Raw genomic sequence first — 72,089 nt, forward strand, 5'->3', positions numbered from 1 at the left:
TCTGAAGATAGATGGCTTGGTGGACATAAAGAAAGGGTCACTGAAACTCAGTAGAAGGGGTTATATTGAAGATGCTGACTTCAGATAATTTATAAGCTACAATATAATATGAAATTTTGGGTTTTCTCACCAATAACTTAAGTTTCTACAGTAAGTAAAGACATAGGATTACATTTGTGAATATCAAATAATTTTGACTGTAGATAAAATAATAGTACAAAAAAGACACAAAGTGACATCACAAAGTCTAACTGTACAAAATTACTTAAGGTTTTGCCTAAAGTAGCTATATTTGACTTTGATAATACTGGTAAAGATATAAAAAAACACAGATAACATTGCTCAGACACAGGTAAAATCTAAAATCAATTGGGTAAGCAATAAGTGACATAAAGATGACTGAATAAAATATGGAATTTCACAGTAAGATTGGAAATTCAGTTCACTAGGGAGAAAGACATCACACTATATACATTTTCACTAGAAATCCAAGTAGTGAAAAAGCAGATCTTTGTTTAATGACAAATTAGTGAAGAGTTGATAATTCCTGTATAACATAAAACTCAAACGTATAAAATTTTTCATTAAATTATAAAATAACCCTGGGAAAAGAAAGGAAAAAACACCACTAAATTACAAACAGCCAAGATAGATGAAGCACAGCAAATATTTCACATCTCCCAGGACTTTAAGAAGCATTTGATGCTCCTGTAAGCTTTGAAATCTTTCACTTTTCAGGTAAAAAACACTCAGTAATGTAACCCTTTTAATGAATTGCATTATACTGCACATTAGAAATAGTGATAACACTATGGGTCTTTGTACAGTAGGTTTTTTTGGTTAGAGGATGGGTTCGGCGTATTGGGGCTTGAATTCACGGTTTTTGCACTTGCTAGGCAGGTCACTTGAGCTATACCTCCAGCACTTTACTCTCTGGTTATTCTTGAAATATGATCTTGCGTGTTTTGCCCAGTCAGGCTTGGACACATCTTCCTATTTTTATGCTTCTCATTGTCACTGGGAAAGGCAGGCACACACTGCCATGCCAAGTTTAACTTTTTTCTTTTTGAATAAAAAGTTAAATTTCTGAGGAAGTAACTTTTTGGAATTAATTTCAACAAAATTGTTAATAATACCTTTCCCCACAAAGACACATGGCAAAGTTAACTGAATAACCGGGATTGTATAATGTGAACTATTAATAAAAGTAAACCAGCATTCAGAGAATTTACATGTGTTATTTTAAATAAACACCTTGAAAAAAGATTAAAACTATTATCTTTTGTAAACTTATATCTGTCAGGAGCTTGGTTAATGTATTCTGGACAAAGGCATAAGAAGTGCCTGAAATCCTGAAAAGTGCTAGCTCCTGCAGCACAGGGATAATGGTTCATCTGGGTCCATTTCTCTTCACAGAATTTGACAGTGGCTCCAAGGTGCTTATAAAATGCACATTGCTAGATGGGAAGAAAAGAGAAAAGTCTCTTCATGAAACCTTGAAAAGGAACATTCAAATGTAGTTTGGAAGGGTGAGACATGTATCTTAGCAGTAAAACAATTTGAACCTACAAATAAAGAAACAGGTAAAACTACTGAAAAACCTATGGGACTAATGTCAGTGCTTTGTCTATCACTAAATCAAACTGGCAAGTTAGCATTTCATTTTCTTTTACTTACCTTGTCAAAAACGTAAAATAGAGGTTTATTTAAAAATATTTAGTAATATGCCTATTTTTTTAAGTTGAACATTTAAAAATACTTGGTAATGTAGTTATTACTTAAGTTGAACATTATTTTAAAAGCTTTGAAATATTCTCAAAAATGATAATAGGAATATATTATTAAGACCTATAAATAAGTTAACAACAGAAATACACAAACATGCTAACAAGCACACTCATACACACACACTCAAGGCACTCACACACATATTCACTAACACATTCACACACACTCTCACACATATATACACACATTCACACACACTGACACACAGGGTTTTATTGTGTGTCAATTAAACCAAGTGTATTATGCCACCCAGAGCATGATCAACTCTGAAGAGTGTCATCTTAGTTGGTCCACTTATGGAAACATTTCACTACATGCATAATACCCATTAGAGTGTGCTGATTTAAATCTGTGTAATTCAAAATAACTTTAAAACTTCAAATCACTTATTTATTCTCCTAAATACAATATGAAATGTCGGTTTGTCTTACGTGTAACTAAAGTTTATATAATGAGTAAATACATATGATTACATTTTTAAACATAAAATAATTTTGACTGTAGTTGAAATAATAGTACAAAAAAAGGTAAAAACTAAGATAATGTAGTCTCACTGTATGAAATTACTTAAGGTTTTGCCTAAAGTAGCTATATTGGCTTTTCGTAGCCAGGAAAGTTAGAAAAATCCCTTATAACATTGCTAAGACACAGGTAAAAGCTAAAAAGCAATTAGGTGAGCAAGAAGTGACATAAAGATGATTGAATAAAACATAGAAATTTCACAGTAAGATTGGAAATTCGATTTCATGCTATTCCATGGGTTCTTGTGTTCCTGAAACCTGCCATTCTCCCGAGAGGTGGTAACAATTTCACTTTCTAGAGAATCCTGAGCAGTCCTCGGCTGTAGCATGTATGTGCCCGTGTATTCCTCAGATGAAAGTGAAGGAATTTGTGTGTCGAGAGGAAGTGAATTTATGTGGTCACGTTGAGGCTCCTGGCAGTCAGTGTGTGCGTTTGCGTGTTTTGTTGAAGTTGGGAACACAGAAGCCTGGAAAAGAACCCCTGGTTCTCACTATGTGACATTTGACATCTTCTGCCATCTGATGGGAGATGTAGTTCTGAGAAGGAAGTTGTCCCATCCAAGGTGTAGGGAGCTTACCTGGCTGATTTAACTGTAAAAGGCTTGAGGTGTTTTTGTACTCACCACGTGAAAGCCTTCCAATCCTCCAAACTGTGGGTTCCAGATTGGAAGACTTTGGAACATGAGAGAAATGTCATGCCACTTCAAGCTTGAATGAGCTGAGGAGGGAACATGGAGCAGAAAAGGAATCCCCAATTCAGAAGCTCTTGCCAGGAAACTGCCAAAAAGTGACTGGAGGGGGAGGGGCCGTAGAGGCAGTGCTTAAGTGGTCTGACCAATCATGAAAGACTTGGCTGTGAGGTCAGAGTGGGATCCTAGCCCCTGGAACATGGAGAGTGGTGAGACAGCTCCTGCCTGGCCTGTTGTTGTAGCAACCCAGCCAGCCAAGCAGGAAGAAACTGGAGGTAGGTGGCCCTGTCTTGGGTGGAAGACTTCTGTTTTAATTGGGCCCTGGGGATCCTGGGCACGGATGGCAGGGTCACACGGGTGACCTGGGCACATCAGGGTTGGGTGGTTCTGTTCTTCACAGCTAGCCTAAGCGCCTATGCCACAGAGCTTTTAGTGTCCAGAGGCCTCTGTGTCATTTGGGCATGGAACTCGCCATGCAGAACAGGCTGCCTGGACCTCGTTGTGGTGCACAGGCAGCCTTGGTTTCTGCTTCTAATCCTGACCACATGATGTCAGGGTGTGGTTCCAGTGGACTGGCTAGGGAGGAAAAGGTTACACGGAGGCACGGCACAGGCACCTGTTGATCTGACATAATTTCTTCTCCTGTCTGCAGGGCCCACTAAACCACGGGCAGTGAAGGTTTGAAGAAATTAACTTCATTCACCAGTGTTTCCGGGGATTCCTATGTACGGGTTCTGCTGAAAGGTACTTTCCACAGATGAATGCCCAGAAATTCACTTACCCCAAAATAGTTAATATTCATTTATCACAGCCATTCTGTGGGTGTGTTTGTGTGTGGGAGCTCATGTGTGGTTTTATATATTTCCTGGATCAGTGTCCAATAGTTACTCTGTTCCAAATAATGCCAGTCAGGCATTCTTCATGGAAGTCAGTAATTTTGGATTCTCCACACTGCTATTCCGTAGATCAACTGTAATCAATCGGCTGAGAAGGAAATAGTCAGCATTCATTGAATATGGCCCGTGTATATTAGGCTATTGTGATGCATGTATGTCCATGCATCATCGGCCCGCCAAAACTGATTTCAATTCAAGTGATGGATTCAGGCCTTGACTCTAGATTAGGCTTTAGTTGTTCATTGACATGCAAGTGGGAGTATGTCTTCCTTCCAAGTACTTTGGTGGAACTGGTGTTGCTTTGCATGTTTTTCTAAGTTTGATCCTTTCTTAAGAGCCAAAAGTGTCCCGTCATTAGCTTAATGCTGGGATTTCTGGTATTGCAGGTAAGATTCGACATGCCTTGATACAGGCAGTGTTCCTGGATGTGTGTGTGAGTGTGTGTGCATGTGTGCCTGTCTGTCTTTTTGTTTATGTGTCTGTTTTTCTGTCTGTGTTTAATATTTGTAGTATCTTCATGTATTAATTTCTTGGCTTTTTCTCATACCTTCTCATACTCCCACCTGTTTCACACTCATTGAGTATATCTGCTGCATAGGCCAGCAGAAGTCTCCTTGAATCAAAATCTATCATTAATATGGTGGCAGTAGATGGAATGAAAAAAGCTGTGTGATGTTAAATGACTTCCTGTCTTGCTACCATTGTAATTAGCTCCATAGAATGGAAGAAATTCACATACAAGATAACAATTAGTATATCACTAATTTCAGTGTATGTGAATGTTTTTTGGATATTTGAAGGCCAAATCCGGTTGGGTTGTACCTTTTGCCTGTGAGCCTGGGCTTCAGCAGCCTTGGCAGGTTCTCCCACCTTGGTGGCTTTCCTGGCTTTCTCAGGGGTGCAGGGGTACCCTAGGCGTCCTTCACAGCTCTCAGTGTGCTTTGCTCTTCTTTGGCCTTCTCTTTTATCGTCTGTCCTCATTTACAAAGGGTCCGAAGAAGAAATGAAGAAAATGAGGGGCCTTTAGTTCTTGGGAACATCTCGTGTACAGATGAGCGATACATGTGTACACGTGTCTTTTTGCTTTGGGCATTTGGTGGGAGGGCGGAGGTAGGCAAGAAATGGGGGTTGAGATCCAGGCCTGGCGTGTTCCCGCTAAGCGCCCCGTGAGTTGAGCTGCGCCCCTAGCCCTCTCTGGTTTTGGTTATTGGTGCCTCTAGAGCTTCATTTCTTTCCTTACCTATTGGTTGATTTCCTTCTCTGTTGACGTTTTCCTTTTTCCCTAACTTGGGGATAGGTTCTCCCCATTTGGGCCTGGGCAGGCAGGGACAGGGATCTTCCTTCTGTCACCTTGGTGCATCCTGCTTCACTGTGGTGGTAACAGGTGTCTGATGCCCAGTGCCACTTGTGTGGGTTGAGATGAAGGGAGGCCAGAGTTTGCCCTGGCTGTCCTTGAACTCTGAAGCTCCCTCTCCCTGAGGGATGTGATGTCTGTTTTCACAGGGTCATCGAGCTTGCCAGCGGCCTTGAGCCCCTGGACAGGACTTGTCTGGTTGGTTGGTCATTGGCTGGTTGCTTTGGTTGGTTGTTTGGAGGTAGAGTTTTGCCCTGTAGCTCAGGTTGCCCTGGTACTTGGGATACCCCTACCCCAGTCTCCAAGGGCAGGCATTTCAAGTGTGCCTGGACCCTGCCCTGAGGGTTCCTTTGTGGTTTTTTTGCACTTCTTATGTTCCTTGGGGGGTAGTTTGTGAAGTTGTGTGTATCAGGATAGATGCTTTGTACAGGGCGGGTTCCTTGGGACAACTTCAATGAGCCTTGTGTGGCACACCGGTCATTTCGCCTCCTTCCTGGCTGGCCCCACATCCTCTGACTCCCTTTCCTGGGTCCCATTCCCGGCCAGACACGACCCGAAGCAAGTGCAAGAGGCTTCTCTTTTCTGTCTCTTGGAAACCTAGAGTCCCCCTCCTCCATATACCCAACCCAACCCTCACCTCCTGCATTCACCCTCCCCGCTCCCACGGGTATCCCACCACACATACACTGTACTGATTGCATGGTATCCTCTCTTGCCTCTTTCAGCTTTGTAGGGGAGGCTCCCAAGGGCTTTCTCAGTGTGTGCCCCTGCGAGTTCACCTCACCTTGGTCTGTTCACCTCCTTCCCTTGCTCTCCCTTACCCTTTGTCCTCCCACCCCCCCCCGTTTTGCAGCAGCTTTCCATACCTACCCTAGGCTCCACTACCCGCACTAGGTGTTTAAATTCTGCCAAGTCCTTGATGCTCTCTCCTTCTTTTTTCCTCTGCCTCCCTCCCAGACTTCCATACAGGGTCCATGGGTGTTCTTTTTCCTTATGTGGCTTCACTCCCTTAAGTGTAGTGTATTGTGTTCAGAGGCCTCTGGCTCTTCATGGAAGATTTGGTTAGGTAGTGCAGGTGCAGAAGCCAAGGATGCAGTGAAGATCCTCCCCCACCCCCACACAGAGAGAGAGAGAGAGTGGCAGGCACCCTTTCAGGCTTCCCTTCACTCAACCAGGGGTCGTGGGGGCCCAGGAGAGCTGTAGAGTAGGAACCCCTCGGTGTAGGAGGCTGCAAGCAAATCTGGTGAACTATTAGGTTTTCCTGACTCTGCCCTGCAAGGAAGGATGACTTTGGGATGTTTGAGAGCCCAGGGAAGAAGGAGGACAGGACACACTGGGTGATTTTGCTTTGAGTGCATTTTATTGGGAAACATCCTGGTGATGTGCTTTGTCCAGGAGGGATCTGGTTTCCTTCCAGGATAGCAGGGCACTGGGGTAGCTCAGGGAGGGCTGGAGTGCAGTGCGGAGTAGTACCCTGGTAGGGAGAGGCTTTTGAAGTTTCCAGGGGTGCGTGCTCAGAACTGTGGAGGATGATGGGAGGCCTAATTATGGGGGGTTGAGGGCTCAGCTGGAGCAGGCATGGCTGCAGGGGTAGGGGTGGGGTGCGCCATTGTTGGCCCTGGCGCCCAGAGAAGCTCTGTGCAGTGCTGTCACTGTGCTCTGAGGAGCCAGAGCCTGGGAGCAGGACTTGCCCTCTCCTGGGCTTGCTTCCCTGAGGTGGGCCAGCCTGACCTGGGCTGGGCTGGGCTGTCAGGTGCCCTGCTGGGAGCTGCAGGAGGGGCTGCCAGAGGAGGGAGTGGGTGGAGGTGTTGGGATTGTGTGCCTGCCTTTCGGGGAGGGGTGGGGGAGATGCCCAGTGGGAGGTGGGGGGAGGGCCTTGGGCTGTCCCTGTGGCAGCCTCCCAGGACTGGTGGTCTCAGGTGTTGATTTTCCCACTTTGGAGAGAGGAAAAAAATAGAAAGGAAACCATTTCCCATTGACACAGGAACACAGCTGCGCTCCTGTGTCTGGGACTCTTTTTGCTTTAAAAAGCTTACTTAAAGGTTGGTTGTTGTGGATTTGGTTTGCCTATACATTGGCAACCTCTTACTTGTTGGATGAGCAAGATCTCCTACCACTGCTACAATGAACCTAAGATTTTCTTTCAGGTTTATGAGACCTCAGTGTTTTAGAATCTTTCATCAGTATGCCATCTTGGCTCCTCCTCTTAGCATTTCACAACTTCTTGAATGTGCAGGGCACTTGTTTGTAATAAGCTATTAAAAACATTCATTAATAAGAAGAGAAAAATATTAACATGTACAAGAAAGCATTCGCTTAATAAGATATATTGTCCTACTAGCAAGACATAGGATGTTTTTGGTGTCTTTTCTATATGAAAAACTATGTATTATTCAACACCTACACAAGACATCCTTGAACCTTTGTTCCATATCCTAAGAAAGTTTTAAGCTTCTCCAAGATTTTCTGTGTTTTAACGACTTAATTTATTAAAACACTCACATTTCTCCCAAATTAACTGGAATGCAAAATTCATATTCTCCTATTTCTGGCGGATAGCCACTCCATATGTGTATGATTTCTAGAGAGAGAGCATAGATGGTAATAAGGAAGTCACACCACTGCTTCCATGGCTGATACCACGTGGCTACTGTTCCTCCCTCTCTTTCATTCTGTCTCCAGAGATAAAAATGTGTCCCCTTTTCTCCCTGTAGGTCTTAATTTCTATCTCAACTGTTTGTCAAGACACTAAAGAAGTATGAACTTTCTCAAGTTCACTAGTGAATTTTGATGAATAAAAATTTGCAAATATTTTTTAAAAAAAGAACAGTAGCAACTGTTTTAATTTAAATAAATCTACTAATCTTTCATGTTGTAATTGTGCCCTAGGAAGCACAGTTTATGAACTGCTATATCTCTGCTTATTCAGCATTCTCATTACTTTGGGGCATTATCTTTTTCTGAGGAGGGGCCAGAACTTGTATTTGAACTCATGGCTTTCTGCTTGCTTGGCAGGTGCTGTATCACTTGAGCCACACCCCAGATCCTTTTTCAGGCCTTATCTTAAAAATGTCATTCTAAAGTAGAAAATGAGCTTGGCAAGGTCTCTGTTGTTTCCTTTTCTGTTTTTTTACCATTTTTATTTTGATATAATTTCAAATTCACAGAAAACTTACAAGATTAGTACAAGAAGCTTCTATATACACTTTCCCATGTTCTTGACATGATTTTCTTTTGTCCCATTTGTTTTATTATTTCCTCCCTGTCTGTCCTCTTGCTCTCTCTGCTACCCCTCCCCATTTCGCTCATTTTATCTTGTAGAATGTTCTTCATGAATTGATTCAAGCCAGACCCTTTTGACAAGAGCACCACAGATGTTCATGTTGAGACCTTATTTGGTTTTCCAAACAACAGCCAGTTCTCAATTTTTAATTCTCCAATACTACCTTGGGCAGAGAGTTGGTTCTGACACTTAACTACCTAGAGTCACAGCAAAATCTCGATGTTAAGGGCTCAGTTCCACAAAACTGCTGTATATTCACACACCAGCCCCACTTTGGATCCCCAGGTGACCTGCATTTCTTCCATACCAACTACAGCTTAAAGGTTCCCATGACCCTCGCAGTTTCAGTAATTTGGTATTCTGACTCACTATTCAGGAAACAACTATACTTGCAGTTACCCCTGAGAGACAAACAAATGGAAGAGAGCACAAGACAAAAAGCTTTCTAATCCTGTTCAACACACTACCATTCTAACACACCCATATATCACCAATGCAGAAGTTCCACTCACCTTATTTTCTGAGTTTTTATTGTGCTTTCATTATGTGTGATTGATTAAGTCATTGGCCATTGGTGACTGAATTCAGTTTTCAACTCCTCTTCCTCCCCAGAAGTGGGAGGTGGATTTGAAAGTTCTAAATCTATAATTACATGGTTGATTTTTCTATTGCCAACCCCCATCTTGAAGCATTGTAAGTTTCTCCACCTGCCCTGCACACCAATAAATCCTTTCATCAGCATGAAATCAGCTATGCTTGGAAATATCAAAATGTACTATTGATGCCTAGGAAATACTATCAGTTTTAAGAGGTTTGTGGGAGGAAGTGGGACAAAGACCAAATGCATTTTTAAGTATCCATAGACCTTAGTGTATCTTACCAGGAGGCACATGGTATAGTTTCTCTTAGTATTGATGATGTGAAATTTGGTAGGTTGATTTCAGTGGTGTTAGTTTTAGCATGTATTGCTACTCTGCCATATCCTGGGCATTTTTAAGCTGGCATCCCAGTGTATGGAAGAGCTTTGATTTATTGATTAATTGATTTTTTAATTTAATCTATTGCTATCTTTATTTTTTCTAATGCTCAAATCACATCAAATTTGCTGATTCCTATGTCATTTTGATATGAATTTGTCACCTTTTGTGTGTTTGTCACTTTTTGACTTAACACAGTATTTATGAGGCTTGTCTTGTACTTTTCCTGCCTTGACCGTAGGATCATTCTTATTTCCAAGGAGCCCTGGTTATTTCAGTGAAGGCAATGGGAGTTAGAAACTGTGATGGCAGCACTAGATGTGCTTGTGGCTTCTGATTTGTGCTGATTGCTGTTGGTATATCAGTAGACTGAATGAGGAAATAATGAATAAATACACATTCACACCTATATTTTATTTAATTCTGTGTCTATTTACTGATACCTCTAATTTGATTCCAACACCTCAAGATGCACTATTTTTGTACTTCTTTTCTATATTTTATATTTCATTATCCAAAAGCAAAAATTAAACTTCCTTATGTGATAGATGTTTAATACTCCTGTTCTCCAAACAACTGCCTAGCTCTTTTACTTGGTATCATTCCCTACATTCTGTAAAACTTCCCTTAGTACTTCTACATCATGTAGAAGTGTTTTGTTCACCTGAAAATGCCTTTATTTTGCCACTATGTTGAGTGGTATTTTTATGGCATAGGCAATTCTCAGAGACACAGGAACACAAGCACACACACACATACGTGCGCATGCACACACATGCAAACAAAAACCCAGGAACCCTGCCTGTATTCAAGGCATGATGAATCAAACCTGCCATAGCTGAAATCCTGGCTTTAAGCTAATGAGGGGACACTTTCAGCTCTCAAGAAAGGAACAAGCTTAGAAAAACATGCGAAGTGACACCAAAGTTCGTGCAAAAAAGACATACTACCACCTTCAGGCCAATGAACAACTAAAGCCTAACTAGAGTCAAGGCCTCAATCCATCACTTGAATTCCAATCAATTTTGGAGGGCCGAAGATGCACGGAAACACATACATCACGATAGCCTGATATACATGGGCCATATTCAATGAACGCTGACTATTTCCTCCTCAGACAATTGATTACACTTGATCTAGGAATAGCATTGTGGAGAACAACCCCAAGTTACTGACTTTCATGAAGCATGCCTGACTGGCATTATTTGGAGCAGAGTATCTAAAGGACACTGATCCAGGAAATATGTTAGAACACATGCAGCCCCACTCATAAACACACCCACAGGGTGGCTGTGATAAATGAATATTAACTATTTTCAGCTAAGTGAATTTCTGGGCTTTCATTTGTGAGAAGTACCTTTCAGCAGAACCTGTACTTAGGAATCCCCGGAAATACTAGTGAATGAAGTTAATTTCTTCAAACCTTCACAGCCGGTGGTTTAGAGGGCCCTGCAGACAAGAAAAGAAATTACATCAGATCAACAGGTACCTGTGCCGTGCCTCCAGGAAACATTTTCTTCTCTAGCCAGGCCACTGGACCCATACCCTGGCATCACGTGGTCAGGATTAGAGGCAGAAGCCAAGGCTGCCTACGCACCACAGTGAGGTCCAGGCAGCCTGTTCTGCTTGGTGAGTTCCATGGACAAATGACACAGAGGCCTGTGGACACTAAAAGCTCTGTGCCATGGGAGCTTAGGCTAGCTGTGAAGGACGGATCCACCCAACCCTGATGTGCCCAGGTCACCCGTGGGCCCCTGCCATACATGCCCCGTGTCCCTAGGACAGAATTAAAAGACACATCTTCCAAGCAAGACAGGGCCACCTCCCTCCAGTTTCTTCCTGCTTGGCTGGCCGGGCTGCCATAGCAACAGGCCAGGCAGGAGCTGCCTCAGCACTCTCCATGTTCCAGGGGCTAGGATCCCACTGTGACCTCACAGCCAAGTCTTTCATGATTGGTCAGACCACTTAAGCACTGCCTCTACGGTCCCTCTCCCTCCAGTCTCCAGTCACTTGTGGGGCAGGCTCCTGACAAGAGCTTCTGAATTGGGGATTGCTTTTCTGCTCCATGTTCCCTCCTCAGCTCATTCAAGCTTGAAGTAGCATGACATTCCTCTCATGTTCCAAAGGACTCCCAACCTGGAACCCACAATTTGGAGGAGAGGAAGGCTATCAAGTGGTGAGTTCAAAAAAAACCTCAAGCTGTTTGCACTTAAATCAGCCAGGAACACTCGCTACACCTTGGATCGTACAACTTCCTTCTCCAAATTACATCTCCCATCACGTGGGAGAGGACCCCAAATGTCACACTGTGAGAACCAGGGGCTGTTTTCTCGCCTTCTGTGTTCCTAACCTCAACAAAACACGCAAACACACACACTGACTGCCAGGAGCCTCAAGGGGACCACACGAACTCACTTCCTCAAGACACAGAATTTCCTTCACTTTCATCTGAGGAACACACACGCACACACACTCTACAGCCTAGGACTGCTTAGGATTCTCTAGACAGTGAAATTGATACCACCTCTCGGGAGAACAGCAGGTTTCGGGAATACAAGAAACCATGGAATAGCATGAAACTCTGAGGAAGGTCATTCAATTCTGAAAGGGTTCTCTGAGGGACATCACAGTACACATTTCATTCGTGGATCTGAAGACATAAAGTCAACGCCACACAAGGCTGCTCCTCAAGAGACTTCGGGAATAAGCCCAATTTCTAAAAACTAGTGAAAGCAAATGGAAGAACAGATATCCCACACAAACTCACAAAACACTGAAATTAGGGATGCACTAATTGTTATCTTGGGTGTGAATTGCTTTCATTCTATCCAGTTAGTTACAACGGTGAGCAAGAAAAGAAGTCATTGAACATCACATAGCATTTTTCATTGCATCTATTGCCACTGTATTAATGATAGATTTTTATTTGAGGAGACTTCTACTGGCTTACACAGCAGATATCCTCAATGAGTGTGAGAAATTTGGGAGTATGAGAAGGCATGAGAAAACCAAGGAATTCATACATGAAGATACAACAAATATTAAAAGCAAAGACAAATGCAGAAACACTCACACAAAGACAGACAGGAACACAAGCACACACATGAACACACGCGAAGACACACACACAAACACACACACACACACACACACGGGCATGCACACGCATGCACACAAAAACCCAGGAACCCCGCCTTTATTCAAGGCATGATGAATCTAACCTGCCATAGCTGAAATCCCGGCCTTAAGCTAATGAGGGGACACTTTCAGCTCTCAAGAAAGGAACAAGCTTAGAAAAACATGCGAAGTGACACCAAAGTTTGTGGACAGAAGACATACTACCACCTTCAGGCCAATGAACAACTAAAGCCTAATCTAGAATCAAGGCCTCAATCCATCACTTGAATTCCAATCAATTTTGGAGGGCCGAAGATGCACGGAAACACATGCATCACGATAGCATGACATACACGGGCCATATTCAATGAACGTTGACTATTTCCTCCTCAGACAATTGATTACACTTGATCTAGGAATAGCATTGTGGAGAACAACCCAAAGTTACTGACTTTCATGAAGCATGCCTAACTGGCATTATTTGGAGCAGAGTATCTAAAAGACACTAATCCAGGAAATATGTTAAAACACATGCACCCTCACTCATGAACACACCCACAGGGTGGCTGTGATAAATGAATATTAACTATTTTCAGCTAAGTGAATTTCTTGGCTTTCATTTGTGAGAAGTACCTTTCAGCAGAACCCGTACTTAGGAATCCCCGGAAACACTGGTGAATGAAGTTAATTTCTTCCAACCTTCACAGCCTGTGGTTTAGTGGGCCCTGCAGACAAGAGAAGAAATTACGTCAGATCAATAGGTACCTGTGCTGAGCCTCCAGAAAACATTTTCCTCTCTAGCCAGGCCACTGGAACCACACCCTGGCATCACGTGGTCAGGATGAGAGGCAGAAACCAAGCCTGCCTACGCACCACAGCGAGGTCCAGGCAGCCTGTTCTGCTTGGTGAGTTCCATGGACAAATGACACAGAGGCCTGTGGACACTAAAAGCTCTGTGCCATGGGAGCTTAGGCTAGCTGTGAAGGACGGAAAACAACAGTAGCAGCAATAGCAATTCAGGATAGGATCAAGTAAGCAAAACTCTATATCCGAGGCCTGCCTCCACACCACTGACCAGGACCTGGTGAAGCTCTGCTAACCATATGGCAAAATAGTCTCTACAAAGGCAACTTTAGAGAAGGCAACAAACAAATGCAAAGGCTATCCTGAAGCAGATCAGAAAGTTGCGTGAGCCCTGCAGACCAGTGGGGTTCAAGCTCAAATGGCAAAGCAGCAGGAACAATGTCCTACAAACCTGTGTATTTCTAATTTGTTACTGTCCATGGAAGAGCAAGAATTTGAAAGTGTGCTCGAACTGTTTGGGCAGTTATTTCTACAAGGACACTATGTGACTCCAGCAGTACAAGTCGTGGTGTTGGCCTTGCCAGGATTGAAAAATGCAAAGCTGTAATCAGTCACTTTAATGAAAAATTCAGTAAGACCCCACCAAGATTTTCTGCTCCTACAAAACTTTATTGTGCAAGTTTACAGATGGAGGACAGAAGAGACAGAATGTAAACAAATACATCCCTAATGGAAGACCATGGCATACAGAAGAAAGGCTGGACTGACACTCACAACTGACCCACCTACAGCTGCTATAGGGAATGGTCTAATCCTTTACTATACAGTATTGCTACAAACCGAATGACCACTCACACTTCTCTTATATCCTATATTGCATCTTCTGTATCTGCCTACCAGGTGCAGAGTCCTTCTTAGGTGTAGCCTCAACCACGTATCCTATAGCACCCTGGTGCCATCTTATCTCCCTTGGTGATGATGCACGGATGACATGCGCAGGAATTTCAGATGCTCAGGGTTCTTGAGCCTGCTCTGAGAATGAAAGCACAGGCAGACTCCAACAGCAGAGGTCAGAAAGATTTTATTTGTAGAGAACTTAGTTGGAGAAAAGTGAAGAGAAATACTGCATATTGGAGAATGCAGGGAGACCCCGGACACCAGTGATCCCATGGGCCAGGGTGGAGAGTGGGGTTTTATAGCCTATTTGCATTGCCTGAGGGTGGAGATGCCTTTCAGAAGCAAACAGGCATTTCTTAGGGAGGAGAAGTGTCTCCTTGACCACTTATCGCCCTTTTGGGACTTCCCGCAGTCTGTCCTTCAGTCCTTCAGTGAGAACACACCATGTCACTGCAGCCTGTGTCTATATTCGGCCCCCTGGCCCAGCAGATGAGTCATCTTTCACTAAGAAGAATTGGAAAATACATGCCTGCAATGTCAACCATGCAGGATGCCTATTTACTACAGTACGCACATGCAGATGACAGCAGTTCCTGTTGAGGAAGAAAGTGGTCAGCAGCAGTCGTCTACAGAGATGTCTAATGACACGTGTCCATATATCTTTCAACCTAATAAGTAACTGTGAGGTGTACAGAAGGGCATTTTTACATGAAGAAGGGTGTGAAGGATGAACAATCATGGATTTTTCTCATCAATTGTATGTTTTAAGAAATTATTGACAATTTTGTACAGGCTCTTGAAAATGTTATTTATAATGAAATCAATTAAAACTGTTTTTGCTATAAGTTCTATAAGGTACATAAAATCCTTAAATTCATCTATCAATTCTTCCCCTAAACAGGTTGATGTTAGCAAAAAACATAAAAACAACTACAAAAAATATTTTTAGCAAATGTTATAACGCAAAAAAGAAAAAAAAAACACTTCAATTTTCTGGGCATGCACAAAGAACACAAAGACTTATCCAAGTGCATGAACAGATTTTTATGGCTTTGTTCAATTTGAGTTTTTTCAGCTGTATGAAATGGGCTTTCTGAATCTTCAATTGTCTGACTTCACCCATGGTGTTCTGTACTGGCCGTGCAAATGTTGCTGTAATTCAGTGTTGTTGTCAATGTCTTTTCTTAGCTTTCTGTTTTTCTTTCAATAGTGTGAAGTGTCTTCTGCTTTTCTATGAATTTCAGTTTGCCTTAGCTCTTGATGCTGTAGCTCTTTCAGTAAAAGTTAGTTCAAACTAATGTAGGATGCTTTGACCAAATGAGTTGATCTAGTATGCCTTGTAAAACAGAAGCATAGGGCTTTTAAAAGCTAGTCAATAAAAGTTGTTGAAATTTTGACTTTTTAAAATATGTAGCAGATGTTTTTAATGATTTTTCATATGATGTGTAAGGTAGTGAAATGCAAGAAGGGGGAAAATGTTTTGTGTGAAACACATTTTCTGACTGGGGAAATTTTAATAAGGTAAATTGTTTGTAAGGCTATACAGCAACAGTTCCCTCTGATAGTTTGACTGCTTTAGGATATCTGCTGTATCATGCAATGTGAAGTCTTTTTTGCCTTTTTTCAGGGAAAATAAACTTGATGTTCTAGATTTAGTGTAGGTAGTACTGTGACTGTGGGGGTGGGGATCACTGAATGTTTTGTTCTTCCTTTACGCTAATGGTAGTGCTTTAGAATAAAAATTATGCCTATGATCTGGCAAACTGAAAAAAATGTTGAAAAATATTGCTATTGCAAGTAAATGGCAAAAGCTAAAAGCTTTTGAGCTCAGCTTAAGATGAGATAGATGAGATACGGATAGAAGCAAAATGATTGGCTACTAGTTCTCTCTCTCTCTCTCTCTCTCTCTCTGTGTGTGTCTGTCTCCCTCCCTCCCTCTCTCAAATTTGAAAACTAAATAACTTGGCATTTTTAATAGTGACTTCACCAAATACCAAAGGGCCGTAACCAGTAGCTCCAAAAGTCTCAGCATCACATCTTCTGTGCTCTTTATTTTTGCTGTATCAGTTTATGGTTAGGAGAATGTGCCATTTTTTGTACCTTCACATTTAGGCTTTATAATTTAAGTTGATGTATGGACATACACAGATAAACAAAAAAGCATGAAGGAAGATTTGTATTGAAGCATTGCCACACTTTTACATCATTGCCACAAGTGTTCAAGTGTAAAGAAATCCTATTTTGACACTATAAAATTCAAGATTTATAAATACACAGTTATTTCTACTTTAGTACCTATGAGATAATTCACTGTAATTAAAGCTCTTTTATTAAGGCAATCACATATGTTTTGAAAGCAATGATAAATTAAGTTGTCTTCCAAAACTGTATACTTGCTTGATTAGCTATGTGTGATCAGAGCCTGTGTTTGTGTGTACTGGTACAGGTTGCTGGCCTTCCCTGTTCCCACAGATCAAATCCTCCTAGCTCAGGAGCTAAGGCTAAGCAGTTATTTCTTTTGAGTACTTCTTAGTTCTTAAATTTTATTGCATGTATTTGATTATAGACGTCACAGACATTTCATAGTTTCAAAAGTCATTACTGCTCTGAGAACTGAAGATTGTGGTGAAAATTAAGAGTCGTAAGAGAAATGTGTTTGTGTCTTTTGTTTTTGTTTCCATTTTTAAAGTTGTGATACTGTTTGTTCTACACTCCCTGAAATATTACCGCTTTGTGAAAGTCCAGACCAAATACACCACCCTCCATGTACCTAGTACATTTGCAAACTTGGTTCTCTCACTACTTGATATTTTTTGCATTAGTTAAGATAGAAATTCTACAGCTCAGTTAGAAGGGGAGGGGAAATCTGCTGCTAGAAATGTCTGGACAAAGTGTCATACTGGTCTGGTTGAGATTTAAGAAACATAACCTCTGTACATAAAAAAAATCAGTTAAACATCACATAGTAGACAGCCATTAAGTTATTGAAAAGATTAATTTATGAAGCAAGGCCTTTTGTACAATTTAAAAGTGGTTTTCATAGAGGTATCTACATGATCAAGAGAGTTAATATTTTTACTTTTGCCTTACTAGTTCCACAAACTTTCCAGTGGCAACTTATTTGTCTGGTTCAAGATAACACTAGTTTTTTTTTCTTAGTACTTGTTAAATGCCAAAAGGACATTTTTGAACTGTACATTTGATCACATTGGTGGCCTTTTCTGTTTTATTTCTCTTGAGAACCTTAAATAAAAAACAGTTGAAATGTCAAAAATAAAAGAAAAATAGAAAGTGAGTAGGTCTTCTGAATAGAGAGACAGTACTCATAAAGCAAGACAAGTCTGTAGGCAGAAGATTGCTAGGTACCATTCACAATGCTTACCATTGATATATTGGTGAAGCTTGATGGAAACTGAGCATCTAACCATGGACCAGTATGTGATCATGGGGCAAAAACTGAGCACTGTAAACTGACTTGTTTGATCCATCAAGCCATAATGTGATGTAGACCCAACAGTATCACAAACCAAGGTGCAGTATATACTTGAGATTCAGCATGAGGAGGTTCAGAGGGCACAATTAAGTTGCACAAGCAGGAGGGCCGTGTCCATGTACTATTTAACACTGAGCACTTGTCCCTGTCCATAAATTCTCACTCATGACCACCTGAGGGATATTTACCTAACCCAGTGTCACAAAGAATTTTCTCCTGTGCTTCTTCTCAGGAGTTTTCTACTTTGTTTTTAAGTATACATTTATAATTTATAGATCTGTTTTAAGTTAATTTTTGCATATGATTTGAGATAGGAGTTACAATTTATTTTTCCGTTATTCATATCAGAATACAGTTCATTGTTCTAGAAACATATAATTTTAAAATGTTTGTTTCCCCTTTGCATTATCTTGACACTTTTATGAAAGACATTATATGTTTGGATCTACACATGATCTATATTATTGCAATGAAACATGTCTGTTTTTCCAAAAATATCACATTATTTTGGTTACAGATGTTTCAGATTAAATCATATGTATGATATGCACAAGATTGTATATATACACATTGGTCTATAAAATATTGGCATATACAATATATATATATTGGTCTTTTATGCCTTGTCCTTGCCACATTGTCTTAGAAGACCCAGTGTTTTAAATCCTAGCTACATGGGAGGCAGAAATGGGTGGATTGAAGTTCAATGCTATCACAGACACCATCAGTGAGACTCAGAAAATATGCTGTGCATGGTCTCACATGCCTGTAACTCAGCTATGGGGATGGCACAAATAGAAGAACTGAAGTCCAGGCCATCCCTAGGCAAAAAGAAAGAAGACTGCAGCTAAAAATTAAACTAAAGCAAAATGGCTAGAGGTGTGGCTCAACTGATGAAGTGGTTGCCTATCAAGTGCAAGGGCCTGAGTTCAAACCCCATCATTACCAAAAAATTTTAATGCCAAAACGAGTTTTTGTATAGTGCAGTTATTTATTTATTTTGGTGGGACTGGGATTTGAACTGAGGGCTTCACACTTGTAAAACAATCGCTGTAACACTTGAGCCATGCCTTCAGTCCGCTTTACTAGTGTTATTTGGGAAATGGGGACTTGTGAACTATTTGCTGGCCTTGAACTGCAATCCTCCTCCTCTCAGCCTCCAACGTAGCTAAATTACAGGTGTGAATCACTGATGCCTGGCTATAATGAAGATAGTTTTAAATATTGAAAGCACAAGTTACTCAAATACATGCAGAATGACACTAAATCATCATGAGAGTTTCAGTGTGGAATTTAAGAGCAAGTGCATGATCACTTGCCCTACTGGTTGTAATGTCAATTACTTATACTTTGTGCATCAAACTAGCTCATGTTCCAATATTGCTTTCCAAGAAAATTGTTGGCATTTTTCATGCCGCTTCTGGAAATAATAGATCTGCTAATGAGAATGCACATAGGCTTTCAGTCTCATACTTTGCTTTCATAGAGGCAGAAAAACAGGCAGGATAGTGGGAAGCAGTATAGAGAATGAAGGCAACGATTCCAGCTCTGTTCTGATTATAAGTTATATTGTTGGAGAAAATGCATATTTGGCTTTTTCCACTTTAATCTGAATTGAAAAAAGTGGCAAAATATAGGGAATTAGGATTTTGTTTACCAAGCCTTCATTGTTCTGGAAACTTCATTGCAAAGGAGCCAGCTTTGTGGCCTGGTTCTGTGATATTTTGGTTGAATCTAGCCCTTGTCTACTTGTACATTAAGTCTTTCACTGGCATGAATACATCTTCTAATATCTAGTTTAATTTCTCCTTTCTTATTTTCCCCAGTTCAGGATTTTATTTCCTTCCTTCAACCAAAAAAAAAAGTACTTATGGAGCACATGATACACAGAGTTGCTGAGCAAGATGGTGGCAACATCCAGATGGACCTCACTTCACAGAGCTTTGTGTGATTAGTACACAAGATGTTTTCATTACGGGAAAAGAAGTGTATGCATCTTATGTCACTGCTGGAGGCTAAAGATACAATGGAATTGGCCAAGTTGAAGTGCATTGGGCTTGCACAAAAGGGGCTCCCTCCTTACTTATGGCAACCAATTGAAGATGTTTGCATTGCAGTCAATGTCAAATGGTCAGATGTTGGTAATATTTGGAGAACTGCTATCTACAACAGATGTAAACCTCAGAGAAAGCTACACATCAGGCTTGTGTGGCTAGATACAGCTCATTGCATTGAGGAGTGACTGATAGTCACTATGTGTAATCAGTTCCCTGTCTCAAATTCAAGCAGCAGAGTTCAAACCTTGGATAGGCCCTGTAAAACAGGCAAAAGTGTATTTCCTTTCATAAAATTCAAAGGGTGAATCCACAGTGTCCTCCCTGGATTTTCAGCACTAGGGATGCTAAGATGGATTTTATCCATATTTCCCCTATGTGGAGGTGCCTTCAAACTCTGGCAAACCTTGGAGATGATAGTCCAGAAGTGAAGCAACGATGTCTGGCCAAGCCAAGTAGACTTGCACTGCTACAAGATCTGGATGGGGGAACTGACCAGGCACTGAACTGTGAAGAGAGGTCCCACCTTTCAGGGACTGACTCCATATTGCGACCCTTGAGTTCTGTAAGTTTGCTTTTGCCAACCTGGTCAACACTATAAAGTGCTTAAAATCTTAGGATGTGGATAGAGTAGTTATATATTTAGTTACTTTTATTTTAATACTTTTGGGGGGTTTTGCACTATAAAATAATTCTTTTACTATATCTAGAAGAACATTTTTCAAAAATTAGCAGAGGTATTACAAAAATCTCATTTCTGAACAAAAATATATCAGTTTAAATCATAAATAGCAAGTGTCTTCAACAATGACAATCCTTTAAAGCTAAATAGAATAAAATATTTTAGTTGACATCCAAGAGCAAGGACATTTATCACAGTTATGTATCTTTGATTACTAAATGAGATTATTCTTTTTCGGAAGTGAAAATATTTGCTAGTTAGACATAATGGATAATTTAGCATTAAGTGCTGAAATTTGAGTATGTACTAAGATTTGACTCAGTATGTGTTTCTGATGGCTTCATATGTGGGTTCTGCAAAACATTTGTTTTTATGGGGCAGAAGGATGACAAATGATATGGATGGAATTTTATTCTCTAAAAAAAGCAGTAGAAAAGAGAGAAATAATTGTCTATTTAATTTTGGAACTGGGGTTTGAACTCAGGTTTTCACATTTGTTAGGCAGTCACTTTATCACTTGAGCCATACTTCCATCCTTTTTAGTTTTAATCATTTTTCTATATGGTCTCACGCTTTTTTCCCATACTGACCTCATACTGCAAGCCTTCTATCTACACCTCCCACCTATCTGGTTTTACAAGTGTGAACTACCATAACTCACTGTTCTTTGAGATAGGTACACACTAGCTTTATGCCCAGGCTGACTTCAAACCATCATCTTCTCATGTCTGCCTCTTAAATAGTTGGGATTAGAGGTATGAGTCACTATGCCTGGCACCAGTGGTTTCTTTATTTTTAACTTATCTGTTGAAAACACCACAGGGAAACAGAAAAAGGATAAGATCGAAATCATCACAACAACCAATAAAATACTGGGCAGATACTAAAAAGATTTAAGTCAATATGTTTTTGAAATTTCAGCTCAGTAACAACAAGTTCTAGGTAAGCAATGTATATTTTCATTCTACACTGTCAGAAGCTTTACTTTGTGCATATGTAACTTTCATAATTAAAAAAAATTAGGAACAAAGAAATTAGGCTTAAGAAGTAGTACAGGCTAATTCTAAAGTTAGGCTCAGTATTTCCTCCTTAACACATTCACATGTGCATGAATAGTTTGTAGGAATATAAACATACATGATTATGTACATAGATATGGATGAATAGGTAGCTATGCATAATTGTACATTACAGAGGTCTGAGAAAATGTACAATAAATTATTCACTACAGTTACATAGGCAGTGCATAAGCATGGGTGGGGATTGAGCGGCTTGGGAATGGTTGTTTTAGTCCTTTTTAACTAATTATTTTTGTGGTACAGGGCTTTAAACTCAGGGCCCTATGATTGCTAAGCATGATCTTTATCACTGGACACATGCCTCAAGCCCTTTAAGCTTTATGTTGTTTTTCTGATATGGTCTCATACAGATATCCCACACACATTCGCAAAACACTGAAATTAGGGATGCACTAATTGTTATCTTGGGTGTGAATTGCTTCCATTCTATCGAGTTAATTACAATAGTGAGCAAGAGAAGAAGTCATTGAACATCACATAGCTTTTTTAATTGCATCTATTGCCACCGTATTAATGATAGATTTTGATTCGAGGAGACTTCTATTGGCTTATGCAGCAGATACACTCAATGAGTTTGAGAAATTTGGGAGTATGAGAAGGTATGAGAAAAAGCCAAGAAATTAAACATGAAGATACATCAAATATTAAACGCAAAGACAAATGCAGACACACACCCAAACAAAGACAGACAGACAGGAACACAAGCACACACACGAACACACGCAAACAAACCCACACAAAAACACACACACGGGCACGCACACGCATGCACGCCAAAACCCAGGAACCCTGCCTGTATTCAAGGCATGACGAATCTAACCTGCCATAGCTGAAATCCCGGCCTTAAGCTAATGAGGGGACACTTTCTGCTCTCAAGAAAGGATCAAGCGTAGACAAACATGCGAAGTGACACCAAAGTTCGAGGACAGAAGACATACTGCCACCTTCAGGCCAATGAACAACTAAAGCCTAATCTAGAATCAAGGCCTCAATCCATCACTTGAATTCCAATCAATTTTGTCAGGCCGATGATGCACGGACACACATGCATCACAATAGCCTGACATACACGGGCCATATTCAATGAACGCTGACTATTTCCTGCTCAGACAATTGATTATGCTTGATCTAGGAAAAGCATTGTGGAGAACAACCCAAAGTTACTGACTTTCATGAAGAATGCCTGACTGGCATTATTAGGAGCAGAGTATCTAAAGGACACTGATCCAGGAAATATATTAAAACACATGCGCCCCCACTCATAAACACACCCACAGGGTGGCTGTGATAAATGAATATTAACTATTTTCAGGTAAGTGAATTTCTGGGCTTTCATTTGTGAAAAGTACCTTTCAGCAGAACCCGTACTTAGGAATCCCCGAAAACACTGGTGAATGAAGTTAATTTCTTCCAACCTTCACTGCCCATGGTTTAGTGGGCCCTGCAGACAAGAGAAGAAATTACGTCAGATCAACAGGTACCCGTGCCGTGCCTCCAGGAAACATCTTCCTCTCTAGCCAGGCCACTGGAACCACACCCTGGCATCACGTGGTCAGGATGAGAGACAGAAACCAAGGCTACCTATGCACCACAGCGAGGTCCAGGCAGCCTGTTCTGCTTGGTAAGTTCCATGCCCAAATGACACAGAGGCCTGTGGACACTAAAAGCTCTGTGCCATGGGAGCTTAGGCTAGCTGTGAAGGATGGATCCACCCAACCCTGATGTGCTCAGGTCACCCGTGGGCCCCTGCCATATGTGCCCCGGGTCCCTAGGACCCAAGTAAAAGACATGTCTTCCAACCAAGACAGGGACACCTCCCTCCAGTTTCTTCCCCATCACCACCCATCCATGGAAGGACCAAGATTCTCACCTCAGAAAGCTGGCTTCTACTTCTGCAATTCCAGCCTGGTACCTTGGACCCTGGGCACGTGCCATCCTGGGGAGGAATGTAGGGCCATCCTGTCATTGTCCTCTTCCTTCCTCAATTCTCTTCCCTCTATTCTCACCTCCTTTTAAAAGGTTCTTTTCAGACTGTCATCAACCTACAGTATACTTTCTACTAAGTTTTGGTGTTTGTCCAACCCCTTCCTAAACTAACATATTCACACACTATCCTTCCTGGTTTATCAAAGGCTAGAGGCAGAAAACAATTTCTAAAAATGCCACACAATCCACAGAAAACTACAAATTCCTTTTACATGGAGATAGCTACAGGTTGACCAAGCATTCCACATACATCATGCCACAGAATTCACACATATGCACCAATCTTGGCAAACTCAACAGCTACCAAACTGGATTAACTAAGTCTTCAAGAATTGCACAACCAGCACTAATCAAACCACTATCTTAGGTTGCTTTTCTACCTGCTCTGGCTGGCTCGCTGGCATTTCTCACAAGTGACAACGCTGGGCATTCAGCATGCTGATGGTACAAATGCCACCAATGGGATACCTTCTTTCTTGGAGCAGGTGGGGAGGACTAGATTTCCCCAGGAATTATCCAGAGAGCACAATGTGGGTGCTGGGCAAGGAAGAAGGTCAGGGCCAGGGGGCTCCCACTACCAATCCTGGCCTGGTACATGCAGGATTCATTCCCATGGAGCAGCAGGGCTTTGGCCACCACCAGAGAGGGTAGCTTTGGTGTCAGGCATGCCCTAAACCCTGGGGAATGAATGCTGGAGGAGAGAAGGTGAGCAGATCGTTAGCTCAGAGGCACATGAGGGAAAAGGGAGCATACATGCACAAGTCAGGAAAATGTGCAGGGCAGAACTGTACTTGTGATGCCTGCAATTTAGAAAGATGACCCTGGGGCCCACCATCAGGAAGAAGAAGGCACACAAAAAATAAAGTTATCACTCTCTAGCAAAGACAGCTAGAAACTCTAGGAGGGGGAGGAGGGTGCTCCAGGGATCCTGGATATAGGAAAGGGCTGTGGTAGCTCCAGGTAGGGTAGGGGTGACAGGTTTACCAGTGATGTCCACTTACAGGTCGTCCTGGTGCTCCAGGTGGTTCAAACCCCAAACCCACCAAAATAAAAAATGTGGTATATCCACACTATGGGATATATTCAGCCAAAAAAAGTACTGACACATGCTGCAACATTGATGAACCTTGAAAACATGCTAAATGAAAGAAGTAAGACACAGAGATCACATCTTATATTGTTGAATTTATGTAACATTTCCAAAATGAAATAAACAGAGAAAAAATAGATTAGTGGTTGGTTAGGGTTCTGTGAAAAGAGGAGGAACTGCAGGTGATAGTTTTGAGGAGAGGAAAGTGTCTTAGAACTTACTGTGGTGGTGGCTGCCAAGCTCTTACAATAGGCTAAAAGCAACTGAATTTACTTTAAAGAATTATTTATCTCAATAGAGAGGTTTTCAAAGTGGAAAGGTGGGGGAAGGAAAGAGGAAGTACAAGTCCTGGAAGTGTATCTTATCTCTAGTTTGAGTTAGTGTGAGTCCATGTTAGATACTGGCTTCTTACCCATTGAGATAGACAGGTCACCCTGCTAACCCGAAGTCTGGGATTTAGTGTTGTTGTCCTTCCCTCTGCCTGTAGGTTGTACATTCTGTTCAGTTCCTAGGAAGCTGACTTCTAGATACTGTTTCTCTATCTCAATCCTGGCTATGGTACTAACAGGTCACTACTCCCCTTATAGCATCCTGACCTCAAAGCCCTTGCATGAGTATCAGCTCCTCCTTTTCTATCACAGTCCACTTAAATTAAGCCTACAGTACTCATTCTTCTCCACAACTTAAGAATTCAGGGTAAAGATCTTTAAGAAATAGGGTCGCATTTCCATGGCAAAATTTATATACCCTTCATGAAGCACCATGAATTGAGATTTCAGCGTTTTCATTCAAATGTCATAACAAGAAGATTATCTTTGGAGTCTTTAATAGACTCTCTTCATTAACAAAGGTCTTATTTTGGGGTCATGCACAATGACTCATGCCTGTAATCCCAGCTCCTTGAGAGGTAGAGATGGGAAGATCACAGTTCTAAGTCAGCCTGGGCCAAAAGTTAGGAAGGCCCTATCTCAAAGAAGTTGGGCATGATAGTCAACATCTGTAATGGCAACATGTGAGAGTCAAGGTAGGAGAATCATGATCGGAAACTGTCCAGCGAAAGCATAAGAACCCTATCTGAAAAATAACTAAAGCAGCGTGGGTTGGGGGCATGGCCCGAGTGGTAATGTGCTTACTTAAGAAGCAGGAGCCCCTGAAAGCCAGGCACAAAACAGACATGCAGATTAACGCTAAGAATCAGAATAGAAGATGTATCTAAATCAACACAGCTATGCCCACCTGATTTATGACAAAGGCACCCAACCCATATGATGAAGAAGAGACAGCCTCTTCAACAAATGTTGCTTTAGAAACTGGATATCTGCATGCACAAATTGAAATTAGATCCATGTCTTTCACCCTGTACATATATCAACTTAAAATGGATTAAGGACCATAATAAGACCTGGAACTCTGAATCTAGTGCAAGAAAGATCAGAAACTACAATGGAACTAATAGGCATAGAAAATGACTTTCTAAAAACAATTCTAATGGCTCAGCAACTAGAGAAAGGATTCAAAAATGGGGCTACATGAAACTAAAATGCTTCTGAACTACAAAAGAAATAGTCACAAGAATGAAGAGGCCACCCACAGAATGGAGAAATCTTTGCCAGCTATACGTCTGATGGGAATTAATACCGAGAATATACTCAAAAACTAAATACCCATAAAATCAATGACCCAATGAAGAAATACACAAATTAACTGCACAGAGCTTTTTCAAAGGCAGAAGTCCAAGTGACCAACAACTACATAAAGAAATGCTCTCCATCCCTGGCCATAAAGGAAGTGCAAATCAAAACCATGTCAAGATTCCACCTCAGTCCCGTTAGAATGGCTATAATCAAGAATACATGCAACTAATGTTTTCAAGGATATCTAAAAAAAGGAACCCTCATATGCAGTTAGTGGGAATGTAAATTAGTACAACCAGTATGGATAACAACCAGTATGGATAACAGTATGGAGGCTCCTCAAAACTAAAAGTAGAAGTGCTGTGTGATCCAGCATTATCATTCATAGGGATATCCCTGAAGGAATGCAAGTCAGGTTACAATACAGACACCTGCACATCCATGTTTACTGCAGCATTATTCACAACAGCTAAGATATGGAAACAGCCAAGATGCCTCACTACTGATACATGGATCAAAAACTGTGGCATTTATACACGATGGAATTTTATTCAGCCTTAATTACGAATGAAATTTTGTTGTTTGCGGGTAAATGGATGGAACTGGAGAACATCAACTTAAGTGAAATTAGTCAGGTTAAGGAAACCAAAGGCCCCATGTTTTCTCTCACACATGGACTAGAGACCTGATACACATACAAACAGTATTATGAAGAACAGGTCTCACTCACTAAGGGGAGCTCATTTACGAGAGAGAGAGGGTAAAAGGAGGAGGTTAAGCTGGTCAATATGGTTGTTGTACTTTCTGTAGAAGAATGCCGAATTTTTAAACCTTTTGAAACTACCATAAGAAGGGGAATAAAGTAGAAAAGCAAAAAAGAGGGAATGACCCAATTTTTGTTATAGCACACACATATATACATATGCACATATCCATACATACATATGGAAGTGTCACAATGAAACATCCTGTATAGCTATCTTAATGAAACAAAAATGTGCTGGGCACCAGTGGCTCACACCTGCAATCCTTGTGACTCAGGAGGAAGAGATAAGGAAGATCATGGTTCAAAGACAGCTTGGGCAAATAGTTTGCAAGACCCTACCTCGAAAACACCTATCACAAAAAAAGGGCTGGTGGACTGGCTCAAGGCAGAGTCCCTGAGTTCAAGCCCCAGTCCTGCCCCCAATGCCAAAAAAAAAAACAAACACAAAAATGGATTTTTGTTTTTAAAAATGGAGAACAGAAATGGAAAATAGGTCCTGTATAGGGAGTTGATACTTGTGGGAGGTGTGAGGATATAAAGAAAGGGTCTAGGATATGGTATAAAAACTATATAGTCATGTATGAAAATGGAAAAATGAGACCTAATGAAACTATTCCAGGAATGGGGAGAGAGAGGATAAAGGAGAATGATGGAGGGATGAATTCAACTATAAGAACTTTTGCAAATGTCACAATGTTCCCCCACTACAATAATTTTTTTAAAACTCAGTAATGTAAAAAAGTTTTTTTAATCATTGTGTTCATTTCACTGAGCTTCAGAGAGAGGAGTTACACAACCACACTTAATCGGCCAGTTTTCCTACAGACTAACACCCATGCGACTTACTATACATGTTAGATCTGATGACCTCATACCTCCTCACAAACATTATAGCACTGACATCACCCAACAGCAGATGTGAGGAACAGAGCCCTATGCTCCAAACACCTCTGGCAATAGCTGCACCAGCACAAGTAATCATTCAAACTCTCTGCATAGATTTCCCTATAAAATAAGAAGGTTGGTCTAAATGACATATAAGGTCAGTTTGGGTTCTAACAGTCTATTAACATTTTGGGTCACTTTTGCTCAACTGGGCAGTTCTCAAATTCCTGACCCACAGAAAATGAGTGAATTATTTTTTTCTTGTTTACTATGCCAAAAGTTGGAGAAATCTGTTACACAGATATAGGTAACTAACAGATGGAAGATGACAGGCCAATCTGCTAACTACTGGTGGCATCCAAGACTGCTCCACAACCTCAGGGGATTGCACTGAGACCCCAGGGGCATCTTGATATCTGCCCTGCAATAAAGCATCTATGGCCTCTGCAAAAATCCCACAAGTGCATTTGGTGCGGTGTTGACAAAAAATTCTTAAATGATACATACATGCTAAGGGAGCCAGGGCTCATGAACTCATCCTCAACTCAGTAACTGCTAGAGGCTGGGGTATGGGAATTGTTTGTTTCATAGAAGAAAGATCTCTTATTACAACATGCTCCTTAACTCACCTGAATTTGTAGAATCTGAAATTCAAGATGAAAAGTAATCGTGTGGTCATTTCCTGATAATCTGTGTCACTGTGCAACTTATTTTACATCTGTAAATTAGAAAAACAAGAATTTTCAATGGAATTTTATTCAGCCTCAAAAAAGAATGAGATTTTATCCTTTGCAGGGAAATGGATGGAAATGGAGATTATCTTAAGTGAAATTAATCGGGTTCTGAAAGCCAAACACTGCATGTTTTCTCTCAGATGTAGAATACAGGCCCAATAAAAATGCAAAGAATATTATGAAAAACAACTCAATCAAAGGGGAAGTCACTAACGGGGGGGAGAACATTTAAAGAATGACGTTAAGAATGTGAATACGGTTGATGTATTTTCTATACAATAAGGAATATGGAAGGGGAATAAAGTACAAAGGACAAAAGGAAGGGATGAAACAATTAGGATTATAATACGTATGTCCATGGAAATGTTACAGTGAAACTCCTTATAGAGCTATCTTAAACAAAAACTATCTTTTTTTTCAAAATAAGAGAACAGACCCAGTGCCACCAAAAACAAAGAAATAAACTAATAAAAAACACAACACAAGAAAGTAAAACTGGTCCTGTCTGGCGGTTAGTTACATTGGGAGCAGGGAGGATTGTAAGAAAAGGGTTGTGAGAGTGAATATGATGGAAATATTATGTACTCATGTGTGGAAATGGAAAAATGAGACCTGTTAAACTAATCCAGGAATAGGAAGAGAGGAGATAAAGGAAAATGATGGAAGAAATGAATTTAACTATGATATATTGTAAAAGACTTTTGTAAATGTAACAAAATATACCTAGTACAACAGTACTCAATAAAAAATATTTAAAAAAAGAAAAACCATAGCACTCCACCAGACCCTTTGTGCATTGAATATTTTCAATATAGGGTTGTGGAAACTATTTGCCAGAGCTGGCTTTGAACTGCGATCCTCCTGTTTCTACCTGCTGAGTAGAGAGAAATGCAGGTAAACATCACAGGAAAACAGCCCAAATTTCGATATATTACTATTGGTTTTTTATCACGTATGTATCTATTCCTAAACAATACAGTGATTGGTTTTGGATGGTTTGGCTCTGTTTGTTCTTTTAGGAGTTCACTGTACTTCTGTAACCTAAAGGTTTATAGACTTGGATTGGAGGTGTTGTTAAAGGGGTAGAGCAACTGCTTTGCAAGTGAAAAGCCCTGAGTTCCAACCCCAGTACTACCAGTCCCAACAGGCCCACCAAAAACAAAAAGTCTATGAAGATCTGTAGTCTTAAGGAAATTTAGAAGAAGAATTTAAGCATTAAGTATATTTTTAACAAAATTAGCAAAACCACTAATTTTCATCAAAATAATCAAATATGAAGCCCACACATTCATGCTTCACAATATAATTTTAGAGCGCATAAAATGGTTAAGAACAATCCTCACAAGGACAGTACTGAGAAATCATGAAAAAAATAGTTAAGCACAGAGGCTGGGCAGAGTGATTCATGCTTGTAACAATACCAGCTACTTCGTAGGCAGAAATCAGGGGGATCGCAGTTCTAATCAAGGGAAGGCAAAAAGTTAGTGAGACCTGGGCTGCTGATATGGCTCAAATGGTAGACTGCCTGCCTAGCAATCACAAGGCTCTGAGATCAAATCCCAATACTACAAAATAAAATCCCAAAAGTTAGCCAGACCCCATCTCAACCAGTAAGCTGAGCATGATATTGTGTACCTGTATTCTTATCTGTGTCCCAAGTCCCACCACCCCCAAAATAATCTCATCGGTGTGATGTGGCATAGGGAGGAGGATCAAGGTCTGAGGGCCCACCCTGGGTAAAAACTCAAAAGACCATATCTGAAAAATAACTAAAAGAAAAAAGGGCTAGGGGTGTGGCTCAAGTGGTAGAGCACCTACCAAGCAAGTAAGAGACCCTGACTTCAAACACCATTATTATCAACAAATTTTAAAAAGGTAAGAACAAAATCTGAGAATGCATTACTTGCCTAGCAGAGTCAAGGAACTGGGATCAATCCCCAGCACTGGAAAAAAAACAGAAAAATTAAATGAAAAACTATTCTTACATTGTTAATACTTGTAGGCACACTTAATTTTGAATTTCAAACTCATTATTTTGTAAACCAACTCATTAGGAAACAAAACTGAGGATATTCAAAACAATGAGCATGTGCAGTTAAAGAAATTCCAAAAGAATTCTAACAATGTTTGGAGAAATGAAAACATAACTGCCTCAAAGGATACATTCTTCAGATACTACTATCTGATTGACTGGCTTCTAATGTGTTCATTAATAATCCAGAGGAACTGTAACAGCACAATTATGTCAATTGAAAGAGATGACTTCAAATTATTGTCTTTCCAACAGCACCTGACCAGTGACTCAGGCAGACACAGTATGAATTTGTTGATTAAGTAAACATGTGATGACCTCAAATCCAGATCAAGCTTTTTGGCTGTCAATTTACTCAGTATATCAAAAAGCTGTCAAAAAATAGAATTATAAATACCATTTTGAACAATGCTGTATCACTTGGCCTCAGGAACAGTCACTTTTACCTGCCAACCTTTTTTTCTGTTTTGTAACAAAGCATAACCCAGGTGAATATAATCTTCAATGTCAGGGCTCTCAGGCATTTTTATGCTGTGAAGCTCATCGGCTGTTCTGCTTTTTGTGATATCATCTAAGTGTTTTTAAAGTGCAGGCTCTCTTTTTGTGAAAAAAGAAAAGAAAATCTGAAAACCAGTGATACAAAACACTGTATACTCACATTGTTTATTCACATCTAGATTCCACTTGCATACTTGCATCAGACTGCATTCTTTTACCATTCAAAACTCTTCTCTTCTAGTACCATTCCTCTTGCCAAATTATATCATTAATCACTCCCATAACTATTTTGATTGATGGCTTTAAAATATTACTTCTTGGGTCAGAGATGTAGCTCAGTTGTAGAACACTTGCCCAGTATTTGCAAATGTCCTGGGTTTAATCCTCAGCCCAGAGGGGGAAAATATGTGAGTGTGTATATATATTCTTTATTATAATTTTTATTCTTTTCCAAGTTTGCTAAAATAATTACATATTACTCATAGAAAAGAAAAGTATTTCATCTTTTGAAATATCTTTGTCTGAAATCTCCTTTCTAGCTACAGGAGTTTTTTTTACATCTGGCTAGCCTGACTCTATTTCTTTTTGTAATGGTAATGAAATTTGAACTCAAGGCCTCATGCATGGTAGTCAGGCACTCTAACTGCTTGAGCCACTCCACCAGCCTATACTCTCTGTACTTTCAGTACCCATCTCTTCCTTTCAAGTAATTAAGGTCTCCAAATTCCATCACTCCATTTCTAGAAATAATTCAAAATACCCCTGCAGTGAGATGCCTAAGACCCTCTGAGCTGTCTCTCCCTCTCCTAAGAGTTATTTCAGTACAAAAATCAGAAACCACTTCCAAAAATGATTTCTGCTCAAAGATTGTAATTCTTGTCCAACCAAAGTTCCTAATATCTAGTTATCCAGTTGCAAGGTTAAATTAGCTTCCTCTTATCTGTCAGAGCAGCATAGACATTTGGCAATAAAGCTTACTCTTTAACACCAGATATCTTCCTTCTGGAAAAAGCTTCAGTGGCTGAACATTTATTGACTATACGCAATGATAGTGCATTACAGTTAGGCAGCTTTCACGTGAGTGAGCAACAAATTGTAAGATTTATTAATTAAAATCTGGGTTTAATGGCACATACCTATAATGTCAGCAATTGGACAGCTGAGGTAGGAGGCCAGCCTGGGCTACATAGCAAGATCATGTCTCAAAAACCAAAAATAAGCTGGCGGCATGGCTCAAGTGGTAGATCACTTGCTTAGCATGCATGAAGCCCTAGATTCAATTCCCAATACTTAAAAGAATAAATAAAGTTGTGTTAAAACACAAAAATCCCATACCACTTGACTAGGAAAGTTCTTAAGGACACTGTGTTAATATTTACCTCAGGCAACTTTTCAGAGTGTGGAAGCTGGAATGTGGCTTCAGAGTTAGAGAGCCTCCCTAGCAGACACAAAGTCTGAATTTGCACCCTAGTGCCACAAAAAAAGTATTGAGCAAATGTGATGTGCAAAAGATGCCTTCGTTTACAAGTACACCATGACAGTGAATTTGCAGAATCCTAAATCAACATTTGACAACCAAGTTCCTGTGTATAATACAGTGAGCTTCAAAACTTCTTCTGGACTGAAACAATGCTCACCCTTTCTGTCCTCTCAGAGCTTGGTAGTCCTTGTCTTCCTGGAGGAATTTCTCACATTGAAAGCAGTCAGCATACTCAGAAATGACAGTGCTGGTTTTAAATGTCCACGCTGACTTTTCAAGTCTTGAAAAGAATCTATCCCACAGAATATGATCTGCAGATTTTCTGATATGATTCCGTAAAAAAGCAAATATTAGAAACAGATATTCCAACTACTAACAATTATTTCAGATAATACACAATTTTCCTAAAAACATTCTCGTTTTGTTCCTCACAAATCTCTTCACATTCAACCTCAAAATTTTCTGAAAAACCAATGTGTTCTACTTTCAGCCAAAACCCCCCAAATCATAGTACTGTATTTGTAGCCCTGGGAACACAGTGACAAACCTGGTCTCTAAACAGCATCTACAGGTGCCCACAGTGGCCCTGGTCGCAGAGCTGCTCTCCAGGACAGCAGTGTAGCAGGAGCCTAGCCAGAGCGCATTGAGCCTCAGACCAGCTCTGGAGGAAGAGGCAGTGGCTTCAGGGCAGGAGGAGAAGGTGTGACTCGATGTCCCCATGTCACCAGCCAAGGGCACCAAGGCGGGCAGGCGGGGGGAGGGGGGGGCGGCAACACACCACACGCCTGTCCAGTCCCCCGTTGCCCACAATTCGATGCACTGCAGGCTGACTCCCAAAACTCCACACACCGCAGGCCTGACCCCTCTGCCGGCATCCCAATGCACCTGCAGCCCGATCACCTCCCGCCTAACCCCCACGGCACAACGCACCTCATGCCTGACCCCCGCCACCTGATGCACCGCTCTCCTGACCCCGCTGCGCACAACCCGACGCACCGCATGCCTGACCCCCACCACACATCCCGACGCACCTCCTGCCTGACCTCGGCTGCCAGATGCACCGCTAGCCTGACTACCACTGCCTGCATGCTGAAGCACCTCCCACCAGAACCCCGCTATGGCATCCTGAAGAACCTCCCGCCTGACCCACAGCGCCTGCAGCTCACCTCCCACCTCCCGATGCACCGCAAGCCTGACCTCGCAGCCCAAAGTACCTCCAGTCTGAATCCCGCAGGCAGCTACACCTCCCGCTTGAACCATGGCACATACATCCTGAGGCACCTCCCACATTACCCCCATTCCTTCCCCCCCCACTCGCAGGCATCCAGACACATCTCCAGCCTGATCCCTGCCTCAGGCATCCCAAAGCACCTCCCACAAGAACCCCGCTGCGAGGATCTTGAAGAACTACCTGCCTGACCCAGGTCGCCAGCAGCCCAACTCCCGCCTGACCCCCAATGCCCAATGCACCGCAAGCCTGACCCGCACTGCCCAATGAACCGCTCGCCTAACACGCTGCCCACAAATCGATGCACCTCCCGCCTGAACTCCACCCAGGACATATCAAAGCACCTCCCGCATGACTCCCGCCGCGCGCAGCCGAAAGCACCGCCTGACCTCAGGTGGCCACAGACCTGTGCACCTCCTGCATGACCACCACCACCCAACACACCGCACGCCTGACCCCGCCAACCCTAACCCAACACACTGCACGCGGACTCCGCCGGCAGCCTCCTCATGCACCTCCCGCCTGCCCCCCGACGCCCGAGCCCACCTCCCGCCTGACCCCCATCGCATGACGCACCTGCAGCCTGACCCCTGTCCGCCTGATGCATTGTTCGCCAGACTCCAACTACCTGCATCCTGAAGCACCTCACGCATGTCTCCCGCCAGGTGCATCCTGAAGCACCTTCCACCTAACTACCTCCACTTACATCCATAAGCACCTCCCACCAGACCCCCACCGTGCAAATCCCGATGCACATCCCGCCAGACCCCCGCCAACCATAACCCCATACACTGCACGCCTGACCCCGCCGCCAGCCTCCTCATGCACCTCCCGCCTGCCCCCCGCCGTACGCAGACCACCTCCCACCAGACCCCCGCCCCATGATGCACCTGCAGCCTGATCCCTGCCGCCCTGATGCACTGCTCGCCTGACTCCCACTGCCTGCATCCAGAAGCACCTCCTGCCTGACTCCCGCCAAGCATGCTGAAGCACCTCCCACCAAACCCAGGCCGCTTGCATGCTGAGGCACCTCCCGCCTAACTCCTGCCTCTTGCATCCGGAAGCACCTCCCACCAGACCCCTGCCTCGCAAATCCCGATTCACCTCCCGCCAGACCCCCACCGCCCAATGCACTCCTTGCCTGACCCCGCCCCCACAAGCCAATACACTTCCCGCCTGACCTCCACTTCGGGCATTCCAAAGCACCTCCCTCCTGACTCCCGCCGCTTGCAGCCAGGGCACCACCTGACCCCCGATACCCGCACCCAACGAACCTCCAGCCTGACCCACGCTGCCTGCAGCCCGACCACCTCGCGCCTGACCCATACCGCATGACGCACCTGCAAGCAGGACCCCCGCCTCCCTGATGCACTGCTCGCCTCACTTCAGCTGCCTGCATCAGGAAGCACTTCCCGCATGACTCCTGCCAGGCGCGTCCTGAAGCACCTCCCACCTAACTCCCACCACTTGCATCCGGAAGCACCTCCCACCAGACCCCCCTCCTCGCAAGTCCGGATGCTCCTCCCGCCAGACCCCTACCGCCCAATGCACCCCTTGCCTGACCCCGCCCCCACAAGCCGATGCACTTCCCGCCTGACCTCCACCGCGGGCATCCCAAAGCACCTCCCTCCCCGCCGCCGCTTGCAGCCTGGTCACCACCTGACCCCTGATACCCGCACCCGACGCACCTCCAGCCTGACCCACTCTGCCTGCAGCCCGACCACCTCCTGCCTGACCCCACTGCACAACGCACCAGCAGCCTGACCACCGCCGCCTGATACATTGTTCGCCAGACTCCCACTGCCTGCATCCAGAAGCACCTCCCACCTAACTCTCGCCACTTGCTTCCGGAAGCACCTCCCACCAGACCTCTGTCTCGCAAGTCCGGATGCCCCTCCCGCCAGACCCCCACCGCCAAATGCACCCCTTGCCTGACCCCGCTGCCCACAAGCCTATGCACCTCCCACCTGACCTCCACTGTGGGAGATTCCACAGGATGCAAGCGGCCTGGGTCTGGTGGGAGGTGCTTCTGGAAGCAGGCAGTGGGAGTCAGGAGAGCAGTGCATCAGGGCATCAGGGATCAGGTTGCAGGTGCATCATTCTGCTGGGGTCAGGTGGGAGGTGGGGTGCGGGCGGAGGAGGGCAGGCGGGAGGTGCATGAGGAGGCTGGCGGCGGGGTCAGGCGTTCAGTGTGTCGGGTTATGGTAGGCGGGGTCAGTCGTGCGGTTTTTTGGGTGGCGGTGGTCAGGCAGGGGGTGCACAGGGCTGTGGTCACCTGGGGTCAGGTGGTGCGTTGGGCTGCGTGCAGCAGGAGTCAGGCAGGAGGTGATTTGAGATCCCCGCGGTGGAGGTCAGGTGGGAGGTGCATCGGGTTGTGGGCTGCGGGGTCAGGCAAGGGGTGCATTGGGCGGTGGGGGTCTGGTGGGAGGTGAGTCGGGATTTGCGAGCAGGGGTCTTGTGGGAGGTTCTTCCGGATGCAAGAGGCTTCCAGATGCAAGAGGCGCCTGACCCCTGCTGCAGGCATCCCAATGCACCACCTGACCCCAGGTGCCCACAGCCCTGTGCATCTCCTGCCTGACCCCTGCCACCCGACACACCGCACGCCTGACCTCGCCAATCATAACCCAACACACTGCATGCCTGTCCCCCACCGCCAGCCTCCTGATGCACCTCCCGCCTGCCCCCCGCCGTCCGCAGCCCATCTCCCACCTGACCCCCGCCGCCTGACGCACCACACGCCTGATCCCTGCCACCCGATGCACCGCGCGCCTAACCCCAGACGCACCTCCAGCCTGACCCCTGTTGCCTGATACACCGCAAGCCTGACCTTCGCCGCCCTATGCAGGGCTCGCCTGCCCTGCAGCCCTCGGCCTGACGTAACTCCAGCCTGAATGCGGCAGACAGCTGCGCCTCCCGCTTGACTCATGCGGCAAGCATCCTGAGGCACCTCCCACCTGACCTCCACCGCGGGCATCCGGACGCACCTCCCATCTGACCCCCACAGCCCAATGCACCGCTCCTCTGACCCCACTGCCCACAACCCGATGCACCTCAGCCTGACCCCCACCGCGCCCATCCCAAAGCACCTCCCGCCTGATCTACACCGCACGCAGCCAGACACTCCTCCTGCCTAACCCCCACAGCCTGCAGCCCAACGCACCTCCCACCTGACCCAGCCGCCCGCTGACCCTGGCAACCCTACGAACGGCATGCCTGACCCCCGCTGTCCACAGCCCGACTCACTGCAAGCCCGATTCCCGCCACCCGCAACACGACGCACCTCCCGCCTGACCCCCGCTGCCCGCAGTCAGACCCACTCCCTGACTTCTCCCGCCATGCCCGCAGCCCGACACATCTCCTGCCTGACCCCGCGACCTGACTCAATGTCCTGCCTGACACCCCCACACGGCTCCTATCTCCCCCTTCCTGCCCCGTCCTCACCGCCCGGGCCAGGGGAACGCTCCTCTGATAGGAGGAGGGACCTACCACTGCCAAGCCCTGCTCCAGAGTGCCGCCGTCCCACGCTGATCACCTTCCCCACTTTCGAGTCTGCCCCAGCTGGCTTGTGGGGTGAGCGCTGCCTGGCTGTAGGGCCGACACAGCTAGCCAAGGCCTGCCAGTGGGCGTGGAGTCCGTGCAGAGGCCCTGCCCTTCTTGAGTTTCCGGCGTAGGCGCCGCCCCAGCGCGCCCCCCTCCGGCCCCCTGCCAGCAACCATGCTGCGGTTGCTTTGCAGTGGACAAAGTTCAGTGTTTACTTATCCCGTTCTCTAGTGCACTTTATGCCCCTGCCCAAGCAGGGATGCTGGCAGCAGCCTGAGACTCCAGCACTGGGGCCCTGCTTGCCCCCAGCGCCCGGTTCCGCGCATGCAGGAGGCGGAGAGAGTGGACCCTCAGCTGGCCCTAGCCCTGCACCATGGCCACATCTCCAGGAACCCAGGGGCTCATCCCTTGAAAACTCCACCTCACTGGTCTGTCTGCAAGTCCTCCAAAGACGTCATCCTTCTCCAAAGCAACTTGATTTCCTGCTTGTGCAATAAGCCACAGTATTTCTTGCTGTCCCCTCCTGAGTAGCTGTGATTATAAGAATGAATAACCAGAGTTGGCTCTTCCACTTTTAGTTGTCTCTTTGTGATAAACAAGCCTATTTCTCCTGTTACTAAATATTTAGAAAACGTGTGTGCTGCAAAAATATTATTTAATATTTTTAAATGAAATGGAAGGGTGGAATACTACAAATTCAACTAGCAGAAGAGAACTTTTTGCACAGGTAAGGTTTGACCTGCATGAATTTAATGGCTATTTCTTTATATTGTTAGCCATTTTATATATTCACTTCATTTATTTGAAATTATCAAAATACTTTGCTATTAGCAAGTTCACACATTGCAAGTACAGCTGAATGCCCTCCTAAGTCTGACTCCCTTTAACCCCAGACCTCATAGAAAAAGAATTCAGTGCATTTGCATGTGTGTATTTTAAGCTAGTAAAATGTGTTTATTTTCTCTTTGACACAACCTCCTACGGTCATGTAGACTTTCCCCTCCTTTGTCATGACTGTTGTATGATTTTTGAAAATGGCTGTACCACAGTGCAGTTGGTCCTGTCCCACTGATGACTGCTTCCAGCTTTTCATGATTGCAGATGATCCTTGAGGATGTCTCTTGTATATGCTCAAGTGTTTCCCCCGTGTTTGTGGCAAAAAGAGGAGTTGCGGGATATTAAAGTTACATACATTTAAATTTTAATAGATGCTTCTGAGTTGCTTATACTTATTTTAACTGTGAATGCTAGTGTCTTTCAAAGACATAAGGGGAAGATATACATATGAGAGGCATAAGAATAATTATGCATGAGAATTTAGAACAAGACAGTATAAGAACCATTACAGCTTTTGTCTTGTTATTTTGTTCTTATTTTGTGGTTGGTACTCAGGGCCATGTGCTAACTAGGCAAGCATGCTACCACTTCACTTGAGCCACACCGCTGGTCCTTTTGCTTTTATGTTGTTTTTGAGATGGGATCTGGCACTTATTCTCTCTCTCTCTCTCTCTCTCTCTCTCTCTCTCTCTCTCTCTCTCTGTCTCTCTCCCTGTCTCTCTCTCTCTCTCTCTCTGTCTCTCCCCCCCCATATTTTGGCCTGGACTGGCCTCAGATGGAGATGATCCCAAGTATTTGGGATTATAGGATTGATCCACCACGCCTGACTTGTTTTTAGATATAGGGTCTCACTAACTTTTGCTTGGGCTGACCTCAAAACACAAACCTTCCATCTATTCATCCACAGTAGCTGGGATTATAAGCATGTGCCACTGCATTAGAGCTTTTAAAATTCTCAAGTTAATTTTTCAAGAAGAAATGATTACTTTGGAAACTTTAAAAATGGGAAACATTTAGGAGTGTATAGATGAAAGGGTTAGGGATGTAGCTCAGTGGTAGAGTGCTTGCCCAGCATGCATGAGGTCCTGTGTGTGATCCAGCACCACACAAAAATGACTATCCCAGTGGGACTTATGGTCCATCTGTCATGAAAGAGCCCTGAGATGGCTGCTGGAGCAGAGCACTTGTGTGGAAGCAAAAGTAAAGAGCAAGGCCTCCTGCTTAATTCTGTGCTACTCGTTCACCTACAGTGCAGTGGGTGACCATAAATAAGTTATAGATCTATGGAATGTGTGGTACAGCAGTCAAGTGATGCTCTAAAAGAATGTAATGATGAGTGGGAAAAAGATATCCAATTATACCCATAGGGTTGTCTGAATTGTGGTTTTGTTTTGTCTCTTTACAGGACTGGGGTTTGAACTAAGGACCTTGCACTTGCTAGGCAGGCACTCTGTAACTTGAACCACCCCACCCAGATTGCATTTTAAAATGTATATGTTTATATACAAAATGAAGCAGAAGTACACAAAGTGTTAAAAATAGTGTGTGGAATAAGGAACATGTTGGGATTTTTTTTTTTTTTGCTGTTTGCATTTCTTTGTTTTCTAGTTATTTTCCAATGAAAATGTCTTGTGTGTTCAGAAAATAGGTCATGCTGTTAACAAAGTATTTTTGTTTTTAATATGATAGTGCTGATTTAGGGCCACCTGAAGAGAAATGCACAACTAACTACCCTGGGTGCTTCTACATCAAAGACTGGCAGATAAAGTAAAATAGCATCCATGCATTTGGCAAATACATATCCAAAAGGAACTATAGGAATGTAGTGTTTATTTTTTAAATTGTAAATAATACACCATGTATCATGTCCTCCCCTTAACTTGTGTCCTCGTATGTGTTGTCCTGTGCACTAAGGTAAGCCCTAGACTATTGAATAGAGTTGATTTGAATATTAAGTATAAATCTGACTTTGAGAGCCAAGTGTGAGAAATTGTCCTGAAATGAGTCCTAACTACCAGCAACCTGAGAGATTTTTAATCTATGCAGACTCATGAGGGATGGTGCAGATATTACTGTGGTAGCCTTCTTGGCTAGGCCTCTTGCAGGATACCCTGGCCACCTCAATCCAGTGTTCCACCAGGCTTGATCTGAGTCCTTCATGCTCTGGTCTCCCAGGGAGGTTGTGATGACAGAGGAAACCATGGTGTCAAACTGATTGATGGTGGTGCAGGTGGTGGGTGCTAGGTAATTCTTGTGCTTTATGTCCCACTGACCAGATGGAGCCTGGGCAGTAGTAGGGCACCACCTTTTTGAGCAGCACTTCTGCTTGAATTACACGTGGACAGAGACTGGGATAGACCAGTTACAAACATGTGACACATCTTTGTCACATGCATGTAGGTTTGTTACACAAACACGTACAATTAATCCAGCACTCAGTGGATGACCACAGTCACTGCAGGGTTCACTCACTGCTTCCTTTCCTGAAGGTGCTGGTTTCTCAGAGTATTGGTCTCCAGAAGCAGTTTTCACTTAGTGCTTCCCTGTCCCTAGAAGCACAGAAGAGACACAGGGGCCTTGAACACATGAGCCCAATCGCAGCCTCGTCACCAGCTCCTGCCTTTCCTTGGTGCCTAGGATCAAGACATAGATGACCTCATTTGTCACCTGTGCCAGGATTTCAGAATCAAGGGTGAGTCATGAGATAGCTGCCCACACTCCTTTTATGAGTGGGACAAGGAGAATCCACATCAAGGTATTGTGTAGGCAGGTTAGCAATGGGTGTTGGAATTCCAGGAAAGGAGGCTAAGTGTATGACTAGCAACTGGGTAGCTCTTTGAGAGGGAAAAGAGAAGTTGTGGTCACCTTGGGGAGACCCTGGGATTAGGATGAATGTGTGTGCATATATTTTTGCCTCAGTATGCATCTATGTGTGGGTATAATCATGCATGTGTACATGAACTTCTGTGACAGCATTTGTACTTATCTGCATCTGTTTGCAAATGTGTAAGTGTCTCTGTGTGCACATGAATTTGTGTTCATATAAGCCATTGTGAGTCTGTGTGTATTTGTCTCTGTGTACACACTTTTGATTTTCTCTAGATAAAGCCAATGAACTCAAGTCTATGTTAACTTGGGGTTCTCTGGTTTTGTTTAGAGTCCGTGTATGGCTATCTAGCCCAGCCTGGATATGAACTTTGATACTCCCAGCCTCATCCCCCCTAGTTTTGAAATTATAGTTGTGCAACACCACATCCAATCTATATTCCATTCTTATTGCTTCCCTTCTTCTAAATTTCCCAACACTCATTTAGTGCATTACCTACATGAATGAACTGCCTCAAAGTGTCACAGGAAATACAGGTACTAGACATGATGAAAAACTGATGACATCCTGGGAATTAGATGCTAGGATGATCCCCCAGGGAGCAATCAGGAAGACTGGGAAGGTCCTGAGATCCCTAATGCTCTGCTGAGAGTCACATACTTGGTTTAATTAATGAAGGGGCCATCTCTAACCCCAGCTCTGTGTCCTCAATATTGGAACAGTGACGGTACCCAGACCACTGGGATAGGCTGTGTGAGTCACACTATTGCCAACCTATGAGCTAGACTTGGGGGTGGGGGTGCAACATCCTACTAGACCTTGGGGAGGGCTTGTCTGAAGAAGAGTTTCAGTTGTGAGTACACCAGAGAAGCCCTCACTTTCTGGATGATGGACCATAGAATGTTGAACCCTGATGACCAGATGCCCACATTCCAAACAAACTGTAGCCAGATCATTTTTCTGGAGACCATGTAGATAAAAGAACACTCTCTTGCTGTCTTCCACTGTGTGGAGGTTCAGGCTGCAAGAGAGCCCAGAGTGGAGGCATAGACCATATCAAGTGATACTGGGTCAACCCTCAACCAAGATGCTTCTGGAGAATTTACCAAAGGACCTCAAAGAGGACACAGAGCAGGCCAGGGCAGGCAATGGTAGGTCACCTCAACCACTTTGATCCCCTACAGATAACACCAGCGTGTGTGTGTGTGTGTGTGTGTGTGTGTGTGTGTGTGTAATACTCATAGTGTCACAGTGTATTAATTTCTTTGCTCTTTCTAATAAATTCTCATACTACATACTATTTCATATTCATTGAGCATATCCACTCTTTAGGCATGCATAAGACTCCTTGAATCAAAATCTGTCTTTAACACTGTGGGAATGGATGGAATGCACCAGGGTGTCCTGTTGCTCAGTGACTTCTGGTCTTGTTCAATGTGGCTATTTAGTAGATAGAAGTTAAGAAATTCACTTACTAGATAACAATTAGGATATCATCACTTTGTGTGTGTGTGTGTGTGTGTGTGTGTGTGTGTGTGTGTGTGTGATATCTCTTGTTCAATTTGCCATCACTGATTGGTAGAAGTTAGGTTAGTTCCTGAAGTCACTTTGAGGAACAGCCTTGAGTCGCTCTTGACTTTATGTGTTCAGTTCCATGAATGAAAGGTGTAATGTTTTGTCCATGAGAGAATCTTTGTAGAAATGAATGTTCTTCCTGAGTGCTTCATGGTATTCCATACTTTCTGGTGTTCCTGAAAGCTGCTGTTCACTTTAGAGATGGTAACAATTTCACTGACTAGGGAATATTAAGCATTCCTTGACTACAACCTGTGTGTGCCGGTGTATTTCTCAGATCAAAGTGAATTAATTTCTTTGTCAACATGAAGTGAATTCTTGTGGTCACTTTGAAGCTCTTGGCAGCCAGTGTGTGCATTTGCGTGTTTTGATGGAGTTAGGAACACAGAAGCCTGGAAACACAACCCCCTGGTTCCCAGTGTACTATATTTTTTCCTCACATAAGGGAATGACCTCCCACATGATGGGAGATGTAGTTCTGGGAGGGAAATTGCCTCATCCAATGTAGAGGGAGTTTTCCTTGCTGATGGAACTGAAAAGACCTTGAGGTGTTTTTGTACTTACCACCAGAAACACTTCCTGATCTCCAAAATGCAGGTTCCAGATTGGGAGTTCTTTGGAACAGGACAGAAATGTCATCCCACTTGAACCTTGAACAAGCTGATGAGGGAACCTGGAGGAGAAAAGCAATCCTCAGATAAGAAGATCTTGCCAGGAAACTGCCACGCAAGTGGCTGGATCTGGGAGGGGGCAGGGCCTAGAGGGACTGCTTATGCAGTCTGACCAATCAGAAAAGTCTTGGTGGTGATGTCACAGTGGGCTCACAGCTCCTGGAACTTGAAGAGTCCTGAGGAAGTTTCTGCCTGGCCTGTTGCTATGGCAGCCCAGCCAGCCAAGCAGGAAGAAGCTGGAGGAAGGTGCCCCTGTCTTGAGTGGAAGACTTCTCAGTTAAGTGGGGCCTAGGGAAACAGGACAGGGACAGGAGGAGCACATGGGTGACATTAGCACAACAGGATTGGAGCATTCCTTTCTTCACCTGCTAGCCTAAGCTACCATACCCCACGGTCTGGAGTGTCCACAGGCTTTTGTGACCTTTTCAGGCCTGGAACTTACCGAGCAGAACAGGCCGCCCTGGATCTCACTGTGGTGTACAGGTGGCGTTGATTTTAGGGGCTCACGCTGAACAGCCAGTCTCACAGTGTGCTGCTAGTGGACTGGCAAGGGAGGAAGGAGGTTACTCAGAGGCCCAGGCACGTGTTGCTATGCCATCACTTCTTCTCTGGCCTGCAGGTTACATTACACCATGGCAACGAATGTCTGAAGAAATTACCCTGGTTCACCAGTGATTCCTGATATTTATGAAGTTTTGGTGCTGCTGAAAGGTACTTTATTTAGATGAAAGCCCAGAAATTCACTTACATCAGAATACTTAATATTCATGGGACATAGCCATGCTGTAGGTGTGTTTGTGTGTGTGAGTGTGTGTGCGTGGGTGGTTGTAAAATATTTCCTGTATCAGTGTCTGTTAGGTACTCTGTCCCACATAATGCAAGTCAGCAATGCTCCCTGGAAGTCACTAACTATAGGTTTGGCTCAACCTTGCTATTGCGAAGATCAACCCTAACATATTATCTGAGGAGGAAATATTCAGCATTCATTGAATATGCCCAGTATATATCCGGGTATCCTGATACATGTGTCCATGTGTGTCATTGGCTTGCTAAAAATGATTCCAATTCCAGTGATCACTTCAGGCATAGATTCTGGTGGATTAGGGTTTCCTTCCTCATTGGCATAGAGGTGGTAGTATGTCTTCTTTCCAAGAACATTGGTGGAAATGATGTCACTTCACGTGTTTTTCTATGTTTGATGCTTTTTGAAGTCATGAGTTGAGGACGAGTTCATGAGCCCCGGCTCCCTTACCATATATGTACCATTTCAGAATTTTTTATCAACACTCCACCAAATGCACTGGTAGCATTTTTGCAGAGGCCATAGATGCTTTCTTCCACGGGAGGTATCAAGATGCCCCTAGTCTCCCAGTGCAAGCCCCTAAGGTTTGTGGAACAGTCTTGGATGCCCCAGTAGTTAGCAGATGGAACTGCCATCTACCATCTATTAGTTACCTATAGCTGTGTAAAAGATTTCTCCAACATTTAGCATAGTAAACAAAAAATTTAATTTACCCATTTTCTGTGGGTCAGGAGTTTGAGAACTGCCCAGTTGAGTAAAAGTGACCTAAAATATTAATAAAATATTAGAACCCAAACTGACCTTATATATCATTTAGACCAACACTCTATGCAGAGAGTTTGAATGTTTACCTGTGCTGGTGCAGATATTGTCAGAGGTGTTTGGAACATAGAGCTCTGTTCCTCATATCTGCTGTTGGGTGATGTCAGTGCTATAATGTTTGTGAGGAGGTACGAGGTCGTCAGAACTAACATGCACAGTATCCACTTAGCATAATAAGTCAAATAGGTGTGAGTTTGTAGGAAAACTGGCCAAATAAGTGTGGTTGCATAGCTTGTGTCTCTTAAACTCAGTAAAATGAACACAATAATTTAAAAAGATTTTTTACATTACTGAGTTTTAAAAAATTATTTTTGGGGGGTACATTGTGAAATTTACAAAAGTTCTTATAATATGCCATAGTTGAATTCATCCCTCCATTATTCTCCTTTATCCTCCTCCCCCATTTCTGGAATAGTTTCAACAGGTCTCATTTTTCCATTTTCATACATGAGTGTATAGTATTTACACCTTATTCACCCTCAACACACTTTCCTTATATCTTCACCCCCCACACACACACACAAGTTATCAACTCCCTAGACAGGACTTGTTTTCACTTCCTGTTCTCCATTTTTGAAAACAAGCTATTTTTATTTTTGGTGTGGAGGGCAGAACTGGGGCTTGAGGTCAGGGACTATACCTTGGGCCAGTCCATCAGCCTTTTTTCTTGTGATAGGTGTTTTTGAAATAGGTTCTTACAAACTATTTGCCCAACCACGATCTTCCTTTTCTCTTCCTCCTGAGTCACAGGGATTGCAGTCATGAGCCAATGGTGCCCAGCATATTTTTGTTTCATTAAAATAGTTATACAGGATGTTTCACTGTGACATTTCCATATATATGTATTATAACATGAATTGGTTCATTCCCTCTATTTTTTGCCTTTCTACTTTATTCCCCTTCTTATGGTAATTTCAAAAAGTTTAATAATTCTGCATTCTTGTACAAAAATTACAACCACTATATTGACCCCCTTAACATTTTCCTTTTACCCTTGCTCTCTCATAAGTAAGCTCCCCTTAGTGAGACCTGTTCATAATATTGCTTGTATGTGTATCAGGTCTCTAGTTCATGTGTGAGAGAAAACATCTGGCCTTTGGTTTTCTTAACCTAATTTCACTTAAGTTGATGTTCTCAAGTTCCATCCATTTACCAGCAAATAATAAAATTTCATTCTTCTTTAAGGCTAAGTAAAATTCCATCATGTATAAATGCCACAATTTTTGATCCATTTATCAGTATTGAGGCATCTTGGCACTTTCCATATCTTAGCTGTTGTGAATAATGCTGCAGTAAACAAGGATATGCAGGAGGCTTTATTGTAACCTGACTTACATTCCTTCGGGTATATCCCTATGAATGATAACGCTGAATCATATGGCAATTCTACTTTTAGTTTTGAGGAGCCTCCATACTGTTTTCCATACTGGTTGTACTGATTTCTATTCCCACCAACTGCATATGAGGGTTCAGTTTTTTAGACATCCTTGAAAACATTAGTTGTTTGTATTCTTGATGATAGCCATTCTAATGGGAGTGAGGTGGAATCTTGACATGGTTTTGATTAGCACTTCCTTTATGGCCAGGGATGGTGAGCATTCTTTATGTAGTTGTTGGTCACTTGGACTTCTGCCTTTGAAAAAGCTCTGTTCAGTTCATTTGTGCATTTCTTCCTTGGGTCATTGATTTTTGGGGAGTTTAGTTTTTGAATATATTCTCGATACTAATTCCCGTCAGATGTATAGCTGGCAGTTTTCCCCCATTCTGTGAGTGGCCTCTTCATTCTTGTGACTATTTCTTTTGTTGTTCAGAAGCATTTTAGTTTCATGTAGTCCCATTTGTCAATCCTTTCTCTTAGTTGCTGAGCTATTTGAATTCTATTTAGAAAGTCATTGTCTATTCCTATTAGTTCCATTATATCTTGCACTAGATTCTGAGTTTCAGGTATTATTATGGTCCTTAATCCATTTTAAGTTGATACTTGTACAGGGTGAAAGACATGAAACTAGTTTCAGTTTGTGCATGCAGACATCCAATTTCCCAAGCAACATTTGTTGAAGAGCCTGTCTCTTCTCCATCATATGGGTTAGGTGCCTTTGTCAAAAATCAGGTGGGCACTGCTGTGTTGATTTATACCTATGTATTCTATTCTGATTCACTTAATCTACATGTCTGTTTTTGTCCCAGGTACTGAGGATTTGAACTCAGGGCATCTTGCTTCCTAAGTAAGCACTTTACCACTTGTGCCATGCCCCCAGCCCATGTTGCTTTAGTTATTTTTCAGATAGGGTTCTTATGCTTTCCCTGGACAGCCGCTGACCATGATCCTCCTACCTTGGCTCTTATATGTTGCAATTACAGGTGTTGACCATCATGCCCAAGTTGTTCTTTGAGATGGAGCCTTCATAACTTTTTGCTCAGATTGTCTTAGAACTATGATCTTCCCGTCTCTACCTCTCAGGTAGCTTGGATTACAGGCATAAGCCATTGTGCATGACCCCAAAATAGGGCCTTTTTAAATGAAGTGAATGCAGTCTATTACCAACTCCAAAGATAATCTTCTCATTATGACATTTGAGTGAAAACACTGAAATCTCAATTCAGGGTGCTTCATGGAGGGTATATAAATTTTGCCAAGGTAATAGGACCCTATTTCTTAAAGATCTTTTTCCTGAATTCTCAAGTTGTGGAAAAGAATGACAACTGTAGGCTTAATTTAAGTGGGCTGTGATAGAAAAGATGGAGCTGATACTCATGCAAGGGCTTTGAGGTTAGGGTGCTATAAGGGGAGTAGTGACCTGTTAGTACCACAGGCAGGATTGAAATAGAGAAACAGTATGTAGAAGTCAGCTTTCCAGGGACTGAACAGAATGTACAAACTACAGGCAGACAGAAGGACACCGCAATAAATCCCAGACTTCCAGTTAACAGGGTGATCTGCCTATTTCAATAGGTAAGAAGCCAAGATCTACCATGGACTCACACACACTCAAATTAGAGATACGATACACATCCAGAACTTTTACTTCCTCTTTCCTTCCCCCACCCTTCCACCTTAGAAACCTTTCTATTGAGATAAATAATCCTTTAAAGTAAATTTAGTTGCTTTCAGCATATTGTGAGAGCTTGACAGCCTCCACCACAGTAAATGTTAAGACACTTTCTTCTGCTCAGAACTGTCACCTGTAGTTCCTCCTCTTTTCACAGAGCCGAAACCAACCACTAATCTATTTTTTCTCTGTTTATTTCATTTTGGAAATGTTACATAAATGGAACAACATAAAATGTGATCTCTGTTTCTGACTTCTTTCATTTAGTATGTTTTCAAGTTTCATCCATGTTGTTGTAGCATGTGTCAATACATTTTTTGGCTGAATAATATCCCATCGTGTGGATATACCACATTTTTTGTTTTGGTGTGTCTGGGGTTTGAACTACCTGGAGCACCAGGACAGCCTGTATCTGCACATCACTGGTAAACCTGTCACCTGTACCCTGCCTGCAGCCCCAGACACCACACCCCTTTCCTAGATCCAGGCTCCCTAGAGCACTCTCCTCCAACTTCTGGAGTTTCTAGCTGCCTTTGCTATAGAGCTGTAACTTTATCTTTTGTGCACCTTCTTCTTCCTGATGGTGGGCCCAAGGGTCTCCTTTCTAAATTGCAGACATCACAAGTGCAGTTCTGCCCTGCACATTTTCCTGACTTGTGCACGCATGCTCCATTTTCCATGTGCCTCTGAGCCAACAATCTGCTCACCCTCCATCCTCCATGGTTCAATCCCCAAGGTGCAAAGCATGCCTGAAACCAAAGCTACCCTCTCTGTGGGTGGCCAAAGCCCCACTGCTCCATGGGATTGAATACCATATGTCCCAGGCCAGGCTTGGAGGTGGGAGTCCCCTGGCCCTGTCCTTCTTCCTTCCCCAGCACACACACTGTGCTCTCTGGATAATTCCTGGGGAATCCGTGTCCCCCCCACCCACCCACCTGCTCCATGAAGGAAGGTGTCCCATTGTTGACATTTGCACCATCAGCATGCTGAATGCCCGGAGTTGTCACTTGTGAGAAATGCCAGCCAGACAGCCTGAGCAGGTAGAAAAGCAATCCAAGGTAGTGGATTGATTAGAGCTGGTTGTGCAGTTCTTGAATTCCAATTAATCCAGTTTTGCAGCTGTTCGGTTTGCCAGGATTTGTGCGGATGTGTGAATTCTGTGGAATGATGTACATGGAAATGCTTTGTCAACCCATAGCTACCTGCCATGGAGAAGGAATTTGCAGGTTTCTGTAGATCATGTGGGATCGTGTTTTCTGCCTTTGATAAACCAGGAAGGCTGGAGTGGAGGGTATGTTAATTTAGGAAGGGGTTGTACAAACACAGAAACTTAGAAAAAAGTATACTCTGGGTTGATGACAATCTGAAAAGTAAGGCCCCTTTTATAGGAAGGTAAAAGTAGAGGGAAGAGAATTGAGGAAGGATGAGGACAAGGGCAGGGTGGCCCTACATTCATATCCCTGGATGGCACATACACAGGGTCCAAGGTACAGGGGTGGCATTGCAGGAGTTGAAGGCAGCTTGCTGAGGTGAGAATCTTGGTCCTTCCATGGATGGGTGGTGATAGGGACTACATATTCCTTCTGCTTTGTTACTTCTTTCTTCTTAAAGAGATCTTTGTTTAATGACATTTAAATACACAATGAAATTTTATGTAGCCATGAAGAAGAACAAAATGTTATCATTCGCTGGTAAATGGATGGAATTGGAGAACATCATTCTGAGTGAGGAGAAACAAGCATTGAACCCCTGATAAGACACATTCCCTGGAGTGATTGGGTCTACTACCTTGTGGTAAGTTGATGATGGATGTAGCAGTGTTGTTACTGAAAAAGAAACTTCCTTTGCATAAAAATTTGCCTTCTGGAACCCTCATACACTGCTGGTGGGAATGCAAGCTAGTGCAACCACTCAGGAAAACAATATGGAGGCTTCTTAAAAAACTAAACATAGATCTGCCATATGATCCAGCAATCCCACTCCTAGGGATATACCCAAAGGAATGTGACTCAGGTTACTTGAGAGGCACCTGCACACCTATGTTTATTACAACACTATTCACAATAGCCAAGTTATGGAAACAGCCAAGATGCTGCACTACTGACGAATGGATCAAGAAAATGTAGTATTTATACACAATGGAATTTTACTCAACCGTGAAGAAGAAGAAAATCTTATCATTCGCAAGTAATGGATGGAATTCAAGAACATCGTCCTGAGCAAAGTTACCCAGGCTCAGATGACCAAAAATCATATGTTGTCTCTTATATTCAGACTTTAGACCTATGGCAAATACAGCAATGTGGTTGAACTTGGGTCACATGATAAAGGGAGAGCACATACGGGAGGTATGGGGATAGGTAAGAAACCCAAAACTTGAAAGAATTTGATGTCCCCACTGCAGAGGAGCTAATACAGTAAACTTAAAGTGACAGAGGTCAATATGGGACGGTGAACGGGAAGTAGTGAAGAGGTCAGGTAGACATGAATCAACTCAGGTTGTAATACACTTATACATGGAATCAATACTAGGAATCTCTCTGTATAGCTCTCCTATACAGAGCGAAAATGCTTTGTCTTTCTTATTATTGCTTATGTCTTCAACAAAATTGGAGGAAAGGGCAGAGCAGGTTCTTCCTGGAAGCAAAGGGGGGTGGCTGGGAGAGGGAGGGGTTGGTAAGCAGGGGGGAGAAATGACCCAAACAATGTATGCACATATGAATATATCAATAAAGAAAAAAATTTGCCTTCCCTATAGATACTGCTTCTGCCCAAGCTGTATCTGTGGACATAACCCAGTGACTTACCTATCCTCGTGGTATTCTGTACAGCATGGTTACTGGTCAAGAAACTCCCTTACCTGCAAATTACTTGTGGCAACAGCCCATGCTCATGGAGTTTATAATCTTAACATGTTCCTTACCATCTTGAATATAGTAATGGCCTTTTGATAATTCAGAGACAGCTGGGCGCCAATGTTCATATCTGTAATCCTAGTTAGTCAGGAGGCAGAGATCAGGAAGACTGAGGTTCAAAGCAGTTCCATGCCACTAGTTTAGGAGACTCTATCTCAAAAATAGCCAACACAAAAAAGGGCTGTCAAATCGGCTCAAGTGGTAGGGTGCCTGCCTAGCAAGCATGAGACCTTAATTTCAAACTCGAGTACCACCAAAAAAAAAAAAAAAAAAAAAACAGAGACAGAACTTTGTTGGATAAGGAAAAATTTCTACAGGAGGCTGTCTCTATCCAATAGGTGGTGGAATGTCTCCCATTGCCAAGACTTAAGGGATGGAAATGGAAATTCTACCTGTCCCTATTACCCCTTGTCAGCTACTGGCAAAATTTTTGCTTCTTGTTCTCTTGACAATGTGCTCTGCTGGTTTAGAGGTCTTAGGTTTTTGTTGTCTTTTTGTTTTTCTTTTTGGTTATACTAGGGATTGAACTCAAAACTTCTACAACTTAACCCAGGCTCTTGGTCCTTATATTTTGTTTGTTTTTCAGAAAAGGTCTCGTCGTTTCCTCAGGCCGGCTCTGATCCTCTGCCTCCTGAGTAACTGGGACCAAGGGATGTGCTACCACACCCAGCTTTGTTTGCTTGGTATTTCTTTTTCTTCACTGGGATTTGAACTCAGGACTTCACACTTGCTAGGCAGGCACTCTACCAGATGAACGATGTCTCCATTCCTTTTCGTTGTGGTTATTTCTGAGGTAAGTATTTTTGCTCAGGCCAGCCTGGACCATGATATTCCTCTATTAAGGTTCCCGCTATCCCTGGTATGACAGTTGTAAGCCACCATACCCAGCATTTTTCCTTAAGACAGGGTCTCACAAACTTTCTTGCCCTGGATGTCCTGCAGCCACAATTCTCCTAATCTCAGCCTCTCCTAATTTCAGCCTCTGTAGAATTATGGAGTAAGTCACCAGCACCTGGCTTCCAGCTTGTTTTTGAGACAGGGTCTCAATATCCTTTGCCCAGATTGGCCTCAAACTGCAATCCTCCTACTTCCACTGCCTTGGTAGTTGCCCTACAGGTCTTAGTTTGGTGGTCCTGGAGGTTGTAGTCAGGGCCTTGCATGGCTAGGCAGATATTCTATCACTTGAGCCACAGCAAATATTTTTACATTGGTTAGGTTTTTGTTTGCCTTTTTTTTTTGGTGGTACAAAGGATGAACATGATCAGGTCTTTGACAGTTGCTAGGCAGATGCTCTACCATTGAGCTAAGCCTCCGACCTGCTTTAGTTTTTGAGATAGGGTCTCCCTTTTTGCCCAGGCCAACCTGAGACTCTGTCCTCCTATTGATGTCTCCCCATGTAGCATGAGAAGACAGATGCATGCCACTGGTTGAAATGGGACCTTGCTAACCTTTTCCTAGGCTCACCTCGAACTGCAATCCTCATGATCTCCACATTACTAATAGTCAGGATTCCAGGTGTGAGCCACCATGCCCAGCCTTGAGTCTTAGATCCAAAAGAAGGAATTTTTCTACCAGGTGATATCACAGTGATTCCATTGAACTGGAAGTTGCCAGCATGGGCAAATAGTTCATGTGACCTTGTGATGAAAATAACCAGAGAAAAATAGACTGGAGGTATGGCTCAAGTGTAGAATGCCTGCTTTACAACTTTAAAGTCCTGAGTTAAAACCTATGTACCTCCCCAATACACACACAAATGAATGTGTGCTTTTAGGTTACTTTCAGCCATTGATACATTGAAGGCATATCTCTTATTTATAATAACAGGATAGAAACGTTAATAGTACACATTCCCATTTCCTTGATCATAGGATCTGAGGACATTCCTATTAGTTGGGTCCACTAATGAAAATGAAATTGCACTGTAGGTTAAACAGAGAAATTTTAGTGTATTGAAGTTCTAACCTTTCATTAAAAGTGTTACCAGAAAGTACAAGGAAACACTGGCTGAGGGTGAATTCCCAAGGAAGACAGACTTGGAAATGTCCCTTCCCCAAATCTGATTTCCTTCTTCATTAGAGCAGTGGAGACCCAGGAGTTTCCTGCTTGCCCTGGCTGGATCTGGTCTGCAGCCAATGCGACCTATCAGTGTGCATGTGGGGCACAGATGATGGGCAGCAAGTGCCATGAGCATGAAGAGGGAGTGGTGAGGGGGTGCAGTAAAGCCATGCAATTACCTACAGGAAATGTGGCTCATTGTGAACCTGGGGGTACTGGGGGTTGAGCGGGGCAGTTATGTCTAGACAAGGCCATGGCTGTGGTGTTGCTGACCAAGTTCATTCTGGGTATGTGCTGTAGATAGATCCCCACAGTATCTTCACACTTAAGCCATTTGAAAGTCCTGTTTCTCTTTGTAATTATTTTATTTTATTTTATTGGTGGAAGCTCTGGGGTTTGAATTTAGGACCTTTTATTGCTAGGCAGATTTTTTGCCATTTGAACCACTTTACATGCTACTCCTCAGAGGAGCCTTTTACGTGAAGATATTGAGAAGCCTTTGCCCATTGTATAGCCTCTTGCCAGTGGCTCACACCTGTAATCTCAGCCAAGAGGATTAGGAGGCTGAGATCAGAAGGATCTTGGTTCAAATCCAGCCCTGGGCAAATAGTTACAAAATAACCAGACAAAACAGACTGGTGGTGTGCATCAGGCAGTGGAGTGCTTGCTTTGCAAGCTGAAGTCCTGAATTCAGATCTCAATCACCTCCCCACCCCTAGAAACAGGTATTGCAGTGTTTACTTAATATGAAAGTAAGAAAACTGGCTTTTTGAGGAGGTGTTGGGGATCAAACCCTGGACCTCACACATGCCAGGGAAGTGCTCTACCACTGTGTTGGACCTTCAGTTCAATTTCTTAGTTTTAAAGTGTATTTTATTTTTTTCTTTTTGGCAGCACTAGGGTTTGAACTCAGGGTGCTTTTACTGCTTGAGGCACTCCACCAGACAAGTACATTTAATTTTTCGAGTTAAAGGAAAATAACATTAAGTTCCCATACTTTCATACCTGAACACCATGGTTATGAATATTCCATGTCCTTAATGAAGAAATTCTCCTGAATCATTTGAAACCTAACCCAAAGAGGTTTTTCATGACTCTTTAAGCATGAGTTGCCTACCTCCTTGGAGCTCTCTGTGTACTCTTGTTATTACAGTCAATGTTGCTGTGTAGTCTGCATAGTTAGTTGAGGAATTTGAGGACTATTCTTCATATTGTCCACATTCCCTACCCTTAGCACAGTTCCTTGTTTTGAGTACACCTTATTAAATGTTATGTGAACTGTTTATGTTATATCTTAGATAAAAAAGCTTGAGCTCAGCTCAGTGATTCTCATAGAATGTTACTGAGTTCATGTCTTTGACACCTACCAGGTTGGTTGCTTCCAAGTCACAGTCCCTCTCTTCCAGAGGTTTCAGGACGGTCTACAGTCTTGAGATGAAGGTGAGCATGCCTTAGGAATGCCAAGGAAGGGAAGGGTCTGGGAAGTGAAGTCTTTACTCACTGTGAAAGGAATTGACTGGTGAAGTGAGGGGCAGGGCGGTTGCTCTGTACAGACTAGCCTGGACAAGTGCATAAAGGCATGGCAAAGTGTGACTCATTTGGAACAGTGCAGGTCCCTGCCTCAGGCTCAAGCCTAGGAGCCAGTAGGTAATTGGTAGGAAACAACGGATAGGATGGGGCTACTTAAACCCAAGAGGTCTGGTCTAATCTGAAGACAGTTGGGGAGTCATCCATATGTGGGAGACAGTCACATATTCTGTGTGAACGAACAAAGCAGTGGTGTTCATGACAAGGTTGTAGCCATGAGCTAGAAAGAAAGGAGAGGGGCTCAGGAGAGATGGGTCTGGGCTGTTTGTGAGTAGATTTTCATGATCCTTTTGTTGATGTTGTTAAAGAAAGTGACCCAACTGCATTAAAACTGAGCATGAGCTTGCATAAACAGGAACTTATGTGCATCCCACAACCCCCAAGTACAGGAAACTGAAACAGTACAGATGTGAGCCTGACTTTGTTACACTGTGTTATATGCTGTAATAGTCTCCCATGTGCAAGCTGTTCATCATTTAACACTTAAATTTAAAATGTGAGTTTCACACCAGTAATAACTCAGACATTGCCACAATAAAGATATGAAGTCGCAAAGGAAACAGGTGAATTTGAAACCAAATATATGCTTGTGATTAGGAGGTTGTAGCCAAATCTTTTAAACTCAGTTAAATCTAGTTCATATTTACATAATATATATGAGTAGTCATATACAGCTATATATAATGCATAGATAAATTTATATATATATATATTTGCATATAATACCTATATATTTACATAGTATATTTTTTATAGTTTAAATTTTATATTGCCAAGCAGAAAATGTTAGTTTCTCATAAAATTTTTCTAAAGATTTCTCCCCATAAAGCTTGAAATTTGGGATCAGTCTCAGAACTATCTTCCTTGAAAATTAGGCACTAAAAATATATTATACAGTTATAATTTAAAATTCATGCTACCCATTTTTGTTTTTTGGCAGTACCTGGATTTGATGTCAGGGCTTTGTGCTTTGCTAGTCAGGTGCTCTTCCACTTGAGTCACAACACCAGGAGTCTGTGTTAGTTACTTTTCAAATAAGATTTTATTTATGCCCAGGCTCCTTGCACCAACATTCTCCTATTTACACTTCCCATGTAATTTTGGAATTACAGAAACATACCACCATACCTAGCTGTTGGTTGAGATGGGGTCTTGGGACCTTTTTGACTGAGCAGACCTTGAACCAAATTCCTCCCAATCTCTGCCTCCTAAGTAGCTAGAATTATATACATGGACAATTATGTCCAACTATGGTACCCATTTTATAAAGACAAACCATAAGAATATATAAATGTAAGGGAGGAATTGGTAAGTACAAATCTAAACACCAGGTTGTTTATCATTAAGAACTCAGTGGAAAAATTAGATTGTGCTTGACAGCAAAGATTATTTGGTTCTAAGCTGTAGCAGCTTCTTTTCATGGATTCTTGAAAGTTCTGCAATACCAACAACTTACTTAGACATAAGGAGATAATTTGCATTTCTGTACATTTAGGTTAGTCACAGAAACCTGTAAAACATTTAATCTTTTACTCACATCTTTAAGTAAAGGAAACTTGTATTTGTTTTGTGGTAAAGTAGATGTCCTTCATTATGTAAATATGAAAGAAATAGAAGAGTTGGAGATAAGAAAGGAAATTAAGGGTATTTGGACATACTAGGAATCCAGTAAGGTCATTTGACATTTATGTATATATGATTTCATACATAGTTCCTGGCTCATAACTCCCTCCCCAAGACAGTTCATAGAAAATAAAGCTATACATTCCCCCTGCCTTTTTGTTTTGTTTTGTAGCTTGGCCATAAAGATATTCTCTGACCTTCCATATTTGATAGCATGTCACGAGATCCCCATTTCAAATGTCCTGAAGAAGGCAGGCCACATAGAGAGGCTCAGGCATCTGAATAGACAGGCCTTGGTGGGTTCCCCACTCATCCATCAAACATGTGATCAGCCTATGTCCAATCACATTTCTACATGTTATCCATGTGTATGCAATGAAGTGTCCATAAAAATCCAAAAAGACAGCATCTGGATAGTCCAGACAGCTGACCACATGGATGTTAATGGAGGATGGCACACCCAGAAAGGCCATGGAAGCTCTTTACCACTTTCTCCTTTATCTGCCTGATGTGTTTCTTCATCTGTATCCTTTGTAATACTCTTTATAATAAATTATTAAATGTGTTTCCTTGAATTCTGTGAGTCAGTTACATTCATGGAAATCAAAAAGAGGGTTGTGGAAAGCCCAATGCATAGCCACACACACCACAGAGTAAACAACCTGGGGCTTGTGACTGACATCTGAATTGAATTGGACATAGGGGTCAGTCTTGGGGACTGAGCCCTCAACCTCTGGAATCTGATGCTGGCACCAGGTAGGTAGTGTTAAGTTGGCATTGAATTAGAGGACATACTTGTTCAGAATTGCTTGCTTGCTTGTTTATGTGTGGAGAGAAACTCCCACACATCAGGTGTCAGAAGTGATCTGTGTTGTATAGTAGGAGAAAATGAGTTTGAGTCTGGGTTTGTTTTTTTCTACACAGTCATGAAAGTTAAAAGGTAAGCACAAGCCATAAACAAGGCAAGCATAACAGAAAAAAATAGTTACAAGAATAGCAAGGGAGCCAGGCACTTCATGCTTGTAATCCCAGTACTCAGGAGGCAGAGATCAGAAATATCAAGGTCCAAAGCCAGCCCCAGGCAAATAGTTTGTGATATCCTAGTTTGAAAATATCCAACACAAAGCAGGAGTGGTGGAGTGACTGAAGTGGTAGAGTGCCTGCCTAGTAAAAATGAGGCCCTAAGTCCAAGCCCCAGTACCTAATAAAAAGGTGAATAATAAAGAGTGAGGATAAAGGAGCATTCACTGTGAGGACAGAAGTAGAAAGTAGAGGGCAGGTGAGGAAAAACAGTAGCTGCTGTGTTACCTGAACCCAACAGTCTCAGTAGTATAAACATGGTAGAGGATACTTCTTTTTATTTCCACTTTCAAGAAGGGTATGTCTATTCAAGTGCTGCACCTCCAATTAGCAGTTCTGGGATCCAGACCCCCTTCCACAAGGTGGTTCTGTCATTTCCAACCCAAGACTTCCAAGAATGTAGAAGGAACGTGGAGAGAGTGAAGTTTCAGAGGTTTTAGGAGCTCAGTGTGGAAGTGATCATTTCACTCATTGGTTACAATATAGTCACAGGCCACAACTTCTTTGAGAAAGACTGGGAAATACAGTTTATTTGTGGCCCCAGAAGAAGAAGACAGGTTTGTGACTAACATCGAACACTCTGTGCCACAACTGTTAGTAAATGAGAGACTCAACAGAGTGCAAAAGGACAGCTAAAATGGAAATGATGCCAATGTGAAATGTCTATAGTCTATTGTGACTTCTTAGTTAAGCAGTTTTTCTCATCTGGGACATGACCTGCCCTAGGAGACATTTTCTGTTGCCAACACTTGATGAACACTGCTACTGGAATTTATTGGGTATAGAAGTTAAGGATGATGCCAAATAGAGTCTCACTTTTCTGCCCAAGTCGGCCTGGACCAAGATTCTCATAATGTGTGCCACCACTCCCAACTTTTATTGGATGAAGTGGGATCTCACCTACTTTTTTGCCTGGGCTGACTTCCAACTGTGAGCCTCATGATAGTCACCTCCCGAGTAGCTGGGTTTACAAGTGTGAGCCATTGCACCTGGCTAATTTCGCTCATTTTAATTTTCAATGCCAAGTTTTTTTGTGGTCTGGAAATTTAATACAGGGACTCACATGTGCCAGACAAGTGCTTTAGTTCTGAAATACATCCCTGGCATTTCTTCCAGGTATTTTATTTTTTATTCTTTATTGCATATATTAATTGTACAGAAAGGTTTTGTTGTGAGATTTCCATACATGCATATAATGTACTTTGATCATATCCACCCCCTTATCCTCTCTTATCCTCCTCTCCCCCTGAAAGCACTGCAGCTGTTGGTGGACAATGAGCACTTAGAGGTGAGAGAGCTGCAATTCAAGAACAGAACCTGGCACACAACAGGATGCCCTACTGTTTGCCATGAGCAAGGCCTGTGTGGGCATGGTGGCCATGCTCAACCACCTGGGCTTGATGGCCATCAAGTCCCTGACCTTGAACCCCTGTACAGGGTCTGCAGAAGAAGGAATTCTACACATATAAGGAGGACCTTGATTGATTCTGGCCCATCATCCTGGCAGCTCACTGCCAGAAGTATGCTGCTACTGAAGGGCATCAGGATACAGCAGCCTCATGACTATTTCTGCAAGTGTAGTGACTGCAGTGAGGAGTAGAGGCACCACTGGATGACTCCCACTGGATGACTAATGCCTCCAAGGGACTGACAGCCCTGTGTACCTGTCCTTGTCCAGGTAGGACCTTGTTCTCACAATCCTGGAGCTCAGCAAGGAACTAGCCAACATAAAGAAGGAGTTTTAGGTAAGGGCTGCACTCCCTCTAGAGCACTAACTCACATTGCCAGGCTTGGAACCCTCGCTAAGTTGCTCTGGAATCAGCTTTGCCAAGTGGATTTTAAAGCATGTTCAGAGCCAATCTGATGATCCCACTGCTTCTCTGCTCCAACAAGAATGATGTGTTAAATTCACTTTGGGAATGTACATATTCTGGATCATAGAGCTGTAATTATGGTGTTACTGTGTTCTGAGTAAAATTTCTTTTAAAAAAGAGATCTTTCGAAATTCTTTGGCCTGAGTTGTAGTTATTTTTTCCTTAGTGTAACACAAAAGTGTATTAGTTTTGTTTGTTTTATTCCCATGAACGGGTGCATTGTTCCTGGAGGTGCTGCCATTCCAGGTCCACACTTGGAGTGGACACCCTTATTCCACATCCATGCAATAGTGTGAGTTTGGAAGACCCTATTCATCAGCCCAAGTGTTTGTATATCCCTTTAGAGTTGAGCCAACTGATCAATATAAAATGCTATTAAAATTAATCCATTAATGTGACAAATGTCTCTTCTTGAAATCTCCAATTGGATGCTCAGAATGATGAGCCACAAATGTCAGGTGTCAGTGGGTGTGTATGTATGAGACAGTATCTGACCTTTGTGTGTGTATGTGAGTGTGTGAGTGTGTATGTGTAGTAGTTTGTGTGAGAGTATGTGTATGTATGTGAGAGTGTGTATGTGAGTGTGTGTGAGTGCATGTGTTAGTGTGTGGGGTGTGTGAGTGTATTGTGTGAATGTGACTGTGTGAGTGTATATGTGTGTGCAAGTGTATGTGTATGAGGTTTTTGTGTGTGAGTGTGCATGTTTGTGAGTTTGTCTTGTCCTTTGTTAACTATTTGTAGGACTTACAAATGATATACTCCTATTATCTCTTACAAATAATATACTCCTCTATCTCTTTTGATAGGACCTAAAAACTGTTAAAATAATGTTCAACTTAAAAAAAGCTATATTACCAAATATTTTTTAAAAAAATGTCAAGTGTATGTTTTTGACAAGGTAGGTATAAGGACATGAAATGCTGACTTGCTAGATTGAGTTAGTGATTTATGAAGCACTGAGGTTAGTCTCATAGGTTTTCAGTAGTTTTAACTGGTTCTTTATTTGTAGATTCAAATTGTTTTACTACTAAGATAGTTGTCTCATCCTTCTGACACCTACATTTGAATGTTCTTTTTCAAGGTTTCATAAAGAGACTTCTCTCCTTTATTCCCATCTGGCGATGTGCATTTTCTAAACACTTTGGAGCCACTGTCAAATGCTTTGAAGAGAAATGTATCCAGTTGTACCATTATCCCTGTGCTGCTGGAGCTGGCACATTACAGGATTTGCCTCATTGTCCGTTTGTGTAGAAGACATTGACCAAGCTCCTGAGAGATGTTATTTTACTACAGATAATAGTCTTAGTCTTTTGAGAAGGTGTTTACTTTAAAAAGCATGTGTAAATTCTCTTAAAGCTATTTTGTTAATATTAAAAGTTAACATTATACAATATTGGTAGTTCAGGTACCTTTGCCACGGGTCTTTGTGGGGAAATGTGTTATTAACAATCTCTTTAAAATTATTTACAGTTATTTCCTAAGAAATTTAACATTTTTTCCAAATAAAAGTTAAAATTGGCATGGCAGTGTGTGCTTCCCATTTCCAGTGACAATGAGAAGCATAAAAACAGAATGATTGTGTCGAGGACTGCCGGGGCAAAAAAAGCAAGAAGATATTAAAAAAAAAACCAGAAAAAAGTGCTAGAGGTATGGCTTAAGTGACAGAACACCTGCCTAGCAAGTGCAAAAACTGAATTCAAGCCCCAGTACTGCCAACCCCTCCCCCACCAAAACAAAAAGTACTATACAAAGACACATAGAGTTATCATTGCTTCTAATATGCACTGTAAAGCAATGCTTTTAAAGGGTAAACACTACTGAGTGTCCTTTACCTGAAAAAGTGAAAGACTTCAAGGCTTACAGGAGCATCAGTTGCTTCTTAAATTTCTGGGAGATCTGAAGTCTCTGCAGTGCTTCATCTATCTTGGCTGTTTGTAATTTGCAGTGGTGCTTTTTTCCTTTCTTTTCCCAATGGTATTTTATAATTCATTGAAAATTCTTATATGTTTGAGTTTTATCTTCAACTACTTTATCATTAAACAAAGATCTTCTGGTTTTTTACTATATGGATTTCTAGTGAACATGTATATTTTGGGATCAATTTTTCCCTAGTGTATTGAATTTCTAATCTTACTGTGAAATTTCTATGTTTTATTTAATCATCTTCATGTCACTTCCTGCTTACCTAACTGCTTTTTAGCTTTTGCCTGTGTTTTACCAATGTTATGCTTTTTCTGTCTTTTCCAGGTTTATAAAAGGCAAATGTAGCTACTGTAGGAAAAACCTTAAGTAATTTTGAACTGTTAGACTATATGACCTTATTTTATCTTTTTTGTAGTAATATTTCATCTACACTCCAAATCATTTTATGTTCACAAATGTAGTCATGTCCTTACTATGTGTAGAAACTTAAATTGTAGGTAAGACAAACCAAAATTTCATATTCTATTTAGGCCAATAAATAAATTATTTGACATTTTAAAATTACTTTGAATTTCACCTATTTAAATCAGCATTCTCCAATGTGTATTATTTATATAGTGAATGGTTTCCATACGTTGATCAACTAAGATGACAGTCATCAGAGTTGATTATATTCTAGGTGGCATAATACACTTGGCCAAGCAATAAAATCCTGTGTGTTAGTGTGTGTATGTGTGTGAGTGTATATGTGTGTGTGTGAATGTGTATGTCTGTGTATGTGTTTGAATGAGAGTGTGTTTGTGAGTACATATGCATGAGTGTGGGTGTATATGTGTTAGTATCTGCATGAGTGTGTATATGTGAGTGTGTATGTTTGTTAATGTTTGTGAATGACTGCGTGTGTATGTGAGTGTATGAAATTTTGCAGGTGTTTGAAATTGTGCGAGTGTGTGCATTTCTGAATGTGTGGCTGTATGTGTGTGAATGGATGTGAGTGTGTATATGAATTGATGTGTGTCACTGGATGTGGGTATGTGTATGAATATATGTGTGAGTGTATGTATGATTGTATGTGTGGGTGACTTGTGTGATTGTGTGTGCAAGTGTGTGGGAGAGTGTATGTAAGTGTGTATGTAACTTCAAGTGTGTGACAGTGTGTGTGATAGTGTGCATTTGTGAGTTTGCATGTGTGTATGTTTATGTGTGTATTTGAATTATGTGTCTGTGTATGTGTGAGTGTGTATGAGTGTGTATGTGTGTGAGAGTGTATGTGTGTGTGTTTCACTGTGTGTGTATTGTGTGTATATGTGTGTCTGTCTGCATATGTATGCATGTGAGTTTGCATGAGTGTGCATGTTTCAGAGTGTATGCATGTGTGTATGTGTATGTGATTTAGAGTGCATGATTTTGCAAGTGTGTAGTTATGTGAGTACATGTATGTGTGTGAGTTTATGATTGTGTGAGTATGTGAGAGGATATGTGTGTGAGTGTATGTGTGTGAAGGTGAGAATGTAAGTGTGAGTGTGTATGTGTATGTGAATGTCTGTTGGCATGTGAGATATTCATGGTAGTATTTGCACTCCACCTGTCTCTGTTAAGTGAGTTCAGTTGATTCAGCTAGGCTATTTATGAGCCACACTTTTGAACAGTATTATCAAAAGTAAACTGTGTGTAGTGTGGGACTTTCTATGCCAAACTGCACTCCTTCTACTGTGAATACAAAGATAATACATTCTGGTGCCTTTACCTGAGGACCTTGGATGAGGATGAAAATAAAAGATAGTTAACATGGAACGGCATAAATGCTAAAACAGAAGTACGTACATAACAAACATTTACAACTTTATTGTAGAAACAGAGATTTTATACTATAGGGTCCAGAGCTAGAGGCTCCCCCCACCAGAAAAAATCCCAGTGTGGGTTTAGGAAGACAAGGAAGAGTTTATTTATCCTATTAAGGGAAAACTATAGAAAAGAAAATGGAGAATTAGAAATAATTTATATTAACCTTTCCAGCATTCACTTGCAATAGACAACCCTGTTTGATTGGGACTTGATTCTTTTTACCATTAAGGGACAGAGGCAAGGTGAAATGGAAATTTAAAAAAATAACCAAGATGACTTAGTTATTTTGTAAGCTGTTATAAAGAAATTAGTGTAATTGCTACTGAACTATGTAGGTTTTGTGTGTGCCTTTAGTCACATAGTTGTCCTTTGTTAACTTATTTATAGGTCCCAAAAGAATATATTTCTATTATCTCTCTTGTTAGGATGTAAAAACTGTTAAAATAATTTTCAACTGAAAAATAGCTATATTACCTACTATTTTTTGAAAGATCTTCAATTGTATATTTTGGAAAAGGTAGGTGTGAGAACACGAAATGCTAACATTCTATTTTGTGTTAGTAATATATGGGCACTGAACTTAGTTCCATGGGGTTTCAGTAGTTTTATCTGGTCCTTTATTTATAGACACAAATTGTTTTACTACTAAGATACAGATACTTGTTTCACCCTTCCAACCTCGACATTTGAATGTTCTTTTTCAAGGTTTCATGAAGAGACTTCTCTCCTTTATTCCCAACTAGTGATGTGCATTTCTAAGGACCTTGGAGCCACTGTCAAATGCTGTGAAGAGAAATGTATCCAGATGAACATTATCTCTGTGCTGCAGGACCTGGCATGTTTCTGGATCTCAGACACTTCTTTCTTTATCCAGAAGACATTGACCAAACTCTGAGAGATGTAAGTTTACCACAGATAATAGTTTTAATCTTTTGTCAAGATGTTTACTTAATATAACACATGTAAATTCTCTGAGTGCTATTTGCTTGTCTTAATAGTTAACATTATTCAATCCTGGTAGTTCAGGTACCTTTGCCATGGGATTTTGTGGGGAAATGTGTTATTAACAATTTGGTTGAAATTAATTCCAAAATTAATTTCATTAAAAATTCAGCTTTTTATCCAAAAAATGTTAAACTTGGCATGACAGTGTGTCCCTGCCTTTCCCAGTGACAAGAAAAGCATAAAAATAGGAAGCTCATGTCCAGGCCTGCCTGAGCAAAATAACCAAGACCATATTTCAAAAATAACCAGAGAAAAAAGTGCTGGAGGTATGGCTCAAGTGACAGACCACCTGCCTAGCAAGTGCAAAAACCCTGAATTCAAGCCCCAATATGGTGAACCTCTCCTCTAACCAAAAAAACTACGGTACAAAGTCACATAGTGTTATCACTATTTCTAATGTGCAGTATAATGCAATTCATTAAGAGTAAACACTACTGAGTATCTTTTACCTGAAAAAATGAAAGACTTCAAAGCTTTCAGGAGCACCAAATGCTTCTTAAATTCCTGGGAGATGTGAAGTCTCTGCAGTGCTTCATCTCTCTTGGCTGTTTGTAATTTGCAGTGATGCTTTTTTCCTTTCTATTTACAATGATATTTTATAATTTATTGAAATTTTTCATATGTTTGAGTTTTATGTTATACAAGAAATACCAAATCTTCACTACTTTGTCATTAAACAAGGATCTGCTTTTTCACTACATGGATTTTTAGTGAACATGTGTATTTGAGGGCTTATTTTTCCTAGTGAATCGAATTTCCAATCTTACTGTGAAATTTCTATGTTTTATTCAATCATCTTTATGTCACTTCTTGCTTACCTAATTGCTTTTTAGCTTTTACCTGTGTCTTAGCAATGTTATAAGGGATTTTTCTAACCTTCCTGGCTAGGAAAAGCCAATATAGCTACTTTAGGCAAAACCTTAAGTAATTTCATACAGTGAGACTACATTATCTTAGTTTTTACCTTTTTTTGTACTATTATTTCAACTACAGTCAAAATTATTTTATGTTTAAAAATGTAATCATATGTATTTACTAATTATATAAACTTTAGTTAAGACAAACTGAAATTTCATGTTGTATTTAGGAAAATAAATAAGTGATTTGAAGTTTTAGAGTTATATTGAATTACACATATTTAAATCAGCACACTCTAATGGGTATTATGCATGTAGTGAAATGTTTCCATAAGTGGATCAACTAAGATGACACTCTTCAGAGTTGATCATACTCTGGGTGGCATAATACACTTGGTTTAATTGACACACAATAAAACCCTGTGTGTCAGTGTGTGTGAATGTGTGTATATATGTGTGAGAGTGTGTGCGAATGTGTTAGTGAATATGTGTGTGAGTGCCTTGAGTGTGTGTGTGTGAGTGTGCTTGTTAGCATGTTTGTGTATTTCTGTTGTTAACTTATTTATAGGTCTTAATAATATATTCCTATTATCATTTTTGAGAATATTTTAAAGCTTTTAAAGTAATGTTCAACTTAAGAAATAACTACATTACCAAGTATTTTTAAATGTTCAACTTAAAAAAATAGGCATATTACTAAATATTTTTAAATAAACCTCTATTTTACGTTTTTGACAAGGTAAGTGAAAGAAAATGAAATGCTAACTTTACAGTTTGATTTAGTGAAAGACAAAGCACTGACATTAGTCCCATAGGTTTTTCAGTAGTTTTACCTGTTTATTTGTAGGTTCAAATTGTTTTACTGCTAAGATACATGTCTCACCCTTCCAAACTACATTTGAATGTTCATTTTCAAGGTTTTATGAAGAGACTTTTCTCTTTTCTTCCCATCTAGCGATGTGCATTTTATAAGCACCTTGGAGCCACTGTCAAATTCTGTGAAGAAAAATGGACCCAGATGAACCATTATCCCTGTGCTGCAGGAGCTGGCACTTTTCAGGATTTCAGGCACTTCTTATGCCTTTGTCCAGAATACATTAACCAAGCTCCTGACAGATATAAGTTTACAAAAGATAATATTTTTAATCTTTTTTCAAGGTGTTTATTTAAAATAACACATGTAAATTCTCTGAATGCTGGTTTACTTTTATTAATAGTTCACATTATACAATCCCGGTTATTCAGATAACTTTGTCATGTGTCTTTGTGGGGAAAGGTATTATTAAAAATTTTGTTGAAATTAATTCCAAAAAGTTATTTCCTCAGAAATTTAACTTTTTATCCAAAAAAAAAAAAAAGTTAAACTTGGCATGGCAGTGTGTGCCTGCCTTTCCCAGTGACAATGAGAAGCATAAAAATAGGAAGATCGTGTCCAAGCCTGACTGGGCAAAACACGCAAGATCATATTTCAAGAATAACCAGAGAGTAAAGTGCTGGAGGTATAGCTCAAGTGACCTGCCTAGCAAGTGCAAAAACCGTGAATTCAAGCCCCAATACACCGAACCCCTCCTCTAACCAAAAAAACCTACTGTACAAAGACCCATAGTGTTATCACTATTTCTAATGTGCAGTATAATGCAATTCATTAAAAGGGTTACACTACTGAGTGTTTTTTACCTGAAAAGTGAAAGATTTCAAAGCTTACAGGAGCATCAAATGCTTCTTAAAGTCCTGGGAGATGTGAAATATTTGCTGTGCTTCATCTATCTTGGCTGTTTGTAATTTAGTGGTGTTTTTTCCTTTCTTTTCCCAGGGTTATTTTATAATTTAATGAAAAATTTTATATGTTTGAGTTTTATGTTATACAGGAAATATCAACTCTTCACTAATTTGTCATTAAACAAAGATCTGCTTTTTCACTACTTGGATTTCTAGTGAAAATGTATATAGTGTGATGTCTTTCTCCCTAGTGAACTGAATTTCCAATCTTACTGTGAAAATCCATATTATATGGATTGGCATATATGGTTTCCCTCTTCCAAGATAGGACATCCATGTAGCAATAGGTCTTGCATAACCTTGTCACCACTGTTGCCCTTGGTTAATGAATCTGAAAGGCTAAAGTCACCTCAGTAAGTCAAACCCCCACTTTGAAACTCTAACTACACCTCCTGCCTTTCTAGGTCGGAGGAGAAATTGGAGTTCTGGGAAATGTATCAGGGTGCAGTGAAGGCTGATCCTTTGAAGAGGTAGCCAGTAAAACATCTCGAGCTGTTGCCAGGGCACACATCAGGTAGTATTGAGATGGACCTTTACTTTAGATTCTTCCAGTCAAATGGAGTGGGGCTTGTACTTTAGTCCAATTGACTTTCCCTTTCACCTTGGCATTTCAAAGCCCCAAACCCTCTCTAAGAGGAAACAGAAACGATGTCTTACTTCCCTTTATGGGTCATTCAACTCTCACAATTATATAGCTGCCATTGGGGTCCCACGAGGAGTTCCTGATGAATTCAAAGCAAGAAATCAAATAGCTGCAGGCTTTGAATCAGCATTGTTTAGGTGGTATATGATCAATAAGAATGTGGACTGGATTGATTACATCTGGTGTAAACAAGAGAGGTTTATGAACTACATTTGAGATGCATTAAAAGGAGTGACAGGTCAGTTAGTAAAATGGCATGGGAAAACTGAATGGCTCTGAACATGATTCTAGCATAGAAAGGGGAAGGTGTGTCCTATTGGATGTGAATGTTGTACATACATCCCCAACAATACAGCCACTGATGGAACTATAACCAAGGATCTCCAGGCTGGAGAGCCCTATCAAATGAACCAACCAAAAGATCAGGAATAAATAACCCCTTTACTAGCTGGTTGGATTAGTGTTTGGAAAATGGAAGGGAGTAATGGACTCAATTCCAACATCCCTTATTGTTGTATATGGAGCCCTCACCTTAATTGGGTGCTGTATTATTCTCTATATACAAGGATTGAAAATTTGGGTCATAGAAACTGCTCTAGCTAAACATATTCCTGTGTCACTCCAGCTGTTGTTAAGCACAGATGAGATAGAAAGTAAATTTATGTTAAAGGAGTTTGAAGAAAAGAATATGAAGTAAAGAAGGGTAAATTTTGAGAAAATGGTCTTTTCTATCAACGTGCATGTCACCATTTTAATTGCTTGTATTTGTGGCTTCTTTGTCTGGATATTTGTGTCCTCATGGTTTTGTTTTCTTTCATCTTCTGTGTGCATAATTCCTTGTAGAATCCACTATCCTGGTGGTCATGTTTTAGTTTCTGTTTATTGTGGAAGACTTTTATTGCTCCATCAATTTTGAATGGTAGTTTTTCTGGGTAGAATATCCAGACTGAAATTAGTTTCTTTCAGTGCTGAAATACCTCTCTCCATGCTCTTCTTGCTTTTAAGGTTTCTGTTGAGATTTTAAGGTTGCTGTTATTTTGATGGGTTTACATTTATAAGGCATTTGTTTTTTCTCTCTTACAGCCTCCAAAATTCTTTCTCTGTTGTCTGCGCTAGTTAATTTCATGATTATATACCATGGAGAGGTTCTATATTGGTCAAGTGAGTTTGGTGTCCTGGAGGCTTCCTGTACCTGAATGGGCAAACCTACCTTGAGATTTGGGAAATGTTCTGTTATTATTTTATTGAATATATTACATATCCCTTTGGCTTACACCTCTTCTCCTTTGTCAATGCCCATGATTCTCAGGATCAGTTTTTTGATGGAGTCTCTGAGTTCCTGCATATTCCTTTCACAGCTCTTGAGTTTTTGATTGAGTTGTTTTTTCCTTTAATTTCTATTTTGTCTTGAGCTCTGAGATTCTGTCTTCAACTTGTTCTACTCTGCTGGAGTGGCCTTCCACTGTGTTTTTTCTTTGACTAAAGGGACTTTTTATTTACAGGATTTCCATTTGATTCTTTTTTTCTGAGATTTTCCAGATCAACTACTCCTTTATATCTTATGTTGTCTTCTTTATTTCCTATACCTCTTTTTTATAGTGTCTTTGTTTTCCTTTGGTGTTTGTTGAAGTCATCTCTGAGCTCATTTAGATGTTTCTGTGTGTTCACAAGTTTTTTATTTGTGGTGTCTTGAAATATCTTGAGTGCATCTTGCACTTTCTGGTTAACCATGTGTCATAGCTTCTCCATGTGTTTCTCAGTGATCTCTTCCATGATTTCCTCTTTGAGAAATTTAATGAGCATCAATGGGCTCATTAGTGATATTTATCATTATTTTCTTTGGGTCAGGAACTGGGTATCCATTTTCTTCTTTTCTCACTAATTCCTCCATTGAATTGATTGTTTGAGTGTGTCATTTCCTTCCCTTCTTCTCCCCATCGATCTAATTGGTGCCATAAAACTATGTTCTTGATTGACTACTTGGTGGCTTTAATTGCCTGTTTTCTTTCCCCTGATTTGGTGTTTGTATTATGACTGGCTTAGTTTTTAGTCAGGTTGAAGTGCTATTTCTGTCCCTGGTCTGGAGATGTAAATTTGCAATAACAAGTTCACAGGTTCAATGCCAGACCAGTTGTTTACATATTATATAGAAATCTCCTTAGTGATAATAATTGCAAAAAGTTGGAGTTTAGGGAAGGGTATTGTTTATTTGACTACAGGTAGAAACTTGGGTAATTAGTAAAGGTGATGCTAAAAGGAGGAACTGAAAGAGCTATGGGGGCTTCTGGGTGTTATGGCCCTTGTGTGTGTTTATGTGTATTTCCACTGTTGTAGTGGAGGGTGTTTATGTCGGTGATTGCAGGGGGCATAGGGGGTGTATACTTGGTATGATAGTCTAGACAGTAGGTGGTGAATGTGTAGGAGGGAGAGGAAATGTGGTGACAGATGGGGGAATGACAGGAGGAGAAGGCAACTATAGTGAAAAGAGTGGATGAGAAGGTACAGAAAGGGTAGTTGGAGAGGAGAACAATGGATTTCAGCACAAGAAAACAAGAGAAAGTGAAAGGGGTATGAATAGGGAGAAGAACATAATAATGGAAAAGTTAATACTACAAGAATAAAACAGATACAACAACATCAAAATATACAGTCTGCTTGGTAAAGTTTCTGGACATATTGCTGTGGAATCCAGTCCTGATATTGGTGCTTGGTATTCTGGGCTTTGTGGAGAAGGGTGCTGTCCCTCTGGTCAGACAGCTTGGGAGGAGATGGCTTTTTCTCAGCATTCCTTGGTCTTATGAGCTGTCCATTACAAGCAGAAGCTCTGAATTAGTCTCACCAAATGACTACCTTGTGAGCAGTATTTGGTTTCTTCTGTTCACAGGGCAGGTTGTAATAGGGACCTGAGGTTACTCACTGCCAGCTTGTCCAAGGTGGTCTTGTCTGTTGTTTTCACAAAGTGGCAGCTGCATTGTCCTACCACTGCAACTCTGTCTGGTCAGTTCCTCCCCCAGCAAGGTGTAGCAATTCAGTTTTGAATACCACCCTCAGTCCCACCAGACTAGCTCAGCAATCCACCACGGCCCTGATTAGGGAGGTTGGCTTATCACCCCATCTCCAATTGCAGCCTTTGTGCCTCAACCCACCTCTGCTCAGTGATAGTCCAGCTCTTTGGGAAGTTGGTTTGCAAAACCACCTGGTTCGTAGCCCTTGTTCCTTGTCTTAACTTAGTTCACTGAGAGCTCATCTCCTTGTGCCACTGGCATTCACAGAGGCAGGATCAGTGTTCCACTCCACTCCCACTGTCAGTGTTTGACTACTATTTCCTTTTTATGCTTTTCAGTTTTGTTTGGGGGAGAGGGTTTCAATATGCCCAGGGGTTGCTCTGTCTTATGTCCTCAGGGGTGGTTAGGGGAGTCACATGCAGTGCATGTTGCTCACCTGTTGGGTCTGCAGGCTATGCAGGCAGCTTTGAAAGCAGGTGATGGGGAGACCTGGCATGGCTCTTTTCTCAAGGCAGACACTTATTGGGACTGGGTTCCATTCAGAGGAGTATAGGTAGGCTTTACATGGGTCACCGGTTCAGGATGTTGCAGGGTTTGATTCTGATTGATGCTCTATCTTCTACTCATTAAAAAAGAAAAATAAAAGGGAGAAACAGCCAGGTGTGTTTTCCCAGGGCAGACACACACCACATTGTCTGTGCCATGCCAGGATTTTCCTGGCTATTAGGTGCAATTCCAAACTGCTTTAAGGGACAGTCCTTGAATTTTTTTGCTCCTAATGTATTGGCAGTTGTTGCTTTGGCTAGAAATAATCATAATTACCAAAGTGTATCTCCCACATCACATAGTGTTTTATGGGGTTGTGGAGTTCAGGAATTTTGACTCCCTACCCTACCTGTCATCTGAGGTCTCCTCCAGATATCACAATACTTTTATAATTTAAACTAAACATACAGACACAACACTTAGTGATGTACTTTTCAATTGCATAATGTTAGTGAGTAGCAGCCACACATACAGATGGAACTTTTCAGACTTAAAAATGCTATTGAGGAAATATCTATAACACTTAATGAAATTGAAACAGCAACAAAAATTCTCCCAAAAAAGAAAAGTGCAGGACCTGACATAGTCTCAGCTGAATTCCACCAGCCCTTCAAAGAAGAACTAACACTCCTTAAACTTTTCCATGAAATAAAAAGCGAAGGGACAATGCCCAACTCATTCTACAAAGCCAATATAATACTCATCCCCAAACCAGGAAAGGATAGATACAAAAAGGAAAACTACAGGTCAAGCTCTTTAATGAACATTGATGCAAAAATCCTCAAAATAATGACAAACTGAATCCAACAACATATCAGAAAGATCATTCACCTTGACCAATTTGGCTTCATCCCAGGGATGCAGGGAGAGTTCAACATATGCAAAGCAATAAAGGTCATACAGCACATTAATAGAAGCAAAGATAAAAATTATTTGATAATCTCAATAAATGCAAAAGCAGCCTTTGATAATATTCAATACCACTTCATGATAAATACTCTAAGATAACTAGGAATAGAAAGGCTATATATGACAAACATGTAGCCAGAATCATACTTAATGGGGACAAATTGAAACCATTCTCCCTAAACTCAGGAATGAGACAATGATGCCTACTCTCCCCACTCACTCTGGATTCATAGCCAGAGGAATAATGCAAGAAAAAGAAATAAAAGGAATACAAATAGGTAAAGAAACACTAAAAATATTTCCATTTGCAGATGACATGATCCTATTCCTCAACGACCCAAAAAACTCA

General features: G+C 41.8%; 3 long non-coding RNA genes and 1 pseudogene across 3 annotated transcripts; 2 read left to right on the forward strand and 2 right to left on the reverse strand.

The window, feature by feature from the left end:
• Positions 1-7,603: 7,603 nt before the first annotated feature.
• LOC141424978 (uncharacterized) lies at positions 7,604-28,715 on the reverse strand. The gene is made up of 5 exons (XR_012449971.1): positions 28,625-28,715; positions 23,505-23,570; positions 22,984-23,075; positions 13,259-13,350; positions 7,604-10,957 (listed from the first exon to the last, which is right to left on the reverse strand). It is a non-coding gene; the product is annotated as an uncharacterized lncRNA (long non-coding RNA).
• LOC141415596 (RNA-binding motif, single-stranded-interacting protein 1 pseudogene) lies at positions 13,467-14,347 on the forward strand (annotated as a pseudogene).
• A 1,921-nt stretch (positions 28,716-30,636) lies between the features above and the next one.
• Positions 30,637-37,615, reverse strand: LOC141420803 (uncharacterized). Its single transcript, XR_012445454.1, has 3 exons — positions 37,454-37,615; positions 32,897-33,061; positions 30,637-30,672 (listed from the first exon to the last, which is right to left on the reverse strand). It is a non-coding gene; the product is annotated as an uncharacterized lncRNA (long non-coding RNA).
• Positions 37,616-49,767: 12,152 nt separating this feature from the next.
• On the forward strand, positions 49,768-59,573 carry LOC141420804 (uncharacterized). The gene is made up of 4 exons (XR_012445455.1): positions 49,768-49,885; positions 51,593-51,799; positions 54,435-54,504; positions 58,608-59,573. It is a non-coding gene; the product is annotated as an uncharacterized lncRNA (long non-coding RNA).
• Positions 59,574-72,089: the final 12,516 nt, after the last annotated feature.

The sequence above is a fragment of the Castor canadensis genome, chromosome 1, assembly GCF_047511655.1.
Source record: "Castor canadensis chromosome 1, mCasCan1.hap1v2, whole genome shotgun sequence".
NCBI lineage: Eukaryota > Metazoa > Chordata > Mammalia > Rodentia > Castoridae > Castor > Castor canadensis.